Raw genomic sequence first — 72,089 nt, forward strand, 5'->3', positions numbered from 1 at the left:
TTAATGGTCCCTTTTCAGGAAATTATGGGTCAAGATCGACATCCATGAAGAAAATCTTGCAGCCGTTGTTGTTGTTGTTTTAATTTATAGGCGTTTTTCATTCAGAAGTGAATATTTACGCCTCTTCTCTCAGGATTTTTATTCCTTTAAAATTAGATTTACTTTTTTTGATATAGACCTATAGATGTGGATAAATTGGATTTTTAAAAGCTAAACTTTTATTTAATGATGAAGAATTCAGTGGCTGGCGAGCAAAAGGCTTATCGGCTATAATATAGGACGCCCAAGGACCAACTCGGACACGGTTCTCATCTCTTCTCATCTCGTGTGTGTGTGTATGTGTGTGTAATTGGGTTTTTACAGACGTGTATCAATCAGATATGATTATTTACGTCTGGGGACCGACCTTTAACGTCACCATCCGAAAGACGTGACTCAGTTTCGAACCTGCGCTCTCGGCTGAATTAGTTTGTAACTTCCACTGTTAGCTGGATTACAGGCGCACACCACAACGCCTAGTTCTCTCTCGTCTCATCTCTCGTCTCATCTCTAGTCTACGCGCAAGGCAAAATGATTATGAAGAAAAAACTTATTACGAACTTGTAGCTTCTAAGTTCTAGTCAACACGCAAGGCAAAATGATTACCGGTAGGCCCTAGACTCTATACTAGTCTAAAGGAAAAACTGTGATTACTAACTCGTAGCTCGTGCAATAAACCTATCGTTTTAATGCCTTGATTCTTGAAATACTCTCTGTAATTCAGATAATATCACCCATATCGGAATAAAAAAACATCAATTTCAACATAGCCTACATAGATCTAGACCTAGATCTAGGTCTAAATTAGAATCTAGGTCAGTAGGTGCATAATACATCGGGCGGCTTAATTGCAGAATACCCTACCATATCGTTAGTCTTCATATATTAGCCGTAGATATAGATTGTGATTTTATTATTTGTGATAACGGTGATACAGGTATTGAAGATTGTATAATGCAAGTGTTTGAATTCATTTGGTGGATGAAAAGTTGAATTTTACGCGGTTTTGTGTGTCATTGCAGCGCTGAATTTGGTGTGTTTGTCGCTAATTTGTGACAAATTTAGATGGCTTTCCTGATGGTATTTCATGCAAAATGTCTGTTATATTGATAAGCACTGATTCTTGTCCTTACCTTTGTCTTGTTTATTGTCTGTTATAGTCATTTAATAGATGAATTACTTGAATTCTAAGCACATTTCAGTAACACAAAATGTCCAGCCCGTACATAGTCCCACACACGTATTTGTTTGTACCTTGTGCCCTCTCTTACACTGCTAGTCTGCTTTCTAAGACCCTATTAGATATTTTAATCAACAAGTAATGTCTCGTTCTAAAAATACAAAAGAAAAATAATAGTGTTGTGCTTTTTTAATCAACAAGTGATGTCTCGTTCTAAAAATACAAAAGAAAAATAATAGTTTTGTGCTTATAATAGTGGAATGTCTCGTGCTAAAAATACAAAAGAAAAAATTAGCTTTGTGCTTAGACTAGACTAGTATTGGTGGGTGGTCGATGGTCGTTGGTCGTTGGCCTCATTTTTAATATTTGGGAGTCCTTGGTCGATGGTCGTTGGTCGTTGGCTTCTTTTTTAATATTTGGGAGTCCTTGGTCGATGGTCGTTGGTCGTTGGCTCTTTTAAACAAATATGCCTCACTATTTGGTCGATGGTCGTTGGTCTCTTTTTCTAATATTTGTCAGACTGTTGGTCGATGGTCGTTGGACTCTTCCATTCAATAGTAGATCTATTTGGTCGATGGTCGTTGGTTTCAATTTCTAATATATTTGTCAGACTGTTGGTCGATGGTCGTTGGAATTTGGCTTCTAGACCTAGACTCTAGTTCTACTCTAGACTAGATCTAGATCTAGACTATATTTCTAATATTTGTCAGACTGTTATAGACTAGTTCTAGATCTGTAAAACCGTGGTAGGGTATTCTGCAATTGTTCCCATCGGGCTTCCCTTCATTCATACAACACTAGAATAGTACAGGCAACACCATCGTCATAATATTACGCGTCATCACCTTCTTCTGCTGCCACCTCCTCCACCACCGTATCTCCCACCACCACCACCACCGTAGCCACCCTGGTACTGGTCGCGTCGTCCACCACCTCCGTATCGGCTTCCTCCTCCTCCGTATCGGCTTCCTCGGGATTCTTGTGGTCGGCCATATCTTGCCATCTGGACCCTCAATTTCCGACCATCATATAGGTTACCGTCCATAGAATCCATTGCATCTTCAGCGTCCCTCTTGTCCGGATATCGGACAAAAGCAAACCCTCTGCTCTCTCTTGAGAATTTATCGCGTGGAATGTAAATGTCCCCAACTTCGCCATATTTTTCGAAGCAGCGTCGTAGGTCTTCAGGTGTCGTGCTATATGTCAAATTGTCCACTTTCAGGGAAGTCATCCCTTCAATGTCTGGTGCTATTCGTCCATACGACATTTTGAGATTGTAGATTGTTTGTTAATTAATACCAAAAAAGCCGGATCGTGGTAGATTTCATGGATTTGGTCCGCTTTTCCGCTAGCGAATGGCGTACAGGATTCTTGATTATGCACGCGCACAGTTCCAACAACGCGTTTAAAATGCGTGCGTGAGGTCAAGTACTATAGTATCTTTGACGCGCGCGTACGTACGTACGTACGGAGAGTGTCATGTGACAAAATAGCGGGAATAGCCGCATCCATTGAGGCATATCTTCTTCTTGTGTTCTTGTCATCTTCTTGTCCTTCGTGTTAACCGCAATTTGCAAATAGGTCTGTATAATCAGGGATTTCTAGCATGCCTCACAATGCACAAAAAGTATGTCCGGCCTCAAAAAACCCAAACAGGCAACAGCTACTATAACCGCCATATATATATTATTTTATTTCCTTTTTTAAATCGTTTCTTTTAACTGTTGCGCGCATTTTTTTTCTTTATAATATAATTATATTTTCATACCCAGGACCAAAATCCAATTGAAACCAGTTGAAATCTCCAACTGGTTTCAATTGGTTTCAACTGGTTTCAATTGGTTTCAATTGGTTTCAATTGGTTTCAATTGGAATATAAAATTTCCAGTTGAAACCAATTGCCGAACTGGAAAATATTGTTATGGGTACTCATTTCCAGTTCAAACCAATAAGAAGTTCAACTGGAAACAGTAAGATGATTTTTCTGTTACTCAATTGGTTCCAGTTAGAATTCATTTCCAGTTACCCAACTGGTTCCAGTTAGCATTCATTTCCAGTTAGAAGTCATTTCCAGTTACCCAACTGGTTCCAGTTAGAATTCATTTCCAATTACCCAATTGGTTCCAGTTAGAATTCATTTCCAGTTACCCAACTGGTTCCAGTTAGCATTCATTTCCAGTTAGAAATCATTTCCAGTTACCCAACTGGTTCCAGTTAAAATTCATTTCCAGTAACCCAACTGGTTCCAGTTAAAATCATTTCCAGTTACCCAACTGGTTCCAGTTAGCATTCATTTCCAGTTAGAAGTCATTTCCAGTTACCCAACTGGTTCCAGTTAGAAGTCATTTCCAGTTACCCAACTGGTTCCAGTTAGAATTTATTTTCAGTTACCCAACTGGTTCCAGTTAGCATTCATTTCCAGTTAGAAGTAATTTCCAATTACCCAACTGGTTCCAGTTAGAATTCATTTCCAGTTACCCAATTGGTTCCAGTTAGCATTCATTTCCAGTTAGAAGTCATTTCCAGTTACCCAACTGGTTCCAGTTAGAATTCATTTCCAGTTACACAATTGGTTCCAATTGGAAATATTTCCAGTTACCCAACTGGATCCAATTGAAACCAGTTAATTTGCATATTATCTGCTTGTGTGCAGATCAATGTTTTATGTAATTTATTTTGATTTACAATGCACTTATTAATTAATTTTCATTTGCAAGTAATGCATTTGTTTCAGATAAATATAAAGATTAATTAGCAATGATAAGCATGTTCATTAGTAACATATTTTTGTAATTACACAGATTAAAAGTTGATTATTAAAACACTAACCATGTACAAAATACATCAAATACAAACATATATAATGGCAATGCCTTCCTTGTTAATTATATTATATGGTCTGCATATTATAATGCCCTTTACATTGTACTTAATGTAGACACATATAACAATGCTTCTGTGTTGACATGAGCGATAATTAGTGCAAGAGCTTATTAACTTATAACTAATTAAGTTTATGCCAACTGTAAGTTTCAATTGGATCCAATTGAAACCAATTGAAACCAGTTGAAACCAATTGAAACCAGTTGAAACCAATTGAAGCCAACTGGTTTCAATAGGGAAATTGGAACAACTGGTTCCAGTTGAAACCAATTAGGCAACTGGAACCAGTTGGCAATTGGTTTCAACTGGTTTCAATTGGAACCAGTTGGCAATTGGTTTCAACTGGTTTCAATTGGAACCAGTTGGCAGCTGGTTTCAATTGGAACCAGTTGTTCCAATTTCCCTATTGAAACCAGTTGGCAACTGGTTTCAATTGGTTTTGCTCCAATTGGTTTCAACTGGATTTTGGTCCTGGGTAGCCAAAAAAGAAAAGAATCGTTTCTCTCGACCCGCTCCTTAATTTCCTTTCCTGAATTGTCCTTTTCTGTAATTTCCTTTTTGTTTTCTCTATCCTTCTCACGTTTTCTTTTCTTAATTTTCCTTTTCTATTCTTCCCAGAGGCGGTTCTCCCGGGGGGGGCAGGGGGGGCACAGTGCCCCCCCACTTTTTCAGATACCCCAAAAGTGCCCCTTTTTACATAGGAAAAGTGCCCCTTCTATTTTGTAAGAAGTGCCCCTTTTACATAGGAAAGGTGCCCCTTTTACTTTGACAAGTGCCCCTATTACTTAGTAAAAGTGCCCCTTCCCCCTTTTCACCTCTGATGAGTGCCCTTTTTATTTTTGACACGTGCCCCTTTTCCTTCGACATGTTCCCATTTTCCTTTGCAATAAGTGTCTATGATCCATTCTCATAAATCTTGAAATTATCTTGAATAAGTGCCCTTTTTAATCTTTAGTAAGTGCCTCTTTTCAGGTACGAGAAGTGCCCCTTTTCACTTTTAATAAGTGCCCCCTTCACCTCTGATAATTGCCCTATTCAAAACTGAGAGGTGCTCCTTTTACTTTGACAACTTCCCCTTTTTTCCTTTGTAAGAAGTGCCCCTTCTCCTTTTAATAACTACCCCTTTTTTAAACTCGGATGAGCACACCTTTCATTTTAACATGTGCCCCTTTTCCTTTTGATAAGTGCCCCCATTGAAAAGAAAGAGCTCCTTCCCCTTCTCATAACTGCCCCTTTTAAAAATCTGAACGGTGCCCCCTTTTTATTCAACAAATGCACATTTTCCTTTATTATAAGTGCCCCTTTTACATTTTCATAAGTGCCCCTTTTCATATCTGGTCAGTGCCCCTTTTCAACTCTGATAATTCCCCTTTTAATAATGATACGTGCCCCTTTTCCTTTCTAATAAGGGACCTATCCCCTTTTCACCTCTTATAAATGCCCCTATCAAAATCTGATGGGTGCCCCTTTTCCATCAACAAATGCCTATTTCCCATTTTCGTAAACGCCTCTTTTCAGGTGAAAAAATTCCTCATTTTCACCTCTTATAATTATCCTTTGTACTTTGACACGTGCTCCTTTTCTTTTCTAATAAGTGTCTTATCCCTTTCGATAATTGTCCCCTTTTCATGTAATCATTAAACGTGCCCCTTATTTAAAGCGACTAAGAGCAATTTCCCCAAAAGTTCGCTCGCTGCGCTCGCTCGCATTTAAAGATGATATAATTATGTTTGATCAAAGGTCTTTTCAGTCTTCCGTTATGAGAATGTGCTTATAACCCCATCATGATTGGCTTTTTCCTCTTTATAAGATGTAATTTTTCGCACTGCGACCTTACAGATCTTTAAAATTGTTCTCGCTCGCTTCGCTCGCTCGTAAATGAATATTCAGACATCACACCCAACTGTAAAGTATGATGCTTAAGCGATATCTTGTATGATGTATGAAGAGAAACAAATATTGAAAACATCCCTGATAATGTAATCACAATGTAGGGGTATATACCAATGTCTAAAAAATTGTATATTTTCGCATTGAGATTTCCCACTGTAGGTGCCCTTTTTTTTCCAGAAAGTGCCCTTTTTTGTTGGTGCCCCCCCACTTTGGAAGTCGCTCGGCCGCCCCTGATTCTTCCTTTCTATGGCCTCATAATGTTTCTTTTGTTTTCACTGAACTGAAGTGCATTTCCATTAATTATTATCGATAAATAATATGTAATTATAATTAGGAGAAAATTAAAGAATGTTACCTGGCCATATCACCGGCCTCACATCGCCCCCTAATTTCTACATTTCATTTTTTTTTTTTAATAAATTCATGCCTCTTCTCTTTTATCCTCAGTTTTCTCTTGCTCTACCTCTCTCTTTATCACGCTCTCGTTCCTTGGCTTCCATCTTTAATATTCACATAATCTCGCTCCATAAACCTGTGCTCTGCACCTTATATATCACACCATTCCACCGCCCCCCCCCCCCCCGCCCAAAAAAAAACACACACACATACACCCCCCCCCCCCTCTCTCTCTCTCTCTCTGATCACCACATACACGCAATCACAATCACTATTTCCCCCCTAATTATCACAGTTCCTTCTTTGCATCTGTAATATCCTTCAGTTCTCTCTCTCCTTAAAATGTCTCCTCCAATCTCTCTATATAAGTGCCACACTTCAAAGAAATCAAATGACATGCCCTTTAATAATGTAATAAAAAAATCTTCAGACTCAGAGATCATTCAAAGTAATAGATAAACCTCATGAGTTCTGATAACATGAATATAATTATATTAAGCAACATTTCAAGGAAATACAGTAAGCCACAACACATTGTATGAATCAATCAACAATTTCTTCCAACTATGTATATATGGTTCCTTCCAATTTCTCAAAATTGTAATATTGCATACAACGCTTCACGATAAAACTGTTTAGAGTGCGTCAATGCAGGGAGATGGGTCAATGTAAGGTTGACAGAGAAAATCATAAAGGTTATAAACAGAAATATTTAAACTGACGATGAACATGAATATTATATTTAATTTGTTAAAGTTGTAATTTGTGACACACATGGAATATGGCCCAATAAAACAAAAACAAAGAAAGAAAATATAAAAAACACAATATGAGAACAAAAATAGCATTCAAAGATAATCTTGAAAACTGAGACTAAATCCATGCCTGACTATACTTTTGAGCAAAACCTACTTTACATTCATTACCTAATGTTTTCTATCTTAACCCAAAATAAAGCATATTATTTTTGGTTTATGAAAAGCATGTTTGACATGTTGTGACAATTAGAGATTACATTATGTAGAACATGAATTTTAAGTACCACACCCTTTAACTATTACCCCTTGACCCATTCACTATACCCAAGATTAACCCTAACCCTAAAACCAGCCTAATACCCAAGTGCAATCCTAAGCCTATACCTTTGACAAAATAAAGCCAGAAGCAATTGTTGCAGGAGCAAATGCAGGGTCACCCAATCTACATCAGGCATTTCATACATCACAATTCACAAACGACTCTGTTTTAAAAATGATCCTTCAATACTGTTTCTTGAAAGGTTATTGAGCTTTCGCTCTATTAATCCTTGACATAGTTCCATAATGAATCGGTTCCAATAAGGATAATGGAGAAGTGATCGACATGTAATCTCATTCTCATTCTGAAAAGGTATGATCTAAGAAAACATTTCATACATTTTCACTTTTAAAAAAAGGAACAAATAATGTCAAGTATTTGATTTTTTGTAATACTTAGTGAAGACTACATCCTCTAAACGAATAACAAAGTTCATTGTTTGAAGTTAAACATTAATTTAAATGAATTTTAAACTTGAAGAAGAAAGGAATGACCATTTAATGTATTCCACAAAAAAAATTATGTTTGCCAAATTAAAGGAGACAATCTAACTCTTCATCTTTTACCATCATCTACTTCATAAATGAAAATTCAAATAAATTTCAATGATAGCATAATCATGGTGCATTAAAAATCCAATACACATTTTATTTCATTTCTCAATACTGGTATATTTAATGTAAATTTCTGAGGGTATTTTAGCAGGTACTAACAATATAATTATTAACTTATATATCCCTCATATCCCTAACGAAGTAAAAACCATGGCACTTAGACATTATTACCCTGGCTATAGCTGGAAAACCAAAGTACTGGTAACTATAGCGTTCAAGTATCAGGTACTCATAGACAACTGTGTGGAGAGTGGCAATTGTGGAATAACATCTTGACAAAGGATGTTAGTGCCAGGCTGGGATATGAACCGAATCTACAGTCCATTGACTTATCTAAGAGAATATTATCCACTAGACCACTATATAAGCAGATAATAGTTGGATGGATGAAGGAATGGTTCTATGTCATGCCTCGATCTGTATTCAGTTTCAGATTTTCCATTCTATTCAAGATCACTTGATCATACATATTCATAGTCTGATTAGATGCGTTTTGTATTTGACATTTCCAAAGGACTATTAACTGGAGTAAATTAACATTTATTCCATGGTTACAGTTCTTTCAGACAGCATGATTTTGTTTTTAAATTCAGAATTTAACGTAAGCAAATTTGCAATTTTAGGGAGATGCCAGCCTCACTGATGAATTGGATTTTCAAGGGTGAAAAGTTAGTTTAGAAAACAGACATACTTTAGAGTACATGGAAACTGTATCTGCTAAACTTGATTGTTTTTTGAGAATAAATGTAAAAGAGAACAGCTTCCATTCCATAATATATCTCTATAGATACATATAATTGTTTCTGTTCAAGCTACTAATGAGGCATGCTGAGCTTTCCTCTGAACTGTGATTATTTTCCTGGGACGGTAAAATGAAACATGAAAGAAATCCAGTAGTGCATGTACTGGTCAAGCTTCGTATTTTCACTTCTGTATCATTTTTACATGAAAAACCGTAGGAATAAATGCACTTTTAATTGTTTACCATATTTCAGACATATAAGATTAAATATTTCAATCACCCTGTTCTTGTTCCATGACCATATTTACCTTCTTACAATAATGTAATGGACACGCCTATACATTTGTACTAAACAAAAGAGAGATTGGCCACTATTGTTGTTATCAAGGCATTTTTCTCTCTAGAGATTTCTTGGATAATCACCCCTTTTACACCCTCTGAGATCTTTTTCATTGTAGTTTTTCTCTCCAGGATTTAAAATATGATAAATCAGTCCTTCAACATCCTGGGATTACAGATTCTCCTTTTTAAAGCAATCTTTACTCCAGATACATCTTAAAGAACTAATCTTAACCATTTTACACACCCAGATTAGAGATTCTTCTCATCAATACAATGTTTTCTCTTAGGATACTTCTTGATCATTAAACTAGTCACTTTATATCATCAGATTATAGATCCCTCTATTCACAGCATTGTTTTCTCTCCAGAATAACCACTCTTTTACCTCCTGGGATTAATAGATTTCATCTTCCTTTCAATCATTGTTTACTGGGATTAGAGATCCTTCAATGCATTCTTTTCTCTCCAAGTCTCTATGCTTAACTAGCCCTTAACAATGCTATGATCCATACATTCTTATTGCCATAGAGTTATACTCCCTCCATGGCCAAGTGGGCACTTTTCATCCTAGATAAGAACAATACATGAGATTGCTTTGTCCATTGTTAACCATTTCAAAGCCCTTCACATCTGGTTACCTAAGTGATGACAAGTACAAACTGCTGTAAGTTGTTGAGATATAAGGCATGCTTTTGTAACATCTTTGAGCATATAAAAAATGATTGGTATAACATTCCATTTTCAGAAGGTTCCCATACAATGTATATTGTTAAGTAGATGAGGGTTGAAACTGACATGCAAATTGCTCATTTCATACATGCACACAAGCTTTTGGACAGTTTTTATCATCACAAAGAAATATTTATTTCAAAGTGCTTGAATTAGATTTATATATTAAAAAAAAAAAATATTGAGATTTGAGACCACCTAAGGTAGGCATTTCCCTTTTAATTCTTAGATTACCGGTACCTTCTTTAAAGAGTGACAAATGACAAGGATTTAGTTCAGGAGAGATGGATGCTTTAATGGAGCTGGTTATTTAATATACTTGACAATGACACTAGTACCCCTCATCCCTTTCTATCTAAATACAGGACATTTGTGTGTAATTTGGGAATTTAATCCAATATGTGTGTTCACAAAATACTGCCCCCCTAAAAAAATAGAAATGCAAGAATGAATTAAGTAAAAACAACACCAGTCCTATTCAATACCTATGTTCCTATGCATCCTGTACATAACTTTGGTTGTAGGATTATGCAGGTTAATAGCTATTAGTGTTATCAGATAGTTGGGATTGGGTCAACACCTATCATTTGTGAGACCTTAGCAAAATGGGTCAAACATTGACACAGTCCATGGACTAAATACACTTAAGTCACTCAGCATGTAAACTTCTTATTGCAAGCCCATAACATGTATGTACCGTTACACTTTTGTGACAGATAATGACTGGTTTAGCTACATTACATGCTTTTCTGATTATTTTTGTACAGTCTATGAAGAACAGGCAGCTGCTGAATTCAGGCATCTACAGCTTCATTCATCTCAGCAATAGGAGCAACATGGAAGCCTTGCACAAATGTTTGATTCAAGATTATCATCAGACATCGCAATCCTTCCTTTGTCCATCGGTGTAAAAAGTTCAGGATGGAATTCTCTTCACTTTCATAATCATGTAGAGTTGATGATATTACAGGTTTGATCAAAAGTACACCCATTTTCCTAGAACCGTGTCTTTAATTCCCTTTGCATATTGTGCAGGAACCCAGTAGATCCAATACCTGGAAGCTTCCGTTGGACCAAGCTGGATGGCCTGTAAACAGAACACAGAGATAATAAAGAGAGTCAATTATGTTCACTGTTATCAACCATGCCCTGTTTACTTGCATGATGAATGTAGCATCTACGGAGATCATGAAGGGCACTGGTGTACTGATGTGGGGGGGGGGGGGGGGGGTAGTTGCCCCCAAATCAAGCATGGATTATTTCTAATTAGATATTAGTGATCTACAAATGTTGCAGAAATCACATGAATTTCCGGGGTTTTTTCTTCTTCTTCTGCCCCCGAAAAGTTTTTGCTCATTACACCACTGATTAAGGGCATTAATTTATATTTATTTTACTTGGGCATAATGCCCTTCTGGTTTTGAATGGTGAAAGAGTGCACATCTATTAAGTATTGACATTTCAGGGATATGTACAAAAATTAAAAAAGTAATAAAAATACTGAATTGCCCCTGCCCTAGTCTTATCCAAAATGCCATCCAAGGTGCTGAAATTTTTGAGAAGCTTTCCACCAGGTACCCTTTAATCTCAAGCAAACATCAAAACGGGGGTTTGACACAATAGGGTTCATTCTGAAGACAATGTTGATGTACAAGGCTTGATCTCTGCATGGTATCACTGTTAACATATCTGGTCACTGTGAATTAGATGTGGTAATTTCTTTTCAAGTTCTTGTTAGTTGTAAAAAAGAAAAGGAAAGAAAATGAAGGACAAGCTAATCATAGGGATATAACAGTACTTACCAGGATGTGATAGTCTTCATGCCCCTCAATGGGTTCACTGAGAACATTCTTGATGGAATTCATGTTGATCTTTTCTGTTCTCTCTGTTTGAAAAAAATAAAACATACATGGCTCTTTTTTATCAATCTCATGACATTTTACAAAGGAGTTCTACACAATCCAAACCAAGTACTGTAACCTTCATAAAGTTGATACCACATGAAAGAGGGGTAATGATAATAAAGAATACTTTAATGAAACTGGATTAGTATCTATAAATGACAACATGCAAATATTTTACATTCTGTAATAGAAATCATAAAATTTGAGCTCATTACTTCTACAAATGCATATTTATTTTGAATCCTGAAAAGTTCTAATATCTTCTCTGAGACTCAAACCATTAAGAAAATAGTCAATGCTACATAACATACTGTATAGTACTGGGTAAATTTCAGGATGGAGAGTGTTTAATAATCGGCTTGGACCCTATTATTCTCATCAATAAAAAAAGCCAACTTTGCACTCTGCCAATCAACTTCATAGAATTCAGGAGCTTATAGGAGTTATTATGAATTGTTATTGATAACAAGTTTTATGAACACCTTCATTCTGTTTTTTGATGTAGATGTAGATGAGTTTCAGTTCTTAAAGAGAGAAACAGTGTACACTTAAACCTTAAAGGGAGTGTAGCCTGACAAGACTACGTGTCTTTTCCGTGGCCTGACTCCGGAGCCAATGAGGTATAATATGACTACTATAAATTGGGTCAAATTAATTTTATTCACATACATAAACAAAATACTTAACTTGGTGAGGGTATGAATAATTCAGTTGTTAATATAGATCATTTGATCTTTTCCCCCAAACCTCCTCCAATGGTAAATACTAAATCAGCAAAATACTATTCTGAAAATGAACAGAACAGAGTCTTGAGTGATAACAATCTGACATCTTTCTAGAAGAAAATAATATTACCTTTTGTACCGATCCACACTTGATCCAATTCTAATTTGAAAGTGAGTCGAACCTTTCCTCCAGCTTTGTTCAGCATGCCAGATATTGGAACATTTGGAAGCGGTTCCTGAAAAATCAAGACAGTTCAGATTCATCATCACTACTCACTCGTCTCATATGGATAAAGTTTTAATCAGTCTTGTCTATGTTATTATTCTGATAACAGTTGTATGAAATATGGCATGTGTATCTAAAATATGCTAGTTGATCACAGCTCGAGGCGATTGTTGCCATTTAACTATTGACAAAGTCTGTGGTTGTAATATACTAGAGGTGGTTGCTGAAGCAGGTTTACTAAGGCTCTTTATTCACCAGTTGATCAATCCTTCAGCAAGACTTAGATACAATATCACTTGAAAAACTGAGTTACATCAGAACTAGAGATAGCAGATGAAGACATACATTTAGGACAGGGATAGAATCAAAGTCTATTTAATATATTAAAGGCCGTCTGTACTAGTTTGGCCAGGGGGGATTAGACCTCCCTGTGAGGTCACTGACAGGTGGTTATCTCATCAAATCAGCTCTCAATTAACATAAGAAAAATGTGATCATGGGGGACCAACAGGCACCGATTAGGCATTGTTTGCTATATAGAGGGCGCAGGTACATGTAGCTATAAGTAGTGCAGTGGGGCTTTAAACAAATGCAAACTGGCTTGAAAAGTTTATGTGACTGATCATTGATCCATTTAAGTGTGGAAAATGTCAAAAGAGCCCTAGATAGATACATGGTACCAAAGAGCTCTGATGAAACAGAGATGAAATTAAAATAGCAAAGAAATATGAACATTGTTCCAAGAAAAATCTCATTTTACCTAAGCAAAGAAAAAGGAGATCTCTTAAACAAGAAAAAGTTATTAAAATAAGAATTGCTTGACATTTGTATGCACCAAGGTTACCATTCCTCTAGTCAATACTTACATGTTGGTTCTTGATGCCAATCATAGCATCATCTGGTTTGCCTTTATCAATGATCTTTTTATGCATCTTCAGTTTACTTAGGGGCTCCTTGGCGGCACTTGCTGCAGAGTAAAAGAAAAGGGATGATATATTAATGCAGGCAGTATGCTATAAAAACATTTCCTATGTATTTGCTCTGTAGTCAGTCTGTAATTCTTTCACCCAATTTAATGAAAGTTGTCTAAACCGAAAATTCAAACCAAGGCCTAAAAAAAAGAGGAGGAGATGCTTTGGGAAGCCAAATTAACTAAAAAGTTCAGGCTGACACAGATTTTGTTCTTTGTTTTTGAAAAATAAAGATGAACAAAAGGGTTACCGGTAGGTTTCACATTTTTACGTGCATTTCAATTATTTATTTTTTTAAATAATTTTTCCTGTTTGGGTGTCCATAGTAAATAGGTGATGCAAATCAAGGTTTAGATTCAAAACAATAACCCTTACTGTACTGGGCTATTTCGAGCACTCTCTGACTGGGGGGGGGGGGGGGGCCTGGGAGGCCCCCCCCCCCTATGATCTTGGCCGTCGAATGTCCGATGAACGCGAAAATTTGCATGTTTGTAGATATTTACGTAAGGAACAAGATGGTATAATTAGTTTTTCGCTAATATGCAAATTTTTGTCGTTATAGCCTAATTAATTATGCAAAATGCTAATTTTATGCATTTTACAGAAAACTCTACATATTTGTCCGTAGAATTGTGAAGAATCTTGAAAATGTATTGAATAAATGTTTCCTTCATCTCAAATTCATGAGGTTTCATTATTTTTATGATATTTGAAAATCAATAGGTTAATTTGCATAAATTATGAATATGCATTCATCAATTTCAAATCCGGAAATATGTATATCGGGAACTAGAATCCTTACAAAAATTGTCAGACTCCACTTTTTGAATGTTGTTACTCATTATTCAAATGAAACTTCTTTTCTATCACAAGAAAGTTATTTGAAGTAATTAATAATGATAATTTATGCAAATTTGATGCGATTTTCAACTACTTATTTTCTTATGTATTTTATTGTTTTTTATTTCTTATTATATCTATTGTTTTATTTCTAATGTATTCTTTTGTTCTGAAATACATCAAGTTACTTTGAGAAACATATAAAAGCAATTTGATATCAATTCATAGCTTCACATTACTGCTTGTACATGAATATATGCAATTATAGCACTTTTTTGATGACATGCGCATACTAATTGTTATGTAACACCTTACAGGTATATCTGATTTTGACGAAAATGGTATCAAAATGTGCGTAAGACTTGAGGAAAAAAAGTCATGAAACGACAATTCAAAATTCCAGTGGGTTGGGGCGCAATCTCCGAAAATGTCGAGGGGGGGGGGCCTCCCAGGCCCCCCCCCCCCAATACAGTAAGGGTTAAAGAGACCTGTGATTCTATGCCTCCAAGTATTGAAATAACTAATAACCCATGTTGTAAAGCTTGTACAAAGTAATGGTCAGTCACTAGGCAGCAGTGCAGCCAAAACCCTTGAAGATCCACATAATTACAGTAAACTCTTTGATCTGTCTTGTCTGTAGAAATGTGGTAACCATCTGGATTCTAATGGTCAACACCACAATGTAAGTCCCTCCCTCAGCACCAACGTACCCCGGCAAGACATCAATCTATATTTGCCACTCTCAACCCAGGTGAAGTATTGTGTACCTGATATAAAGAAATTCCCTGAATGCTTTCAAAACCTTAGAGCACCTTTATAAAAGCCAGGGTTATTGAAGTACTTTGTTGGTGCTTTTAACATCCTCTAAAATGGAAATAAACACATTTAAAATGTAGAGCTCTGTCAATTCTTCATTCATATAACGCTAAACGCTTTGTCAACGGGAAGCAGGTGGTCACTGTATTAAGCCTATGGGAGTGAATACATTTGGTATTCAATGGATTAAAAGCATGATTTGATCCTACCTTTCTCATCTTTCTCGACTATTCCACCAGCAGGTACAGGCTTTGTGACCTCCATCACAGCTTTAGCTGTAGATCCAATCAGCATGAGTTTAGATCCACTGGTAACCTTCAATTCCTTCAGTGTCTTCTCATCTTTCATCAGACCTTTGAACATTAATTTCTGCATAGCAGGTGGAACGCCTGATCATAAACACAGGTAGAAAAATATTCAATTTTACAGAATAATATTGGTTCTTGTGAAGCAGGTGTAACATGGGCCATATTGGAAATAAGACTAAGTTTGAGGGGAAAGCAGCAACAGTCATGGATGGCATGGATGAGTTGCTTATAAAACAAACAGAAGTAGACAATGACACACATACACTGTACGTGAGCTTTTCCTGTCAAGTCTTCAGGGGAATCTCATACCATGTCTGGCATAGTCAGATCATTTGTAGTTAGATCATGTGACATTCAATAGTCCCATGTCTAATAAACAAGGGAAACGCTCTCGGCGGTCTCGCCTGCATTACGCAATTCGATATGATGAAAAATTGAGGTTAGAACATTATTCATAGGCAGTGTATCCCATTAGCAGGCCCCCAAAAATGAAATCCTTTAAATATAATCACATTTTGAAGTGACTATTGACTAAGAATCATTAAGAATTATTTACTATTAAATGTACCACGATCGATAACTTGAATGAAATATGAACAAATTAATAGAAAAAATTATTAATTCTCATATTAAGTTGTGAAAACATAATCCAAGTCTGCTAACCTTTGACCTTGTGACCTGGAATTTGTGTCATATGATTTGTGATACTTGATAACCCTTGGGTACAAGTTTCATGGAATTTGAACAATCAATTTTGAAAATATGCTAACAAATTCAAAATCTTGATGTTGATGCCACAACAAAGTCTAAGTTTGTTGACCTAAAATGACCTTTGACCTTAACTTAGTGACCTGAAATACTACTCACATGATTGGGGATACTTGATAACCCTAAAGTCCAAGTTTCATTGACTAAGAACTTACACTTTCAAAATTATATAAAAAATTCAAAAACTTAACCTAAGGTTAAGTTTTTGATGTTGACGCCGTCGCCGTAGCCATCGCCGGAAAAGCGGCGCCTATGTCTCGCATTTTTGCTATGCAGGCGAGACAAAAACAATGGCATTGAATCATCATTTTCCACACTCATTGTGTCAAATAACCTGAGACTGTTTTTCATTTCCTTTTCAAATTTGGCCTAAAACAATGCCAGTTCTTGTTTCCCATGCACTCTGCATAACCTTGGAAATCAATCAAGACAAAACAAATTATAGTATTGTGATATATCAGACAACCAAATACATCCAATTCACCTTGGATTAATTCATGAAATTTAAGCTCAGTATATTACAAGGACATGAACTTTGCTTTCAAAAAAATATTCATGAAACTCTACTGTAAATCAAATAGGAGTTTGTATTAAAAGAAAGCACTACAGTCTGGCAAAAACGATATTAGTGGTACATTAACTTTTTTTTTACAATGAAATTCTGGTTGTGATATGAGTTATGAGATACAGGTACCATTATGGACTACTCCAAACCAAATTGTGATCAGATCAGATCTTTTGCACAAAAGCTTGGGATGGGAGGGGATGATGGTCAGACCAATCCACATTGTATACACAAACCATTCTGTCACTTCTACAGTGTAGCATAATGCCACTTTAAAATACAATCCAACCTTTTTAATAAGTTCATTTGCATGAGAGGAGAACAAGTAATAGAAACAGAATAGTTTTAAATATATCAGACCAATAATAACTATTTATGTATTTTTTTAAATTGAGATTGATCACTATGCTAAGTTCAGATTGGGAATTCGGTAAGTGGATTGTGACATACCGGTAGTCACAGACAACTCTCCCATTTGTTGTGTACAAAAATATCACTAATTTCTGTTTTTCTCGTAAGTGTCTTCTCCTTTGGGGTAGTACTAGAAATGGATAGTATATTATTATAGGCCCTCTAAAAATAAAAGACGATCTTGAGTCATACATTTTAGTCACTTTGGGTGTTAAAACAAATTGGAAAGTTGTCCGGCACAGTGACAATACCGTTTCAGCCAATTTGAAGTGATTTTACATAATGTATAGTGATTACAACTTTTTTAAATTCATAAATTTCAATTTTATTGTCTGATTTCATTCACATTTTCCTCAGTCTTCTACTGTGATTTTTTTTGCTTTCTTTCAGACTAGAACCTATTAGGGTTGGATTTCCCTTTAAATCTTGAATAACATTAAACTTTGAACCAATCAGAATCATCAATGTAGTGTGAGGTTTCAACGTTTTATCAACATTTCCGATGCAAGAGAAATAACCTCGTTTCATCGTTAGATTGGGCATACAACATCCATTGAATAAACATCACAGTGAAAGTACATGTAGCTGGTTAAAGGTAAAGACTGGTAGTGGTAAAATTGCGGTTCAAGGGTTTTGGGTGCAATGTTATACTTCAACCTAAATTTGCAAAAAAGCAGAAATATATGCCCAAATGTTGAAGTGCAATCGCGATATCTATCCAGGCCGGATCAATATAATAATGTACCCAAAATATAAATTAGTAGGCGGTTTCCCGGCAAAATTTGTGATCATGACGTAATAGTCAAAACATATTCTTTCACATGATTGGTAATAAGAGCTTCCATTTCATTTTTTGACAGGGGGTGTTTCCAAAACTGGTCTATACCTTTAAGAAAGGAAAGAATAAAGACTTTCTTGATAATAGATCTACATAAAAGTAAGAAATAAACTGACCTGTTGTTGTCTGAATTTCTGTCTTGAGCTCTGCTACGGTCGATTCCACACCGACCCTCACATCATATTTCTTCTTGTTATACATGATCTTCAATTCTACCATTTCACCTTTGTCTACTGCACTAGCTGCAGCACCGCTGGCCACCGTTGATCCACCTCCTGCTCCTACAACACTACCATTACTACTCGCCGCCGCTGATGAGTCTTTACTTTCCTCTTCCATCCTATTGTCTGTGCTAGCTGCTGCTGATGAGTTATTCTCAGTTCTACTTTCACATTGAGCTTCCTGCTCCATGCTGGTTGCTTCCATCTCTGATTCCATCCCTGATTCCTTCCCTGATTCCTTGCTTTCTGATGACGAAGTCTGACATTTGAGTGTCTCGGCGTTACCTCCAGGGGTGTCTTGAGAAGTCTTGGAGCTTGAATCATCTGCTGTCTGCTCCATTGGGGTTTCCTCTGATTCACGTTTGTTGTCTGTAGAGAGAGAGAAACAAAACAGGTTTCCATTGTTACAGCTAATTCATAGTGACATAAGGGGAGCACTCACGGACATACTTTTTGGCTCTGTATGTTTGGAGTTCCATGCTACATGTAATATCCTTTAAACAAAATACAAAATAAGAATAAATCTTCTGTTTTAGAGATCATGGAAGTTAAAGTACCAAACTAAACTATAAAGATAGCTTCCATGATGCACATACATCGAATACAGCATGCACAGAAAGTCAAATCTTCATTGCAGAAATTACTTAAATGTAATGCAAAGCTTTGAAAATTGGATGGATAGATGCCCCTGTGGATGTATTACTTGTATAAGCACTAAAAAGTTAGCACCTAAAACTCTTCTGCTTTAGAGAATTGTATTATTAAAAATTTACTGGTGCTCCTGGTAAATTTCAAATATTTCAAATAGCGCACGAGGCCATTTCATGGTACAGTCAAACCTGCTTTAGTGACCACCTGTCTACAAAGACCACCTGTCTACAAAGGCCACATTTGTTGTTTCCCTTGAAAAAGGTTTCTTATTGAATCATGTACTAAAGGAACCTGCCTACAAAGGCCACTTTTTGTGTTTCCCTTGGGTGGTCGCTATATACATGTACAGGTTTGACTGTAGCTGCGGCCATGAAAATCTCAGAAAATGCAGTTCTGATATATCATTTCCAAACAGGAATAGCGAATTGTGCAATTGTAGTCAAGAAACATTGACAGCCACCACAATATGACCTTTGATCCTATATCAGACAGAACACAGGTGGCAGCATCACCAAACACTAAAAATGTGTAGATCGTACTATTAAGACACACCTCCATACAACATTTGAAAGAAATCCGTCAAGAAATGTGACAGTTAGAGCACATAAAAGACATATAACCTTTGACCATGTAAAAAACGGAACAATGAGGGCAGCATCGCCCAAAACTGTAAATGGGTAAATTGTACCAAGATACATCTCCATTCAAAATTTGAAAGAAATCTGTCTTGAAATATGACCTGCAGAGCGCACACTAGACACCCACCAAAATATGACCTTCGACCCTATAATAGATGACCACTGGTGGCAGTATCACCAAACACTACAAATATGTAGATTTGATCAAGATGCATTTTTATACAAAATTTGAAAAAAAACAATATCCTAACAATAATATTGAAATGTTATTTTCATGTAATTTTTTTCTTCTGCACAAATTTTGAAGGAAATGTGCATACACAAAATATTTTGAATACCGGTATGATGAAGTGACAAGGGGCAAAATTAAACAAAGTTTCAAACTATTGTTGTAAAGGCACTTCATACACCGTGCGGTTGTAATTGTCTATTTGGCATTCCATAATTTTATCGTCTGCGAAGATTGTAATTTTTGGCCCAAAACTGGGGCACGTTATGGCGATGGAAAAGGAATTGCATCGTTAATCGGCATATTATTTATGCCTGCCTGAGACTTTGGTAACAAGTGGCACAGTGGTAAGCATAAATAGAACTTTTAGGTTTAATTTCAAGAGAACTCGCTCAGTATGCATACAGCAATCAGTGTTATCCTACTGTAGAACTTCAATAGCTCGTGTATCAGATTGATGCATTGTACGCATAGTGTGCAGGTCTTTGTGTAGTAATTATGAATATTTGTTTGTATGGAAATATACAGAAACTCTTAATCAGTATCGAATTTATTGTGTAATGATAACTCAACTAGATTAAACTCAAACCTCAGTCCTGAGGAAATAAGCACTCAAATACGCCAAAACTTGATATAAGATGGTTGACATTACATTTATTGCTCACATAACATTTTTGCAATTACATTGTCTATTTAAGCTGTTTTCGACACCCATTGTATACAGTTAAATACGTTTACAAATATTCCTTATTTGTAGGATATCAGTTTAGAGTTTATTTCTAATTTTCACAACACTTAGTGTATTAAATACTGGACAGTATTGCTATTATGATAATTTAAGTCCAATTACTTTAAATTGAAGTTAATTGTTATTCACCTTAGTATAATGTTTAGACTCATAATACAGTGGAACCTTATTATTAAAGGCACTGATGTGGCAGACTTTACCTATAACAATGTATCTTCTCTCGTCCCAAGTGCCTCGTTATAATGCAGTTGCACTGTAACATGCTTTGATATGATGATATACTTATGTTGGATTTTGTTCATTTGTTTGTTTGTTTATAGTTTTTACGGGAATCCAAGGAACAAAGTGAATCAGCAAGCCAAAGAGTCAGCTTTGACTATGATGAAGAGACTAGATTCAATAAAGCTGTTTTGACTATTGTTTACCCAGTATGAGAACACGTGCGAGCTTTCGTTTGTTTGTCGTCGTAGTCCGGGCAGGCACAGTAAAAACACTTCCAACGTAGCGTCAAAATGGCCTCATCATCATCAACAAGCCTGATTATCAAGATGGAGCCAATAAATAGACGCTAGACATTTGAGTTGAGTTCAACATGACATTTCAGCTGGATGAACCTACGAACATAACTACGTTTGGCGACGAGCACAGGATATATGCTAGAGATCAGCTAGAATTGCACCATAACGCATGAATCTCAGAATCTGAGTGGATGTTGATGGATTTTGATTTGGATTGTGAAATGATGTTGTGATCCAGTCATTTCTCATATGTCTCAATAGTTCGAGGTATGTAAAGCTGTGTATGGACGCTATGCAGTTTGATCTACACTAATGTTACAGTTACAATGAATTATGGTTGCAATGCAGCAGTGTCATCGATTTATTATTGAGGTGTATTATGGACGCTAAGCTGGAATCGGCCACAATCGTTATTATTCACTGTTATAAAATACGTGGCTTTACCATAATTTGCACCAGCAGTTGGCATGCAGCCATAATGTAACAGGACCAGCGACGGCCTTGATAGATCCAGCCCACAGTCACGTCTAGTTAAGAGTCTAAGGACTAAAGCCCAGTGTAGATGTTAGCGGATCAGCCAAGCCCAAGTTCAAGACTATTCTGTGTCAGCCTCTCGTAGCAGCCCTAGCATAATTTATGAACTAGCCTAATCCAGCTGAAGTCCAGCTTGAACAACAGCCCGGGAATCGGCCCGGTCAAGCCATACAGCCCGGGAGCCAGCGTGGTTTAGTCTTGTACAGTCCAGGTCCAGCCAGGTTTGAACTTGAAGCATAAATCAAGCCAACAACATTGAATTTATAAATGAAACATTGGATCTGAACTTGATGAAATAAAAGTAGTTAGAACCAGAGCTATAATAGGCTCTGTGAAACTTCAAGACTCTTGATAACAAATTAACAGAGGTCAAGTAAAAGTTGAATTTTAATAACTATTTCATGTATAGTAGTCTATTGAAAAGTGTTTCCAATATGATTCTGCAAATACTGCATGTTTTGTTTGCAGGTAGCCAGCATTAGTTTTGTGCTCAAGTGACAAGAAAGTTAAAGGTGTAATTTCATTACAAAGTGATATTGACATCGCAGTTCAGAGTCAAGCAAGGAAGGAATATGTGGCGATGTTGAACTTTATCGCATGATCGCGTGGTCTGCATTCAAGCCCTTTTGATAAGCGAATTTTGAGGCGTGCGTAAAGGCTTTATTGGGAGATGTAAAATCAAATTACTATGGAGTATTTGTAATTGCATTAGCAAGAAGCATTTTAAGCGGTTTTACATTGATGAGGTTGGTAGGCTTAGCGCTGTAGCTTTGCTTAAATTGATGTTTGATTTCACTCTAGTTGCATGACAATTTAATTTGGTCAATTTGCTGTACAAGGTGCAAGTGCATGGTTTAGCATAAGAGGCCAGCTCCTTATTACATTTCTGTTGTGTCAAAGCCAATTAAACATGGCAGATTCAAGAAAGTCATCAAGGGAGAGGCAGCCCACGGAAAAAATGGCCGCTCTTCAGGCCTCTGAAGAATCAAAGACAGAGCGGAAGTTTTTCAAGATGTACGGCTCCCTTAAGGCCACAGTAAAGGCAGCTAGAACAATCATTAAGACAGAGACAGAAGAAGGTCCCATCAAACAACAGATATCCATACTGGAAGCAGGAGAGAGGGAATTGATGGAAACCTACGAGATTTTGAGGAGACACAAGGTCCCCATAAGAGAGGCCACCACGAGGATGGACCGTGCCAACGCAATGGTCAGAGATAGCCTCAACGCCCTGGAAGAAGTTCTGGGATCCCTAGAAGGTCCTTTTGACGCCGAGGATCGGAAGCAGATAGCGAAAGAATTCTTGAAACAAGAATATGCTTCATCGGTCTTCAGCTCAATTTTAAGCGAAATGGACCAAGGGGTTGAAACCAGCCAACCGCGTGGAGCCACACCAGTAATTGACATTGATAGCAATCCTGGACAGCCTGTAGAATCTCGTAACACACCATCACTTCCTCTTCAAGACAAAATGTACCCAGGAGTTGGAGTAAACCAACCACCTGAAGGTATTCAAGGGCAGTCAGCAGAACTTCCTGCCAAGACGTCATCTCCTTCCCTTCAAGATGAGATGGGCCCAGAGTTTAGAGTAGGCCAGCTACATGATAGTCTACCTGATTCGCATGTGGAACCTCGTGACAAGACACCACTACAGCCGCCTCAGACAACGTCGGTTGACGTCCAGGGCTTATGTAAGGCTTTAGCAGACAACATGTACCACACAAGACTTCCGATGCCAGTGCCACGCACCTTTAGTGGGGATTCGCTTGAGTTTATAGAGTTCGAGAAAGGTTTCAAGACTTTGATCGAAAACCGTGGCATACCACCAACAGAGATGCTGTATTATCTGAAGCAGTACCTGACTGGTCCGGCAAGGGAGGCGGTGGAAGGTTTCTTTTTCGGGGACTCCAAAGAGGCATATGATGGGGCATGGAGGTGCCTTCGACAGAGGTATGGTCATCCTTTTAATGTCCAACAAGCGTTCCGGAAGAAGCTAAGTGCTTGGCCGAAGATATCCTCCAAAGATGCCATAGGTCTTCAGAAGTTTGCGGACTACTTAAAGTCTTGTGATGATGCTATGCCATATGTCACTGGCCTCCAGGTGCTAAACGACTGCTATGAGAATCAAAAGATGATAGCCAAACTTCCAGACTGGCTGATTAGTAGCTGGAATAGGGTGGTATCAGATGAGTTGGAAGGCGGCAGCTATCCTTCATTTTCTAAGTTTGTGAAATTTGTTGCTAAGGAGGCAAGGATAGCCAACAATCCCATTTCTTCTCTAGGTGCCCTGAAATCTGAGGACTCTCAAAGAGAATCAAGTCCCAAGACCTCCAAGATCGAGCGAGAAGCAAGAAATAAGGGATCTGCTTTGGCTGTCAACACCAAGGAAAGTGCCGAAGGCAAGAACATCCCAAACCAAGTCAAGAAGGCTCCAAAACCTTGCTGCCTGTGTAGTGAAACTGGACACAAGTCCGAGGACTGTGACAAGTTTTTGGCCAAGCCACTTTCTGAACGCAGGAAGTTTGTTCAAGAAAATCATGTATGCTTTGGTTGCTTACAGAAGGGGCATTTTTCTAAGGCATGTAAACAAAGGCTGAAGTGTAGTACATGTGGTAAGCGCCATCCCACGGCTCTTCATGAGGAAAACCCTACGATAAGAGAGGACAATGCGCACAAGAGTGAAGGAGCTTCTGAGGACATGGCTACGTCTTGCCAAGTCCGTTCTGGAAAACAAGCTAGCACTTCGATGATTGTACCAGTGTGGGTCGCGGCAGAACAAGCACCATCGTCAGAGATCCTGACTTACGCCCTCCTGGATACCCAGAGTGATTCATCGTTCATTCTAGATGAAGTAGCGCAAGCCCTGAATGCTAAGCAGCAACCCATACGCTTAAAGTTATCTACTATGACTTCGTCATCGAACATTGATTGCAGCGTGACTTCAAGTATCTTAGTTAGAGGTATGATGTCGCCCTCCCAGCTCAAGATAGGAAAGTGCTATACGCGTGACTTCATACCGACTGATAGAGAACACATCCCAAGCAGAAGTACTGCTGAGAAGTGGACTCATCTCCAAGATGTTGCAAGAGAGATGCCAGCACTTCAGAGATGCGAAATCGGCCTACTGATAGGCTATAATTGCCCAAGAGCTCTGACACCAAGACAAGTAGTTACTGGTAGCGATGTAGAACCATTTGCTATTCGAACTGACCTCGGCTGGAGTATTGTTGGCTTTGCCGAAGAAGAGAATGCCATGGACTTCAGTAGCCAGTGTGGGAGGGTTTCTACTCGCGAGATACCATTTCCGAAGCCAAAGGAGATCATAGGGTTGCTTGAGACAGATTTCGCAGAGGACAAATCGCCGGACAAAGCATGCTCTCAGAATGACCTACAATTCTTGAAACACCTTGAGACCAACATTGTACAATGCGAGGATGGTCATTTGCAGATGCCGCTGCCCTTCAAGACCCGGCCAAACCTTCCAAGCAACAAAAGGTTGGCAACCGTTCGATTCGAACACCTCCATCGAAAGCTTAAGAAGGACGAAGCATATAGAGACAACTATACAAGCTTCATGACAGATATCATAAATGGTGGCTTTGCAGAACAAGTAGAGACCAAGGCGCCGCCTGGAGAAACAAATTACATACCACATCATGGTGTGTATCATCCAATGAAGAAGAAGATGAGAATAGTGTTTGATTGTTCCGCGAAGTACGGCGGCACCTGCCTTAACGATCATCTGCTCAAGGGACCGGACATGATAAACTCATTGGTGGGAGTCCTTTGTCGGTTCAGGAAGCATAATGTAGCAGTGTTATGTGATGTTGAGAAGATGTTCTTTCAGTTTAGGGTCGCTGAGGATGACCGAGACCTCCTGCGCTTCCTGTGGTTCCAAGATAACGACATCAACAAGGAGCCAGTGGATTATCGCATGAACGTCCATCTTTTTGGTGCCGCTTCTTCGCCAGGTTGCGCCAATTATGGCTTAAAGTATCTGGCTAGACATTGCAGCAATGAATTTCCATTGGCATCTCGTTTCGTCGAGCGCAGCTTCTATGTGGATGATGGGCTGGTGAGTGTATCCAGTGAAGAGGAAGCCATTCAGTTGGCCAATGAAGCCAGACAACTTTGCAGCAAGGGTGGCTTACGTCTCCACAAGTTTGTTTCGAATTCTAAGGCAGTTCTGGAGAGTCTGCCAAAGTCTGAGCGTGCCAGTGATGTCACTGACTCAAACTTGGATTTTGAGGATCAAGTAGAGCGTGCTCTGGGGATAGTTTGGAATGTGTCCACGGATGCCTTTTGTTTCAGAATTTCCCTGAAAGAGAAACCAATGACACGGCGGGGAATTCTGTCCATAGTCGCATCCCTTTATGACCCTCTCGGATTTGTGGCTCCGGTCGTTCTCGATGGCAAGAGAATCCTTCAAGAAATGTGTCGTAGCGGGCTTGGGTGGGATGATCCAGTACCCGAGAACCTGCAATCAAGGTGGGAGCAATGGTGTAAGGAAATCCCGCAGCTAGAGGAGCTAAGAATACCTCGGTGTTATCATCCTGCTGAGTTTGGTGATCCTGTAACAGTGCAGCTACACCATTTCTCGGATGCCAGCAAGTCTGGTTATGGCCAATGCTCTTATTTGCGTCTTGTTAACCAGAAAGGAGAAGTTCACTGTTGTCTGATCTTCGGCAAATCAAGGGTTGCGCCAACCAAGGTGGTTACAATTCCCAGGTTAGAGTTGACAGCGGCAGTTGTGTCAGCTAAGGTGCACTCTATGTTGAAAGAAGAGCTAGAGTATCATGATGCCGAAGATTTCTTCTGGACAGATTCCCAAGTAGTCCTGGGATACATCCACAATGATGCGCGGAGGTTCCACACGTTTGTTGCTAATCGAGTCCAGCTAATCAGAGATAGGACTTCTCCCGACCAATGGCATTATGTCTCGACTGATCAGAACCCTGCTGACCATGCTTCCAGAGGATTGAGCGTAAGTCAGCTGGGTAGCACAAATTGGTTCCAAGGACCAAGCTTCCTCTGGGAGAAAGACTTTGCAGTAGGAAGTATCTCTCCGACACTCGCCGTTGGGGATCCGGAAGTGAGAGCAACCAACCTATCGACAACTACTCATTCGGAACCGTTGAACCTCCTCTCGCGCCTTACCAGGATCTCTAGTTGGAAGATGATGATCAAGGTATTGGCTCGTCTACGGATGGTAGTGAAGGGAGCAAGACAAGGTTCCTTAGTTCGTGAGAGAAAGGACGCAGAGCTGTTCATTCTGCGGTTAGTTCAACAGGAAGCTTACCCTGAAGAAATCAAGGCTCTGACGTCGGACAAGACCGTTAAAACGACAAGTACCATCCATGACCTTGAACCAATAATCCTTGATGGGATCATGCGAGTGAAGGGCAGACTTGGCGAACTATCGACAGAAGTGGCTCACCCTGTTATCCTGCCCAAGCGTAGCCCTATCACTCGGGCGATTATCCGCCACTTCCATGAGGACATCAAACATCAGGGTCGAGGAATGACGCAGAATCACCTGAGAGCCAATGGATTCTGGATTGTAAACGGATCTAAAGTCGTTGCAGAGGTATTGCGAAAGTGTGTGTCATGCAGACGTCTTCGTAGGCCTCAAGAAGAGCAGAAAATGGCAAACTTGCCAAGAGATCGAGTGGAACCTTCGGCTCCTTTCACGAATGTGGGTATGGATTGTTTCGGTCCTTTCTTTGTAAGGAGAGGTCGTTCTGATATTAAGCGATATGGGCTTATATTCACATGTCTCTGTTCAAGAGGTATCCACATTGAGATGCTCGACGACATGACTACCGACGCATTCATCAATGCTCTCCGCTGTTTCATAGCAATTAGGGGAGCTGTCCGACAGATTAGGTGCGACCAAGGCAGTAACTTCGTAGGAGCAAGAAACGAGCTCCAATCTGCATTGAGAGAGATGACTTCAGACCAAGTGAATACGTACCTTGCAGACCAGCAATGTGAATTTGTCTTCAACGCCCCTCACTCAAGTCACGCAAGTGGCGTGTGGGAAAGACTGATTCGAACCGTCAGAAGTGTCTTAAGGGCTACCATAGACCTGTGTCCAGGAAGACTCACAGACTCCGCTCTTCGTACCTTGTTTTACGAAGCCATGGCAATCGTCAATAGCCGACCGTTAACAGTGACCAATATGAATGACCCAAGTGCGGATGCACCTCTCACGCCAAACCACCTCCTTACTCTGAAGAGGACGGTTCCGTTGCCCCCTCCTGGGCAATTTGTGAAGGAGGATGTGTACACGCGTAAAGCCTGGAGAAGGGTTCAGTTCTTACTGGAACAGTTCTGGTCAAGATGGCGGAAAGAGTACTTGTTGGGACTTCAAAGACGACAGAAATGGACGATGCCCAGACGGAATTTACAAGTGGGAGACATTGTATTGCTCACTGACGATGAAGCTCCGCGTATGAAATGGCCAATTGCGATGGTCGCAGAAGCCACTCCTGATGAAGATGGTCTGGTCAGACGGGTACAGGTGCGCGTTGGAACGAAAGACCTTGACAACAAAGGTCGTCCAAACAAGAAGCTTGCCGAATACTGGAGGCCGGTTCAGAAGCTCGTACTGCTTCTGGAAAAGGTACCTCCATAGAGCAGGTATGTATGTACACTTGAGATTGGTTGGAGCGGGTACAAATGTTTGACCTTGCATTTGCACATGTACTTCGTTTTCTGGTACAGTTTAAAAATTTAGGACTCAAATTCTGATCTTGTTTGCTGCGAATTTTAGATACACAGCGCTTAAATATTGTCGCAACCTTTAAGCTTGCCTTACAACCTTTGCAGTGTGTGTTATAATCTTTTACAGCACATGTTATAAACGTGCATTGTTTGAGTTCCGCGTCATCACTTATGCCATTCTGGTTTGATAAAGCTATTCAATTGCCATGTTATTCGTGTTGTAGATTGCAAGTGTGCCAATTTACATGCAAGAGGTGTATGGAGTGCTTGCTTAAAAATTTCCATATTATGGTCACATTATTTCACATGCACCACTTATGTAATACTAGTAAATGCATTTTCATATATATGTAAGTGTACTCATGCATGTGATTATGTTACCAGTGAAGGCAATTTTGGTGGGAGTGTAAAGGCACTTCATACACCGTGCGGTTGTAATTGTCTATTTGGCATTCCATAATTTTATCGTCTGCGAAGATTGTAATTTTTGGCCCAAAACTGGGGCACGTTATGGCGATGGAAAAGGAATTGCATCGTTAATCGGCATATTATTTATGCCTGCCTGAGACTTTGGTAACAAGTGGCACAGTGGTAAGCATAAATAGAACTTTTAGGTTTAATTTCAAGAGAACTCGCTCAGTATGCATACAGCAATCAGTGTTATCCTACTGTAGAACTTCAATAGCTCGTGTATCAGATTGATGCATTGTACGCATAGTGTGCAGGTCTTTGTGTAGTAATTATGAATATTTGTTTGTATGGAAATATACAGAAACTCTTAATCAGTATCGAATTTATTGTGTAATGATAACTCAACTAGATTAAACTCAAACCTCAGTCCTGAGGAAATAAGCACTCAAATACGCCAAAACTTGATATAAGATGGTTGACATTACATTTATTGCTCACATAACATTTTTGCAATTACATTGTCTATTTAAGCTGTTTTCGACACCCATTGTATACAGTTAAATACGTTTACAAATATTCCTTATTTGTAGGATATCAGTTTAGAGTTTATTTCTAATTTTCACAACACTTAGTGTATTAAATACTGGACAGTATTGCTATTATGATAATTTAAGTCCAATTACTTTAAATTGAAGTTAATTGTTATTCACCTTAGTATAATGTTTAGACTCATAATACAGTGGAACCTTATTATTAAAGGCACTGATGTGGCAGACTTTACCTATAACAATGTATCTTCTCTCGTCCCAAGTGCCTCGTTATAATGCAGTTGCACTGTAACATGCTTTGATATGATGATATACTTATGTTGGATTTTGTTCATTTGTTTGTTTGTTTATAGTTTTTACGGGAATCCAAGGAACAAAGTGAATCAGCAAGCCAAAGAGTCAGCTTTGACTATGATGAAGAGACTAGATTCAATAAAGCTGTTTTGACTATTGTTTACCCAGTATGAGAACACGTGCGAGCTTTCGTTTGTTTGTCGTCGTAGTCCGGGCAGGCACAATTGTGATTACTAAAATGTTAGAGATTACTGATATTCATTTCATAGTCAATAAATTGAACTGTATAGAGTACAGAAGCTGTGACGTCATAAAAATCTATTTTTGTCTTCATTTTCCGAAAGACCATCAAAATAATGCCCAAATGTCGAAAACTAATTGAATGTGTTAAGTATTGGCTGAGATATGACCACCTGAATGAAAAGATTTCCTATAGGAACTCAGTGTTATATGCTCTCGCTCCTAATGGTTAAGAGCCAGAGCACATAACACTGAGTTCCTATAGGAAGTATATTTATTCAGATGGTCATATCTCAGCCAATACTTAACATATTCGATTGGTCTTCGACAATTGGACATTATTTTTAATGGTCTTTCCGAAAATGAAGAAAAAATTGAGAAATTCTAAACATAGATTTTTAATGACGTCACACTTCACCACTCTATACATGTAGGTAGCGTGCATGCAGCCATTAAGAATGTTACCAGAGTGGGTCATCCCCTTTTAAAATAAGGCCAGTGTTCTTATTTCCCTTGAGAAGGCTTCATTTCACTACCTCTCTTTATAAAATCTAGCCATCTGATTGGTTGAAATTGGTGTCGTGATTTTAGCCATGCCCGCCTATTGGTCAATAGTCTTTTAAAAGATGCCTGCAAGCCTGCCTACCGGTCAATAGTCTTTTAAAAGATGCCAGTAAGCCCGCCTAACGGTCAATAGTCTTTTAAAAGATGACTGCATGCCCCGGTTAAAGATAAAGACCAGTTATGGTCATGCGATTGCATTGCAAAAAAACGTTGTGGAATCGATCAGAAAAGGTTGATCATCTAGCATATAAGTATTTGTGTACTGCAAGGTTCTGGAATCATCAAAATGATAAGAAATTTGGCCCAGTCTTTGAAAAGTTAAGCACTGTACACGGAAAGATGCATATGGGACTACGCACACGTGCGCGACACGTGCGTTATATCTATCATGTCTAAATAGCTAAAATAATTTACCAAATATATCAATTAGTAGGCAGTTTCCCGGTAAAATTGTTATCATCATGTACATATATTAGTCAAAACATATTCTTTCACATGATTGGTAATAAGAGCTTCCATGTCATTTTTTGAGAGGGGGGAGGGGGGGGGGGGGGGGCGTTTCCAAAACTGGTCTTTACCTTTAACGGGCTGCATTTTAATAAATTTTGGTGAAATTCTCATTGGTTTACCGGTACGTGTTAAAAGTTTCTTTGTACGAGGGCGGATACAAAATACGGTGCAGTGTGTATGCGATTCCCGAATGATTGTAACATTCAGGCAACTGTTTTTGTTTAATGGTGTCTTCAAATCGGCCCTGCACGCCGGGAAAATCTAACTTAAATTAATGACTGTTTTTAACCATTTTTCAATGGGGTGCGTGGGGAAATTTACTCTAAAAAAAAGTTGGAACTTGCAATTGTTTTTTTTTAATGATAGAAAAATAGGAAGACAAGAATTACATGTACATGTAAGGCTGACATATTAGGAAAGACAAAGTGGATTTCAGAGAAAGTGTAATACTATAAGGGAATATGATAGGCCTGTTAATAGGATGAAAAAGGGAGGAATGGAATGAGTGAGAAGATGTGGAAAATATAGAACTACCCAGGGAATGGAATACAAAGGAAAAAATGTTTTACAAAAGGAATTAAAAGAATTCATTTATTATCGTTTTGATTTAAAAGTGATAAAGTAAATGATTGGAGAAAATCAAGATTTACATGAGAGAAAAAAGAGAAGGGAAATAAAGGGATAGAATAAAATGTAGAAAGCAAAATTTAAAAAGACTGACATATAAAAATTAAGTGGGGAATAAACCTTAAGAGGATGGAAATTACAAGGAATGACGGAAATATAGAAAGAGAAGATGAATAATTGTGGTAAACAATATAAAACAAATTATAGAAGAAAAGGGAGCATATTATATGCCTAATGGAAAATTGTGGTAGAATGCACCAGAAGAATTAACAATTAACATAAAGATGGGGAAAAATTAAGAGGGAATTAAAAGACAAAAACTATAAAAAAACAGAGAAACTACGACAGAGGGCAGAAATACAATTAAGAAGTTATAGCAGAAGGAATTCAAGAAATGGATGGTAGAAGAATCAAAGGGATCCGGGCTAACTCGGACCAGGGGACAACTCGGCCCAGCTGCAAAAACGGTCATTTTTTTGTCATTTTACCCCAACTCTAACCCTAACTCTAACCCTGACCCTAACCCTAACCCTAAACCTAACCCTAAACCTAAACATGCAAAAAATGACCGTTTTTACAGCTGGGCGGAGTTGTCCCCTGGTCCGAGTTAGCCCGACTCCAATCAAAGATATCCATACATAAAAGATGATAGAAGAGGTGATAAAGGAAAAATGCGAAGGATGTGATGAGCAGATTACAGACAGATTAAAGTGATAAACTATACAAAGACCCTTAAGACTCAAAGGACGAAAGCAATAGAATATAATAAATAGTGTAAATAATTTCAAATCTCTTCAATATATTTTGAAAACTGGTTAAAACATCACAGTAAATCGATGTCTTCAAATCAGCTTTAAATAAGGGGGAAAATATATTGAAGAGATTTGAAATTATACTCAAGAAAAGGATAAGATAAGAATTCTTTGTAGATTTTTTTTGTGAATTTGGTATATAAAAGATATAAATAGAGACTGCTTTAGTATTGGAAGCATATTTGTTTTTATAGGCTCGCGGGGACGTCCTGCTATCACCCCTGTACATGTATAATGCGTTTAATGGTCCTTTTTCAGGAAATTATGAGTCAAATTACAAGTCCCTGTTGCAAATCTTGCAACCGTATTCTAACTGTCATTGCTCACGAATTACTTCATCTTTCGAAATCATGCATCAGATACATGCATCCGCTAAAAATCAATGTTTGCACAAAAGACCCTATGGTCGGTTTCTGTCTCTAAAGAGTCTTAAATGAGGAGCGGACCCTACCCAAATAAGACTTGAGGCTAACGAACAAAAGAGACAGAATTTTCGGTCTACCACCAAGTGCACTCCGCTGAGCTTGGTCCCAGGCCAGCCCCAGTCTGCAGTATGAAGATAAGCTACAGTACAAAGGCAATGACCATGGTAGAACAAGCAGTGTCACAACATCCACCAAATACAATGGCCATCTCTGCAAGAAAGGAGAGCCCGCTGAGATTCATCCCCCAGACTCCATCACTACCTGTTCCGCAAAGAGGCCATGACCGTTCGCTATCTCAAAAAGTCAGTAAGATTACGAAAATCTGATATCACCAATGGAAAGAGGAACACAAAATTATCCAGAAGTAAAATTTTCTTTGGAATTTGGTACGAAATTGTGAAAATATTGACAAAAGATCGGCAAATTTTGCAATATTTTGCGTCCGTTCTGAAAAATGATCAACTTACCGATAAGGGTCTGAAAATCTTCAATTTGAGAGCAGATTTCCTCAAAATTGTAAGTAAACAGTGGTACTAACTGATTGTATGATATCTTGCCTTGCAAATTATGATATTGCCTTATTTTTGATGTATCACACTTTTTGATAAATCAACTGTAAACCCCCGTGCGTGAAGTTAGGTCTCGTTGCTTTTATTTATTTTTTTTTTTATTTTATTTTTTTCTAATCTTATATCTGAACCCTCTTTCATTGTTATCTTGTTTTCCTTTTCTTTCTTTTCCCCCTTTATATATTGTTTTTCTTCTCTCTATTTTACTTTCTCTTGCCTTATAGGTAGTTGAAGTGTTTGTACTTTGCTTATTTTACTTAATTTATTGTTGTGTGCTTATAATATGTTATATTTCTTTTTGTATTGTTTTTCATTCTTTAATGGGCGATCCAACTTCACAGGTTTTTGCAACCTTCATGGAAAGCCCCGCATATAACCTTTGTAAACATAGTTAAAATTTACTGTTACTTTGTATATTTTGATTTTTATATTGCGAAATAAAATTGAATTGAATTGAATTTATGACTTTTTTAGATGCAGCGCGCACGAACGATCGGACATCAAATTTTTAGATCGCGATATCTCCGAAATCCTTTGACGATAAAATTTTCTAGTTGAACTAATCTGTAGTTAAAAACTTCGCCGTCCATTTGGTTATAATTGAAATCAATAAATTTGTGTAGAACATGAGAAATTGTAGTTTGAATATCACATTTTGTATTAAAAAAAATTATGTTCTAAAATGTCCGCGAACTTTGGTCACCCCTTCATACTGCAAAGGAGTTTCTTTTCAGAAACCACCAGGCTCTGGAACTCACTACCGCAGGCCGCCATCACCTGTACTTCTCTGCCAAGCTTTAAGTACAGTAGGGGTGCTGGTCCGAGAATGAGGTTTGTCTGCATAAACAAGGATATCCTTGTAAACGTGGACAAATCGCGTCCTAAAAAATAATGATCTTTCGCATTTGCAGACGTTTTTTTTTCTTCTTCTGGCCTGGGATTTACAGGTGTAGATCTAGGCTCCCCGATCCGCGCGCTGGCAATGCGAAAAACAGATTCCGTGTAAAAAAATCCCCCCAATTCACCATTTATTTTTATGGGTTGTCCGCCTTCCCGAGGATTCATCGTTTAAAACGTGAAAGTCTCTGTGCAAAGTCAATGTGAAATAGACCCCTCTACATCAAAAAAATCATAGCAGATCAGAGATTCTGTTTTTTCGCATCGCCGTTCAAAATGAAGACGATCTTTATTTTTGAGGACGCATCGGTCTGCATTTAGGTAGACAATCCTTATTCTCGTACCAGTGCTCCTACTCCTCAGGGTCACATAAGCACTGCACTGCACCCAATATTGCAATAAAGATTAAGGCCCAAGTTGGCAAGTATGCCTAGCTAGACTACCCACACACTCGATCAACACTGCTGTGTCACTCACTGACCACATTCCATAAACGGCATGCATAGAATCACACTTGGAAACCTCCATGCATGCATGCTCATACAACATTTATACGTAGCATAACATTGATACACACATTCAAAAAATGGTGATTAAAATACATCAAATATGAGTTCACATATTATATATCCTGAAATTCCGATAAATTAACAAAAAATAATCTTACCAGACGACATGTCGAATGTTGACAATTCAGTGCTATGGTGTCTTACAAACACTAAAAAAATTACAAGGAAAAAAAAGTTTCGTTATCCAGATGGGGCAAAATACCACCATCCAAAGTCCATTATAATACCAAACGAACAACAACGTCATGTTCTTTTACATTTTTTGTGGGTAAATGATCTTCTTTTCAATTCATACTTTCAGAAATTGTTGAATATATATATATATACATATATTATTAATTCCCGGCATAAAGAACCATACTAAAAGCATTTTGTTTATTGACAATGTTACAATTAAAGTACCTGGTAATTGGTGAATAGATCTATGAAATTTCTGTAATTTTCACTTAAAACTTTTTGTCTACGAGCGTAAATAAAAAATAAATATTTGGGCTAAAAGCGTCATGTAATTTTTCTTTGTTTCTTCCTTCTATCACCTTTCTTATGTTTTTTTTTTATTTTTATAAATTCTATCACTTTCTTCCTACCATTCCTTATGTTATTCTTCGTTTCGTCCTCAATATATCCCCTTCTCTTATGTTATTCTTTGGTTTTATCTTCTATCACCATCTCTTTCTGCCTTTCCTTGTGTTATTCTTCGTTTCTTCCTTCTAAAATGCAATACCTTCTTACGTTTTTCTTTGTTTTTATCACGTCTATCATTTTCTTCCTATACCAATCCTTAAATTATTCTCTCTTTATGATCTTGTAGTGTAATCTATTTCTCTCTTTCATTACTTTCCCGCCAAAAGACGTGTATCATCACATTACTTCTGTGTTGTATACGTACAGGATACCTGAAAGAGATAGATTCGCTTTAACTCTTAACAATTGTATACATGAAACACAATGATGCTCCAAGGTATTTGCAAAAGTCGTCGACCGACTGTCTTACTCGTAATCTCCGTTCATCTTCAAAGCTTTCATTCCCCGACCCCCCCCCCCCCCCCGGCCCCAGTGGAGTCGGAGGGACTGCATGTGTACTCCCAAAATTCCATTAATTTCGTCATTAATTATCGTTGTAATTTTTATCATCGTTTTGTTTTTTAATTATTATAAATGATTATTATTAATAATATTGTTATTATTATCATTATAATTTTTCTCACTTGTCGATAGTATCATTTTGTATTGATTAACATTAATTCGATTTGTATTGTATATTTTACAGTGTTAAATTGAAAATTAAAACTGATTGTTAACTTCTTCAATACCCCAATGTGGGGGGCATGAGAATAAATTGTCATTGTCATTGTCTGGAATTGAACATTATTATTACTATTATGTCAGTGATGACTCGGTTAAAGCAACTCTGCGCTTTTTTATTTCATGATTTACCCCTACTTTCATGATTCCCCTTGCATCGATTTAGTCCAGATATTTCACTTGGCCCATTGATTCAACCTCATATATTTTATTGCCATTTCTTCCTTAGATTAGTATCTTATGGAGAAGACTGAGAATATTTTTTAGGAATGTTAAAGGTACTATATGTCCCTTTTGCAGCCAACCTCAAATTCTGTAGAACTTTGCAGGAATTATGAATATGTCATGTATGTCCTATCTGTGAAATTTAAACGTTAGCAGTGTCCTCATATTCAAATTATGCAAGGAAATCTGTTTACTTGCTAGACTTCACTGTCAGACATTATTGAGTGACTGACTGGCCTTTTTTTCTTCTTTGGTAATATTACCATGTTATATAACATACATGAAAAGAGTTGTAAAGGGTACATGAGCATTTGTCTACGTCAATAACCCACTTCTTGTGATGGCCAAGATTAAACTGATTGAATCTTTGCGCAGCATAAAACGTATGACCATTCGGTACAATTGTCTGAAAATCAAGACTATTACTTTGGGGCTCTATAGCCCTAAAGTCGATTTGACAACTAATAGTCATTATTTTCCCACTTGAAGACATTTTCAAGCCCCACCTTTTTAGGGAAGTTCTAAATAAGTATTATCTTTCAAATGCAGTTGGAATTTAACTTTTTCATTTTTTGGGCCTGCAAATGGGACATAGTACCTTTAATAACGAGTATTGGCTAGGAGTCCGACCAAAAACACAATTATGACAGTTTATACTTCTTACCCAGAACATTTGATGTGAGGTAAAAAAAAGCCAGGGGTAAAAATACAGGAGTTAAAATATTGTCAAAAGTAAAAGTGTCAGAGTTAAACATTTGCACTCAGACTTTAAGTAATATAAAATGTAGTACCCTAAAAAACTCATTGGAATCGAATATTGAAATCATTGTTTTCTTCTTCTTCTATGAGAATTGAATCAATCATCCTCCTTGCCTTTTTAACACGTACTAGGCCTATTAATGTCAAACATAATAATATCATTTACTAATCAGCAAATTACGTCATATCTTGCCATAACTATTTTGATTATATTGTATAATACAATGGTTTTACCGTATTTAATGTATTGTAATGTTGTACGGGCCGCTCATACCCAGCGAGATTACAACGACTGCATATATTACAAAAGCGTGTAGTAAGGATATGTCTTATGTCTGATTTGAATGCCCATTCAATACCATTACTTCAACAACCACAGTTTTTAAATATTTTTCAATTGAATCAATATCGTATATCACTCATGGTTTTTAAACATACAACTGATAATTTACCGACGATTAATCTTACCACTATGATGAAATGTAAAAAATCTGTTCATAATTATAATACTAGAAATTATAACTATTTTATTGAAAAATGACCATCAACAAGTTCTTTATTTACTTTTAGACACACTGGCCCGAAAATATGGAATTCTCTCCCCAGAGATATCCGTGATATTACTTTCTTTAACTCTTTTAAAATCTTGAATTAAAAAATACTTCATCATGTTTTTAAATATATAATAATATTTGCATGTTAAAACTATGTTTAGTACACTGTTTTGTTATTGTTATATTTTGTATAGCCAATTGTTAGAACTTTTATGTATCTTTTAATAACAGGGACTGCCGCAGACAGAACCTTGTGGTTTTAGTTGCAGTTTCCCCAATTCATTTCAATTGCTGATTAACTTTGTATAATTCCGGTATATTTGTAGACATGTTTCCATTTTATGTGTGTTTAGTATATTGCATATAATCTGTATCTTATATGTTTTTAATGGATTTGAATTGAAATAAAACTTGAAAACTTGAAACAAATCAAAGTGTTAGCCCGCTGAATTCCGTAACGTAGATAAACTTATAAAATCTTATTTTATTTTAATAATCAATATTATTCCGCCTGGAAAAGTGGAACACCAAAGGTCTGCGCTTTTAGAGCGACATTCATACCTTTGGAAGGGGAAAGAGGAGGGGGGGGGGTCGAAATGCTATAGTGATTGCAGTGATCTTGGATGGTTTGTTATAATTAATTGATTTTCAAAAATATTATTAATTGTCTAGAAAAATGAAAGATGAAAGCGAAATGGAAACACGTTAAAGAAAAAGGGCAAAAACATCAAAGGTGAAAATTGGAATTTCTGGCACCTGAAAAGAGGCCCTCGCCAGAGATAAAAAAAAAAGAAGTACTTATGAGAATGGAAAAGGGGCCCCTGTCAGATTTTGATAGTGGAGATTATAGGAGGTGAAAAAGGGGCATTTATGAGAAGGAAAAGGTGCACTTATCAGAAAATAAAAGGGGCACTTATCAGAGATAAACAGGGGCACTCATCAAAGAAGAAAATGAACAATTATCAGAAGGGAAGGGGGGGGGCAGTTATTACAAAGGAAAAGGGGACTTAGTTGTACCTGTCAGATTTGAATAGCCAAGGGGGAATTATCTCAGGTGAGGGGGGCACTTCTCGCACCTGAAAAGGGGCACATATGATATCAGAGATGAAAAAGGGCACTTATGACAATGGAAAAGGGTCACTTATTCAAAGGAAAAGGGGCACTTATTAGTCTTTGAATAGGGGCATTTATCAGAAGTGAAAAGGGAAATTGGTGAGAAGTTGAAGGGGATCTTATTTATTATGGGGGGGGGGTGTGCTTATCAAAAGGAAATGGGAAACTTATTAGAAGGGGATATATAGGGCAGTTCTTAAAAAGGAAACGGGGCAATTGTCCTATATTTTAAAAGGGGGCACTTTGGGGTAACTGGAAAAGTGAGGGGGCACTGTTCCCCGCGGGAGGGCCGCCTCTGTGAATATATTTGCGTTCGTGTTGATAACGAACTGAAATAACGCAATAGTTCACAATTTTGTTCTATTTCATTTTTCAAGACGTCATACAAAAAGACTGCTCGATCCACGGATCTGCATGGCTATTATAGGCTGTGGGGATTTCCAGGGTGGGGATTCCCCACTCCGCGCTACGAACGACTGTGCTGCACTGTGTATACTACCAGCAGGCTGCAGTGCGTGTGTATTTCTGGATGCTTCGAACCCACCCAGCCCAGAACTTCACGTCAAGCATTCTCGATTTTCCGGTACAACCGGACTTACTGGTAAGCTATTTTTTTTTAAATATAGGGGTCTATTCGTTGTGAACAAATTAACCAAGGCTAATTTTAACCTATAAAATAATTAAAGCATTATGAATTGTATCACATCCGTCCAAAACTTGTACTCGCACGTATCGTACGTCAACCTATCGTGTGTAGACAGGACAATGAATGAATGATATAATTATCCGAACCATTTCTATAGGCACTATTATAGGCCATAGTCATTGCATACGACTCCAACTCGAAGTGCATTAGTTTTTGCCATCGTAGTATTAATAATCAAATCTCCATTTTCGGTACACCCGGTATAAAAGGCAATCATTTTCAGAATGTTATTATGTTTGTGACGATGTACATTCGATATTATTGTATTCTATGTATTTCTTCTTGTATTATGTAGGCCTATGAAAACCAGTGAAAAGAGTATTTCCTGAAAGGGACAATACATTTCAATTCAATTCAAGAAATATAAACAATCTTTGTATTAGTGGTAGCGCTTCTAGATTTTAGATTATAGTTTATAGATGATACATGATTAAAAATGCTTTGAATCCACCTTTTCCCCACAAATTAATCCTGCAATCTATTTCAGTGTAATGATAATTCTTAACACAACAATTGCATTGCACATCATGGATATATAGGTTATGGTGTTGTGTTATTGCATTTATGAAAATCAACCAGAGGCAGGGGGGGGGGGCATTTTTTCAAGTATCACAAAAGTGCCCCTTCTTTGAAAGGAAAAGTGCTCCTTTTACTTTGTGCTCCTATTACATTTCACCTAAAGTGTCCCTTCTATTTTGACACGTGCCCCTTCTATTTTTACACATGCCCTTTTTCCTTCGACAATTAAGTTCCCATTTCCATCTGCAATAAGTGTCCATTTTCCATCCTCATCAGTGCCTTTTTTAATCCCTAGTAAGTGACCCTTTTCAGGTATGAGAAGTGCCCCCTTCACCTCTGATAATTACCCTATTCAAATTTGAGAGGTGCCCCTTTTACTTTAAAAAGTGCCCCTTTTCCTCATGATAAGTGCCCCCATTAAATAAAAGAGCTCCTTCCCCTCATAAACGCCCCTTTTCATTGTTATAAGTGCCCCTTCCCCTTCTGATAATTGCCCCTTTTCATCTCTGATAAGTACCCAATCCCCTTCTGATAATTGCCCCTTTTCATCTCTGATAAGTGCCCCATTTATTGTAACAGGTGCCCTTTTTCTTTTTAATGAGAGCCACTTCCCCCTTTTCATGAAAGCCCCCTCAAATCTGATTGGTGCCCCTTTTCACCTCTTATAAATGCCCCTATCAAAATCGGTTTGGTGCCCCATTTCCATTGACAAATGCCCATTTACTATTCTCATAAGTGCCTGTTTTCATCCCTGTTGAGTGCCTCTTATCCATTTGAATAAGTGTCCCCTTTTCCTCCCATCATTAAACGTGCCCCTAATTTAAAGCGACTAAGAGCAATTTACCCCAAAGCTCCCTCCCTACACTCACTTGCATTTATAGATTATATAGTTATGTTACTTATCAAAGGTCTTTTCAGTCATCCGTCATGAGAATGTGTTTATAACCCCATCAGGATTATTTTTTTTGTCCTCTTTATAAGATATAATATTCCCAAACCGACCTCACAAATCTTAATTTCTTTCCTCGCTTTCTTCATTAGCTCGCAAATGAATATTCAGACCATCAAACCCAACTGCAAAGTATGATTCTTCAGCAATATCTTGTATGTGGTATAAAAATAAACAAATATTGAAAGCAGCCCGGATAATGTAATCACAATGTAGGTGTATATACCAATGTCGAAAAATTGGTATATTTTCACTTTGAGATTTCTTTTCGTAGGTGCCCATGTTTTAAAGAAAGTCCCCCCCCCCCCGGCCCCTCAACTGTGAAAGTTGCTCCGCCGCCCCTGCGATCAACCGAAATCTCCATTTCTCCAGATGCAGCTGTGATTTATTAATTTATTAATTTGTACATTCATATATTTAGATTGAGTTTTTTATGGAATCTAAACAACTTAACCAAATAAAACGATTTGATTTATTTATCTTTAAAAATGATGGCCAATCACATATCAAGTCCACATTGCCTTCAATCACAGACACTTTGCTTAGTGAGTATAAATAATTTGATATACAGTAGTAAGATATATCATTTGTTGTTGAACTTGGGTATCAAAATTATGATGTATAGTGATCAATATTGCAAAGATGATTGTGTATTGTACAGGCATCATACCATTGCTCATACACATACAGAATTAGGTTCAAATTCCAGTCTTGTCACTATGAACATGACTGACAAAGAAAGCGGACAAAATATACAGTTCCTCAGGGAGACGAAGGAACATCCCTTCACTGCTATTATGTAAAAATTTGTAGAACAGGTGTCACATGCATATTTACCTTTTTACATAATAGCAGTACTTAGTGAAGGGATGTTCCTTTGTCCACCTGAGGAACTGCATATTTTGTCCGCTTTCTTTGTCTGTCATGTTCATAGTGTGTCCTCCTTTTTAATGTCAGGAGTATTTACAATTGGATACAATCCTGATAACTCATCTTGAACATATTTGTCTTTAAGCCTATCAGTTAAACAATTCTCCCCCCCTCCCCGTTTTGCACTACTGGTATTCAATTTATTTGTTCCAAGCAATTCCACATGGCCAGTATTAGAACAACTGCATTTGATTGTTATGCTCTGCTGCATGGATTTTGTTCCAGTTTCTTTGTGTATAATTTAGGTGCATTATCAATAAGAGGTTCAGGTGCAGATTTATCAAATACCAAGTTTTCACTGAATTGTTCACTGATAGATCAGATGTAACAATGAAAAGTTTTTGTTCCAATGTAGGATTGCCAAAACATGCTTTTGTAATAAAATGAATAATTTCAATGATAGGTGTTGCAGTGTGCATAAATAGTTCATGGTCACTATTTTGATTTTATGCAGTTTTGGGGCAATTTCTTATTTCCCTGTTGATTCCAGATACCAATTGTAGAAGGATGATAGAGGTGAATTTATTTTGATACAACATTTCTAATTGGGGCACTGTTTGCTGAAATAATTATGACGATAACAATGATAATAATAATTGTAATACTGATGATAAAAAACATATTTATAATAACAATAATAATAATTATAATAAGTAGAAAGAATTCTGATGATAATTATAATAATGATAGTATGATGATACTGATGTTACTGATAATAATGATATTAATAATGATAATAATAATAATGATAAACTGATGATAATGATGATAATGATGATGAGAAGAAGAGGAAGAAAAAAAAGAAGAAGAAGAATAAGCAGGTTAACTTGATCTCTTTATCAAAGAAACAGTACTGTAAGTCATTGACAAAAGAGAAATGTCTAACATCTATGTCAGATACTAGAAATAATGCAATATTGCAATGTGTTTTGGGGATTCCCCGTAAATATAGGACCATTTGTTTAAAAAGTGTGGGCGAGTTGATGTAGATGTTCAACGTGTTTGACACATACTATTCAGAAGTAGATGCACTATTGCAATTATACAGCAATTACAATTGCTGAATTGAAGGATTGAAATAAGGAGAAATTAGAAATTGTTATGTCTCGTTGATGTGGTAGGTCATATGAAAGCAGTAAAATTTAATTTTTTGTTTGCTTTTTTCAGATTCAACACCATGGCAAAAAGAAGCGTACTATCCGATGATGAACTTCTCTCGCTTGCTGAAGAATTCACTCTGGAAAAAGATTTCTTCAAGCTTGGAGTGAAGCTGAACTTTCCTATCCTTGAGATCAATAAATCTCTGAAAGAGTGTAAGGATGATGTATTCAGAGCAACTGTAATGTCCCTTCATCATTGGAGGGATCTTCAAAGACCAGGAACAGATGTGAGATCCAAGCTTTATACCATCTTAAAGGAACTTGGTCATCACAAGGCTGCAGACGTGCTAGTTACAGGTAACTAATACAAACGTCTGTTCTGCAACATAATAAGTCTTTTATGGAAACGCATCTATATAAAATTTCAACCGATCATGAATCCAATAAATTAATTCTGTATCACCAATCTTGAAGAAAAATTGATTAGCAAATTGAATGATACTAAAGCCTTGCTCAGAAATGATGTATCAAAACTGCTGCAGTTAAAATAAATGATAATTACATAGGGGTATACTGCAGTTTGAATTTCTTATGAAATTCTCTCATTCAGTTGGAGTATATTCAGGAGCAAATCAGGTGGGGGTTCTGTTGTAGTCTGTATTAGCTTTGTGCTTCTCCTTTTATCTCTTTCATCTAATAATAATAAACATAATGATAATGATGATAATATAGACATTTATTATGTGCAACATTTCTACCAGATGGTGCGTTTAGTATAAATAGATTAAATGTAACAACAAACTTACCCTGAAATGCTTACAATAAAGCAGATCAAAAGATATTCAAGGGACAACACTTGTTATCAGTTTTGTTTTTAGATTTCTCTTTAAGTGATCTTAAGTTTTACAATTCATTTCCTTCTGCAAGTTTTTGTTTTGTAGGGCCATGCCACCACATTTGTAAGTCATGTAGACCATTTAATTTAGACTTGATCTGTTGAAAGGAGTATCATTTTCTTCCTTCTTGAATTTGTTCAGGTGATGATGATTTTGACAAGAAGAGTCTTCTAAGGACGGTAGAGGTCTGCACACCTTCAGAGAGTTCAGCAAGCATTACAAAGAACATGGACCTCCAGAGTGATCTAGCTGATGAAGTCAGTATGGTTTCATCCGCCATGTCACAGTCCGATTACTCCATGTCGGTCAAGAAAGACAGCAAATTTGATGAATCAGGATCAGGATCAGAAAGTAAATCACATTCTATGTACTTTCTTTAGAAATATTCAACATATTAAAGAGTTTCCTTACTTAGAAAAATGTACACGATTTTCAAAATCATTATTTTTTTCTTTAATAAATAATAATAATAATAATAATAATAATCTTCTAAAGCCCACTCTAAATTTTATTTTAGTTAAACCGAAAATGGAAATTCTTTTACCCAATTGATCGTGAGCCCGGCAGCCACTGAGCAGCACCAGATCGATGTTGCTCTATCCCTTATTGTTGAATGCCAAACAAGGTAGCAGCAACTCCCGTCTTTTAACGTCTTTTTGTATGACGCGGCCGGGGTTCGAACCCACGACCTCCCGGTTGTGAGGCGGACGCTCTACTGACTGAGCCAACACACCGGTTTGGATTAGTGTCCTGACTTTGTGATTTGTGAATTGTGATTGTTCCTTCAGAAATATCATAAAATAATCAGTAGTTATCCATATTGAATGAAATACTGAATTCTGTTGAAGGTTAGAATCTCTGGTGATTGTTTTGTTGAAAACTAGACCCAAATCCATCATAATCTGAACTTGACAAACATTTAGATAATGCCAGCATTCTACATTCTATTACACAACATTGTGCTGTTATGGTTGTCATCATGGTCTCATGGTTTTAGAAATAAATAAAGTAAGTAATGAAAATATTTAAAACAAGGAATCCCTTCCATTGTTCAAATGAAATTCAGGTTTCCTGAAAGATGCTTAGTGGACTAATCATCACTCAGTGCTCTTATGAACTTCCAATTTACTACTACATGTTTCATTCTATTTGAATCCATGCAGAGCCCAGTGAGCCAAGGAGTACTGGTTTAACAGATTATCTTGATCAAATGAATGTTGATCGTACACCAGGTAATTAGATAACAGAGATATATTTTCTTGTTAAATGTTAACACTTTAATGAAAATAATATTCTACTCTTGTATAGTGCATTTGACGTTTTGTATTCCTATTCACTTCCAAAATGCTTTGGAAATTATGTCATTATTAATGTTAATCAATCATTCCTCAGATAGGAGATTATGAAGCTTTGATAATTTATTTTTATCATCATATCTTCTGTTGGTTTGTATTATAATACTTGCTATACAAGAATGGCATATTATCATTATTATTTTTATTCATAAAAAGTATTATTATTGTTTTTATTATTATCTTTGTTATTATCATTAATATTATTCCATTTGTTGTATTATCATCATCATCATCATCATCATCACCATCACCATCATCATCAGTTTGTTTACATCATCATCTTACAATTCCAAATCATTATAATCGATCACATTTTTAGGAATTATGATGATGTGAATTACATTTATATTTATGGATCGTTTGCGCTTTTAAATGTAGTGCATACAAATTGGTACTACTGTAAGTTTGATGAATTTATAACAGGACTTTACAGTCAATGTCATCATTAAAGATCTCCAATCTTATCTTTAAGATCCTAGTGTAGATGTAGGTGTTGCAGGATGGGTCAATAAAACAGGAGCTGCCATGCAACCAAGGATAGGAGCACCCGGTGCTGACAGACTAACAGGTAAATGTTATAGGTCTTGATGTCATTTTAAGATCATAAAGTCACCAACAGAAAGCTTGATTCTTGTAAAAAGGAACCAAAACATGTCCAATCATGGATAAAAATAAGTTAACAATTAAACCTTGATAATTAGATATTCTTTAATGAGTGCTCATGAAACATCACATGCTTTGAAATAAAATAGTTATACATAGATTTATTCTTGTTCACAGAATTTATTCATTTATTATTAATAACAGTAAAAGTGAATTTTTGTTTATTTCACAAAATGTATGAAGAAAAATATTAGTTAATGCATGTGACATCTTTAGCTTTGCATGTTATAGGTTCAGAAAGAGAGAGATGCTTTAGCTAAAAGACATACATGTACATAATCAGTTAATTGTGTGATGAATATTTTTGGGCATTTCCAGATATCCGTCCATCTATTGGTCATCTGGAAACCTTGAGACTTGAAGACTACCAAGTAGAACTGGCCGAGCCTGCTCTTCAGGGCCATAATACATGTGTAGTAGCTCCTACTGGTTCAGGGAAGACATATGTTGCTGTGGCTGTAGCTCAGGAGGTCCTCAGGAAATCACCAGGGAAAAAGGTCATCTTTGTTGTAAACCAGGTAATCAGATCAATGAGGTGTCATTCCTCCTCCATATGCATCAGAACCTACTTATTGACAAAGACATTACTATTGTGTATGAAAAAAGTGAGAAAAAAAGGGATTTTCTATTTTTCTTTTCCCATTTTTCTTGTCCCATTTTTTGTTGCACCTCTGTCTATCAAAATTTACATAAAGACACAGTTTTGGGGTGGGGAGAGGGGAGGAGAAGCAGAATTAATTTGTTTTCCACATTCCCCCCCCTGGGAATATGATCTTTTGAATACTACCATCCCTCTCCAGGTTCTCTCAGGAGTGGGGGGGGGGGGGGGGGGGGGGGAGGGTGTTTAGGGATCAACAATCCCCCCTGTAATTTTTAATCCTTGTCTGCATGAATACCAAATAATGTGTAAAGACCGTAGAAGTTATACTAAATGGTAATAGTAATAGTAATAATTGTAATATGAATTTATAATTTGGACAAATCCAAAAATCTTTGATCAAGATCCAACAATATTAAGTATACAGATGGGATAGTATTAAATTCAGCATATGATTAAGCTACAGTTAAATGTACAGAAATGGATATATATAATTACTGTCATACTAATAATTTAAAATGCATCATTTTGTAACAGGTACCTCTTGTCCACCAGCAGAGTACAGTGTTCAAGAAATACATCAAAGATGTGGCCTATATATGTGGTGATCATGGCCAGCCTCAAATAACACGCCTTCCTATGGATCAAGTCTTGAGGAAGAACGATGTAGTGGTTCTAACAGCACAGATACTTGTAGATGCGTTGACCAAGGGACAGGTGTCATTCAACCAAATTGGAATCATCGTCTTTGATGAGTGCCACGAGACAAAGGTATAAAATTAGAAAATTGCCACGTGGTAGAAACTCTCACAAATACTTGGAGTGGTCCAGATTCCCAGAAGTTTAGTGCCATAGAAGTAATGAATCATAGTGCATGGTATATTTGATTAATAGATCATAACTTGTGTCTATATCATTCCATTTGGCATGTACTGGAATAAAGTCCATGTTACAATATTCATTTAAAAGGGAAGAGAAACTAGAAAATTAAGGGCTGACCTGCCCCATATATTAGCATTTCATTTGCTATTTGGAGAAGAAAAAAGATCAACTCAAGTCACATTTCTCTTGGTTATTGTTATCCTAACTGCTGTTTTCCAAATAATAGGAAATCTAATTGTTTATGAACAATATTTCACCCTTTTAAATAATGTTTTTATATACAGTGTATCACTGCAGGATTGTTGTAATTTTTTGTCATTTCAGAAAGATAGTCAATACAATGCTATAATGGCAAAGTACATGGAGCAAAAACTGAAGAATAAGAAACCACTTCCTCAGGTAGGTTAATCCGGCAGCAGATAAGTCAAAGAAAATTTAAATATCAGGTTAAAAGCTTACATCTTTGGTTTGTTTAGCACTTTAAACAATATGTAATATCAGTGATGTATTTGAAAATGGACTTTTTGAATTGCCCTCATTTACTTCATATTTCTTCAAATATTCAAAATAATGTACATTGAAGAAAGTGATTTTTGTTCAAACTCTGTGAATTACCATCCTGAGTTTAAATGAAGTATCACATGGTTGCTTCAATGGCAGAAATGGTGGTATTGTTTTGATTAAATGTTATGTATTTCTTAATATTTGGTTATGCTTATGATTATTGTATTGATTTTATTATTCTGTATTAGATTCTTGGCATGACAGCATCTCTAGGAGTAGGTAACGCACGTTCTGACAAGATTGCCATTCAATACATGCTCAAGATGTGTGCTAACATGGATGTAGTGAAGCTATCTACCGTTAAGAAACATAAAGAGAGCTTGGAAAAGGTTGTAAACAAGCCTGAAGAAGGTAAGAATGACCTTATCCCTCTTTGTTTTGTCAAAATTAAAATCTTTCATAGAATACTTTATTTTAATGTTTATTTTGTCTTCTTTCATTTCCAGGAACATAAAGGAGTATAACAATAACTAAGAACATACACACGCACACACAGACAAAAAGAGCAATAACAGAAGAAAAGAAATCACCAGCTGATGCCAATTGATGCTATACTGATCACCAAAAGGAACCAAGTTTCAGTAGAAGGCTTTCCTCATTAGCTGATTGTATGATACATGGATACACATAAAAGAAACATAAGATATGCACAATATATCATAAATTTTCTCCATGTTCAATTTCGTATATATTTCAATTGCAGATTTAAAGCGAACGTGAGCTTTGGAAATAATACCGGTTTAAATGTCAACGTGGTAGTGGAGCTTCATATACATCTTATTTATTTTGGAGTCTATGGTACTTGTATGATATACATAATTAGTATATATAATCTTAGGTTATTTTTTCTTAACGATCATAATCTAAAGACCCATTTCATTATCAGGATTGCATGTAGTGACAAGCAGAACCGAGGATTCATTTGCAGAAGAAATACAGGATCTCATGTATCAGGTCTTCAAGTATATCAACTCAAGCACAGGTAGGTCCAAGAAGATACTCGTCAAATTCACTTGATAGGGATGAATGGTCTGTAAAGTGTCTGATTTGTTTTAGTGGATGCACTGTGTTCACATATTTATTATGTTTTAGTTCAAGTAGAATGGTAAATATGCAAGTAGAATGGTCAATAACACTCTCAATGTGTATAGTCTTAGTTTTTACTTTTCAGGACATTATTAATAATCTTCCACATATTTTTAACATCATTTTTATATAAATTGAATTGTGAAGTAAATGAAAACTCTGGCTAACTGTTGGCACAATGAACATGCTTTTAGATGACTCTGCGAAGAGTTGTTCTCTACTTAGGTAGAGAGGCCAATTATGTTATCTTTGTTTGAATCATTTTATTACAGGAAGCGCTGTTCTCAACACTACGGTTGAGAAGCTTTCCAGTCTACGAAGCAGTAACCATTCCAGAGAGAACTTCAGCCATGTTCTGTGCAAGCTGAAGAAGGAGATAGCAGAGAATACTCAATCTAAGGATTTACAGCTTGGTTTAATGACATGTGCACAGTATCTAAAGGTAGTCACTTCATTCAAAGCTCCAAGTTTCTACAAATATTACTTTGCATGGCTCCTATTGATCTCAATAAGTTTGAGACTGGAAAATTTAGGTTACTATTTTATCAAAGGACAGTAATGCCACGGCTGGGGCTTGAATCTTGAACCTTAATTTTCATCCACAGTCAAAACACTTGTCCATATATCATAACACCATGCACCTTCACATGCATGCTGGTTTATATCCCACCGCTGACATCATTAATCTCCCGGACTGATGAAAAATTTCCTTTAGTGTGTAATCTCCTTTAGTGTGTAATATCTGTGAAATATACAGTCAGAATACTTGTCCACATATGTCATAACACCATGCACCTCTACATGAATCCTGGTTTATATCCGCGCTGACATCATTAATCTTTCGGATTGATGGAAAACCTCCTTCAGTCTGTAACATCTGTGAAATATACAGTCAGAACACTTGTCCACATGTCATAACACCACGCACCTCTACATGCATCCTGGTTTATATCCCACCGCTGACATCAATAATCTTCTGGACTGATGGAAAACCTCCTTTAGTCTGTAATATCTGTGAAATATACAGTCAGAACACTTGTCCACATGTCATTACACCATGCACCTCTACATGCATGCATCCTGGTTTATATCCCACCGCTGACATCATTGATCTTTCGGACTGATGGAAAACCTCCTTCAGTCTGTAATATCTGTGAAATAATCAGCTCTGACTGTATATATTTGCAAAAAAATGATGTCAATCGGCTTCCAAACTTAAGTTTTGCAAGACATATAATTTTCAGTCTACATTATAATATTGCTAATAGTTTCAATGTAATTATAATGACCTCTATATATTGCCCCCCTTAAACATATGAAGCAGACGAAATAGAACTCTAAGTTATCTTAAAAATCATACATATGAAAGAACAGAACACAAGAAATGTTAACTGAAAGATCAGAAATGATTGATGTTATGATGTCATTAATTTTTATCTTGTAGTGCATCTATAGCTGTCGCATATGTTGGATTGTGAATGACTCTATTATGTAATTATTAGTTTGGCTGATGCTGGGGTTATGATAGTACAGCACTTAGAAACATCTGTATTTAGCGCTACATAAATGTTGAAGGTACTATGTCCCATTTGCAGGCCAAAAAAAAATGAAAAAGTTAAATTCCAACTGCAGTTCAAAGATAATACTAATTTAGAACTTCCCTAAAAAGGTGGGGCTTGAAAATGTCTTCAAGTGGGAAAATAATGACTATTAGTTGTCAAATCGACTTTAGGGCTATAGAGCCCAAAAGTAATAGTTTTGATTTTCAGACAATTGTACCGAATGGTCATACGTTTTATGCTGCGCAAAGATTCAATCAGATTAATCTTGGCCATCACAAGAAGTGGGTTATTGATGTAGACAAATGCTCATGTACCCTTTACAACTCTTTTCATGTACCAAAGAAGACAAAAGGCCAGTCAGTCACTCAATAGTGTCTGACAGTGAAGTATAGCAAGTAAACAGGTTTCCTTGCATAATTTGAATATGAGGACACTGCTCACGTTTAAATTTCACAGATAGGACGTACATGACATATTCATAATTCCTGCAAAGTTCTACAGAATTTGAGGTTGGCTGCAAAAGGGACATAGTACCTTTAATATTACTATTATTATTTTCTGAGAAAAAAATTGAAGGCCATTCTTAAACCTTTTTTAGGAATACAGCAGTGCTCTAGCCATCCATGAAACAGCTCGGACCAAGGATGCTTTACAATGTCTCCTAGAGTTCATCAAAGAAAAGAGCAGTAAAGCTGTCACCACGAACACAGAGAAAATACTCATTCGAACATTCCAAGGTAAGCTTACATTTTGTTCTAATAGAATGTCTGAGAGCTATCATTCAACAAGCCATGAGTTCTTGAATTTGATAGTAGATGAAGTGTTATCTTTTCATTAATTGATTTCATAAATTTAATGTGTTGAGTTATACACCTACCGCATACCAGTAAATTCATTCAAGCCAATATCTTTCCGATAATTATTTTGACATAAAAGGAGTGAGAAAATTTTATGAAAGTAAAAGAAGAAAGCTACTGCAAATTTTAGATTGCAGTGGAGATCGAGGTATAAGTTTATTTTCTGTTCTTCATTACAAAATTTAGAAACAAATGTGCCCATACCTATGCTCATATATGGCACTTAACAAGTGCCATATGATGCAAAATCAATTTTCTGTAAGGATTTGTGACACAAAACCTTTTTTTTTTTAGAGGGTGCCATGATTTCAAAAAGGTTGAAAAATGATGACCTAGCTACTCCATATCACCGGGCTACTATAATATAAAAACTTCACCCTGCTATATTCTCTACTCAAAACAGAAAAGCAACAAGAACTGGAGAGAATTTCAATGAGTCCTAAATCACCAAATAACCCAGCACTTGATGAGCTTCAGAACCTGATAGAAAGAGACATAGTGACATGTCGGACCCAGGAGAATAATGGTCCATTCCGGGCTATCCTCTTCACTCAGACCATTGCATCTACATGGGCTCTCCAGAAATGGGTCATGGAGACAGATTCCCTCAAAGATCTTCATCCAGAGGTGTTAGTTGGCTGTAGAAACCCAGGTGTGTATATACTTACCTGCCTCATCAAAGGTTGTGTGTGCCATTTACAGTGAGTCACAGCTACTATCCTGCGATCTCTAATGTCTCCTGCATGCTGTTTCCTGCATAAATTACGGTCCATCTTTGTAATGACTGCTACCCAATAAAATAAAGATGTAGAAATACCAGTTGCCCTTGACAATATCAGCACACAGGCCTTTACAAACCTCACCCTTCTCCCAAAGCCTTAAATTGTCTTAATCAGTCTGGATCTCATTCCATTACTAGTTGCTCTCCACTTTATTCTTCAAATCTATACAACGTGTGCTTCTGGTTGCCATGATAAGCCCATACTGAAAGTGATGTACAAAGCTTACATTCTTGTTTTGTAATACCTTCACACCGGGCTGTTTATCTTCAACGCCCAGTGGAGGAATAAGAAGATTTATTGAACATGTTCTAAATCGTAGTGGTTCATATATATTTAATCATCATTAACTCAAGGACTGTATTCACAGGGCCTATCCTACAGATCAACTGTAAATCTATTCTTTCTTTATATTTAGCAAAAACTTGCAAACAAATTTTTAATTCAATGTTCATTCTGCTTGAAAAGGAATTGACTGCAGATCTGAGTATAAAACTAACTTTCTGCTATTAAAGGAAGACAAATACTCACAATTATAATGTGCTTGAATGACTGATCGATATACTGCGCAGTTTGAACCTTAGATGGAAATATTTGGAAAGTTTATTTTCAGAACAGTATAAAATGTAATTTCATATCTTTTTGTTAAAAGGTATGAACTTACGTCATCAGACAGATGTCCTAGACAACTTTCGTAATGGTGTGCACAAGCTGCTCATAGCAACCTCGGTCATTCAACAAGGCATTGATATCCCAGCATGCAACTTTGTCTACAGGTACAACTACATCACTGATGCTGTTGCACGTATTCAAGCCAGAGGTATATTTCTTGTTGTTACTTGCGAGTTCCTAAATTAATGTTTAATTGATCAACATTTTCTAAATTTCATAATTTTGTTATCCTTTATCAAATTTTCCTCAAACCTGTTTCTGTCATCGTTCTCTGTTCAGTAAGGCAAAATTGATGCAACAATAGACTTCTTCTTTAATAAGAGAATAAATTAGTATTATGTTATTATTACTGTACTGCTATAATTGTGCTCAATGGATCAATGCCTGTATTCATATTGCATTTTTGATCTTGCTTTTGAAGGTCGAACGCGTAAACCAGGAGGTCGTTTTGATCTGGTAGTTCATGATTACAGAGGACTGGATGGGAAAGATAAACTTAGTAAAGAACAGGAACAGATCATGCAGCAAGCTACTGATGCAGTTTCATCACTTTCTATTGAGCAGATGATACTTGGGGTAAATTATAATGTTGATTGTGAAAATCCTGATCACATATTTCTCATTACAAAAATGCACTGATAGGGATGTACATGTATTTGCAACAAAACAATAACAGCAATAATATACTATATGTAATTACCTGGTTAAATTTATTCAGTAAGTATTTTGTGTAGGTCAAACCCTCTCTGATGCTAGTGTATATCAAGAATACTCTATTTGTCATCTATTGATGAATCTATTGAGTGAAATTTATTTGATGTAACTTCCTTCTTATTAATTTTTCAAATGGTGTTCTTTATGATTTATAATCGAAGGTGAAACACAAAAGTACACGTTTTTGAACATTTATGTACAACTTGTTGGTAATCAACACATTTTAAACAAATTAGAATAGGAATCTGGGCCCACTTTAATGAAGTGATACATATATAATCACCTGATAATTCACATCATTAAGATTAAATTTTTGTAAAATAATCTTGACAAACACTGCAATTACTTTTTGATCTATATTTCACAGACTGCTGAATACCAGCAACATCGCAATGTACAGATCTTCAACCAACAGCGACCCAAACCATTTGATCAGTGCAACCACAGTTACCATTGTAAGCATTGTGATGCTCTAGTTTGCCATTCAGCGGATATCAGGATTGTACCTGGTGGTCATCATGTGGTCATTCATCGTCAGATCTTCAGCAAGATCAGGATTGTGGCTTCAAGAGGAGTCGGTCAAGATCCAGGACACTGGTCATCCGTTGAACATGCCAAGAAAGAAATCAGGTTTGTGCTTTTGCTGTAGTATTGTTAGAATCAATCTCTGTACCATGGGGGCCATCAGGTTCTTCCCAGACCCTGTGTAGCCTGCTTACGGCATCAAACATCTTGTTCACCAATACTGGGAAACGGTACTGTGATGACTTGAAATGATAACTGTCTTTGGGAGGAAATACCTAGCAGTTTGTCCAGGGTGGACTCTATATACGTAGCAGGGATTTGGGGTGTTTCTCTGGCTCTGATTAATACTTGGGATCGGTATTCCATGTAAATCATGTTCCGAAATCATGTTCCATTATAGATGTATCTTCGGTTTCCCTATTTGTTTAATATTTCTTATTTCCATTATGTAGTTAAGGTACTGGTAATTTCATCTTTATCTCTAAAGTTTTCACATTTTTGTCTTACAGATGTGCGGATGAGCGATGTGACACCAAGCTTGGTAGCATTTTAAAGTGCAATAACCGGATGCTACTTGCATTCTCCATCAAGTCATTAAGACTCAGAAGCGAAGCAAGCAAGACCAAGACTAACAAGAGTTGGGGTTCACTTCCGTTCATCTTCCAAAAAGTACCAGTGACAGAGGCTAGCTTTGGATTTAATGACATCCCTGGCACTGTGGCATAGTGTGAGTTAATCTATCGAGGGGGGGGGGGGGGGGGAGCATTCTCACTCCGAAATTAATTGTGAATTTACAAGGCTAGTTATAAGGAGGGTCCATTGTTTGAGGAATCTTCTTTTCTTTTTTTATCCTATTTTCCCTCTTCCCTTTTTTTCTGGCCTTTTCTTTCTTTTCATCATTTACCACTAGTGAATGTGGGTCGGGGGATGCATGTGCCCCATGCACCCTGTAGCTATATGCCATTGCCCTGGAATCTAAACATTGACAACATTTCAATGATGTTATAGAAGTGATTTGGTAGACCTGAGTGTTCATAGATGTGATAAGAGAAGAAACTTTAAACAGATTAAAAAAAAAATCTTTAAAAGTCTTTAACATCTCTAAACTGTATGTCATGATGCCATGTAGATCACTATGTGCAATTGAAGTACAAATTTGTTACATCTTGAAATTACTTTTTGAATTAACTCATGCTGCAAGAGAATGCTTGTACATGTCAGATGCTGCATTACGATAGTGGTTTTATGTATTTTAAAAGTTATCATGCATATGCTTTAATTCTTGTACTCTATACAAGAGTAGCCGGTATGGTACTATGAATGCACCTTGACTCATTTGCTGCTCCTATTTTCTAAAAATTCCTGTTACTCTATGTAGTTCCCTCTTCCCACGGCGTCATTCTAAATAAGAGTAGCAATGATCGTATTAAGCATGATACATGGTTCATCAATTACCAATGTTAATGAAATAACTCAGTTACAAAGTTTTTAGGCAATTCTATATGAGCCAACATAATATTACAAGAAAGGTGATTAATCCACGTAGCAAACATGTTCCATTAATCCTACTTGTATTGCTGCCATAACTAAATCAAATTAGACAGAGGGATCTTATAAATGAAGTATGTTGAGTTGTTGAGGGTTTGGGAGATGTTGTAGAAAGATTTAAACATAGATGTGATGATTTCTAGTTGAGATGTTATAGGAATGTGAATCTACATGTCCACAAATCTCCACATTATCATTATGTGGAAAGACATTGATGTTATAAATTCATTCACAGAATAGATCCCATTCAGAAAACTAAAATCAAACTATTATTTGTATATATGTACAATGGATTTTATAATGAAAACGATAGTTTATAGAAATCATATTGTACATATTCTATGCAGTGTGGCCAAGTATTTTTGGCAATATGGGAAATAAATGAAAAATTTATGAATCATATGAGAAGTGAAATAAATAACAATTACACAAAAATGTCATATACAAAGAAAAGAACATTAACAAATATTAGAATTGACATAAGATGGGGTTGTGGAAAAGATTGTTTAAGCAAGAGGATTTAGAAAAAGTCATGGAGATAGAGACTGATATTATGTACATAAAATTATGTATATTATGTGCATATGTTTAACATCATATTGTCAAAATAGTTTTCTGTCAAATTGCGCAAATCAGATTAGAGGTCGCTGAGGTACATATTATTGATGATGACAACTTGAATGGATACTGAAATCAAAATTTTGATTCTTGTTATCATTTTTTTCTGTTACAATTAAGGCTATGAAGAAAAGGAATAATGCCCTAGTAAATCAATGAGTGGTGAGATATAAATATTACCAATCATAACGCAGAAATGGCACAGTTAGAATTGCTGTTATCTTTAAAAATTTTCTTCTATTTTTGTCCTTAAATTGGCTAATAATGTCTAAAAATGCATGCATAGAATCTACTAGTTTATAACCGATGAGAGTTTACAAAATATGTTATCTATTTTATAAAATGTCTTCATGTACTATCTGCTGCACCCTCTTGGTCACATTATACTCAAAAGATAATCTAGATAAAAACAATATTAACGGGAAGATTGCTGGAAAGAGAAGCAAGGGAAAGGCAAAGCCATACATATTTGCAAACCCTGAACAAATGGGCAAACAAAAATGAAATCAGCAGTACCAGCTTTTTAAGAATAGCAGATAATAGACAGAAAGTGAGCGTCATGACCGACGATGTCTGTAACAGACTTGGCATGCAGTGATGACGGCTCTGCCAATGACATACGTGTGTTGCTTACTTCACTGTTTCATGGACCTGAGTTTAAGCATTCACTTCTTGTTCATGTTGTTATGGCTACTATTCGGAATAAAGATATATATGTTTGTAGACACAAATTATAAGATTGCGTGTTCTCGTTGAAGATATGATATATCATCAAATATTTAGATAGATATTCAGAGGATTTTATCTGAAAATAAAGGTAAAACTTATCTTTTACATATCAATGTCTTTGAATTGTGTTTTATTCAATGTTTCACAGCTTAATATACATATTTAAACATGCAACGTAAAGAGCTCTTTTGTGGCTGATGACATGCACTCCTTGTCTCAACATTATCCATCGTCAAACACTTATGATATTACCATGTGTTTCATCTCAATGAAGCTCTTGATTAGTGTTTTGAGATGCAGGCATAACTTCTTCACCGAGAGCCTAGATATTACATGTTGCACCTGCTATAAAATCTAAATAGTGAGTGTGCAGTTGGATAACAAAGTTAATGTTTTATTGGGCAGGCATTTATCAAGTTTCAGGGTCGCCATTAATGTTGTAGAATAATACATCAAATTTTAAGCCATTTAAGAAGTGGTTTATTGAGAGCTGAACTTATTTTGTTACAGTAAAACTTACTTTCTACCCCTAACCCCACTCACCTCCCCCCCCCCCCCCCCCCCCCCCCCCCCAAAAAAAAAATAAATAAATAAAAATGAAATGAAAGCAGAAAATAGGTAGTTTTAATATCAAACAAAACGTATGGAATATACACGTAACAAAGACAACATTGCAAGAACAAAATTCTTTATTTAAGTATCAGAAATTCGTTAGTAATGAATATTCCAGGAAAAGCACGTTTAAGTTACATTTGAATATAATTATGAACTGTTCTATTAGCACAGTTTACCAATGACTTTTAGAATGTCATCATTTACTTCTCGGTTCTCTCAAACCCGGTAACAAACCTTAGGTTAATTTACCTGTTTTGTTTTACATTTCAATGGAATTAATCCAAAAGGGGCTACTTATGAAAGCAAATCTCAGGAATGTTTACGGGTTGTTATTAATTTGAGTGAAAGTCATCCATACAATCATGACGATAGACGTGCGTGGGTTGGGTTATTTAAATATCTAAAGCGGAAGTTCTAAAGCCACACACTTTCTCTAAATGTACACTTCAGAAAATAGACCTTCAAAATTCTGAATATTCATCCGGAATTACACCCTTACTACGAATATTGTTACATATATCGATAATATGAATATCATCTTATGGATTGGATCTTCCGATCCTTATTTACCCTGGTTAAACAAAACGTTATTATTATTATCATTATTATTATGCACATGTATGTCAAGGGAAATTCTGCTTAAATAATAAAGAACATTTTCTTTAGAATATTACACACTTTATTATCTTTATGTATGCAACTCCTATTAAAACAATTGAGAAGAATAAGCAACAGATACTTAAAGATGGATTCAATTTCTTCTTTTATTACATGTTTATATACAAAGTTGACAATATATTCATAATTTTAAAACAACTTGAACCACTTCAATTAATTTTGAAAGTATTTGTATGATCTCAAAGGATATCAAAGAGACAAAAGCTTGAATCAGTCTATAAAATATAAATCTCATGTAAATTGAAATGAAAGTTTTTATTTGTTATTGTTTTCCAATCTTTTCCTTTCATTTATTGATTTCCACATTCAAAGATTTCCACAAGAAAATGCAATATAATATTTGAAATTTGAATGTGTGTGTGGGGGGGGGGGGGGGTCTTTAAATGCCAAATAAAAGCTTATCTGGGGCAATACCCATGTTAATTAATTTTAGGAAAATCATGGAGGAAAGAGAGAATTTTTACATACATACATAAGATTTATATTTCATTTTGAAATTTTGAAATTTTGACACAACTTCAAATTATTCGGGACAGTATCCCAGCATTTAGTTCGAATAAATGTTAAAGTGCTTCTTGAAAAATTATATTTAAACAGTGGCAAGCGGATATTCGTATGTGTTCTTGTATATTAAACTGATGAAATGTACAATTCAGATTTAAATATGATTAAAATCGGACGGAAGCGTGCCTTTAAGGTATAAATACATTGATTCAATTGGTAAATAGTTAACATTTTCATTTGACTAAAAAGAGGAGCGGTGTGGCTACATAAGGGGTTATTGCAAAAAATCTCAATGCACGTTTTTAACTCTAAATTCAATTTATTGCTCGTTGTTATTGCACAATTTCCCCCATTCTATGTTGCAATATGATAGATATAATAAAATAAGAGTAGTATACACATTAAAGATACCTTAAATGGAATTTCCGCACGTTTGCCACGTGTGACGGACGTGTCTTTGGTTCTCTCTCGGAATATACCGAAATATTTGGAATTATCTTTGAAACGTACTTTGGAATTCAAATGGTAGCATTTGGAAAGATTTATGAATTTGGATTATTTCTGTAGGTAAGCAATTATTTTGTGGGCTTCTAACACAATCCTGCACCTTCTAACAGTATAGCACGTGCGACGGCATTCAAATTTCCCGCCTTTTCTGGGAGGCCAATCATGGCGACGGCTTCGGCTCTCTCTGAGCCGGAACTGTCTGTGAGAAGTGAAAGTGATGACGTGTTCAGAGTTGTTACTCATAATCGACCTAGGAAAGGAGAACCTAATCAAAAAAGAAGACGAGAAGAAAGTGTAGCGGTAGAAAACTTAAACACTAAAACATCAGAATCAGACTCAAACACCACGGTTTATCAAACCCCTTCTCCTGGCAAAGATCCAAAGCAAACAGATTTCAAACTGTTCATTACCCCAATAGATAAACATAAATCTTTAAAAAATATGAGTCCCATAAAAATCGCACGAGCGATTAAAGATGTGTGTGTTAGTCCCGTGGAATTCATAAAACCTGTTAGCTCTGGATTACTAGTTAAGTGTAAGAACATAAAACAAGTTCGAGCAATCCTACAGTTGGATAATATAGGGAATATTCCCGTCAAAGTGACCGAGGGTGCAAGAGGCGCCAAAGGGGTAATTTACGCCATTCCAATAGAAATGACTGAGGAAGAAATTTTGTCTGAATTAAGAACGCAACAGGTAACAGCGGTTAAAAGAATGACAAAAAGGGTGAAGAATGGAGAAGATAAAGATCAAATGGAAACAAACGAATCAAAGCAGATTCCTCTAACAAGCGTCATCCTGACCTTTAGTACATCCACTCTACCAACATCGATAAGGATGTGCTACCAAATAAAGTTGGTAAAATTATACATTCCCAAAGTAGTCAGGTGCTTCAAGTGCCAAAGATTTGGGCATGGGGCAGCAGAGTGCCGGTCTAACATGAGATGCGTTAGATGTGGCGAAAGCCACAAGTTTGAGGAGTGCGCCAAAAAAGACACCCCGAAATGTGTAAACTGCGGAGGCGAGCATTCTGCTGCATATAATGGTTGCACACAAGCAAAAAAAGCTAAACAAGTACAACACATCAAAATCACAGAAAAAATCACATATGCACAAGCATCACAAATATGGACAAATAAACAAAATACCCCTCAAACTAACATTGTCACACAAACCTCCCAAATGAGGAAAGAGGAACAAGAAAACACACAAATTAAAACAAGAGATACGATACCTGGCTCATATGCCATCGCTGCAACCACACAAAACGTACCTCCCGTAACCACCAGCACCCAACAAACTCAAAATGTCTTACCACCTCGAACAACCTCAAAACATCCTTCGAAAATCCCTCGAAAAATCCCACAAAATCCTTCAACAACATCAACAAACTCCACAACAATCACTTCAAAAAAAGACAATGAAAAGAAAGAAAATCCTTCTGTAACCACGAACTTTATAGCTACAGCAAATGATGATCAGATAATTGACTTTATATGTCAATTGATCCTCTCACTCACAGAGGGCAAAACTCTTAAAGAAATAAATAATTTAGTTCTGGTCGCAGCGAAAAGATCGCTGCAGCAAATAAGTAGTGCTAACAATGTTGATAACGATACTTAAAACATTGATGATACTGTTTTCCATACTACAATGGAATGCACAGGGATTACTAGGGCATGGAAAAGAACTTATAAAGTATTTGAACACACACAAACATTGCTATGATTTGATATGTATACAAGAAACATGGTTTCAGGAAAATAGAGTTCTTCAAATTCCTGAATACACATGTCTCCCAAGAAATAGGGAAAATCAGGCGAGGGGAGGATGTGCGATATACGTTCATAATAAAATCAAGTATGAAGGTCCAATGAATGATGTAAATTTAGAAATGCAGCAAGTAAACATACACGCAGGAAATGAAAAGTTATCAATTGTGAACTTTTATAATCCTTGTAAGAAATTAAATGAATATATTATGAATGTGCTATTAAAAGACGTTAATAAAAATGATAAAGTTATTATAGTAGGCGATTTTAACGCTCATGGTACCATGTGGGGAAGTGACAAAACAGACAAGAATGGACAAGTGATAGAACAATTCGTGAATCATCATAATCTAACTGTTTTGAATGATGGCGAAGGAACCAGACTGGATCCACGAACAGGAAAACTGTCATGCTTAGATTTATGTATAACCACTCCTTCACTGGCATGTAGAAGTACTTGGAGAGTCATGGAAAGCCTTTTTGGAAGTGATCACTTCCCAATAAATATCCAAACAACTTTAGACGGGAAAAGCTCTGAATATAAAGATGCTTCAATAAGAAGTGCAGATGATTTTATCTCCTTTAAACATATAAATTTGAAAAAATTTGCTAAGAAATGTGAAGAGATGATTACAAATGATCTCATACTTATAAATAATGATATACAGGAAATATATGATAATTTCATGAAATATTTAAAACTGTGTATAAAAGAAACTGTACCGAAAAGGAGAAATGTCTCTAAAAATCCGGTGCCTTGGTGGACCAAAGAATGTACAGAGAAAATCAAAGAGAGAAATAGAATGTGTAATAAGATGTCACGGAAAATAACTTTTGAAAAGGTAGATGAGTACTTAAAAAAGAAAGCAGAAGCACAGCGTGTGCTCCGCCAAGCAGAACGAAATTACTGGCGAGCATTTTGCACAAAGCTTGATCAGTATATGCCAGAATCTAAGATCTGGGCTTGTATAAAACGGCTGAATGGTGTACTAATAAAAAAAACAAAAAATATGTCAACATTGATTGTAAATAGTAAAGATATTGTCTCCGATCAGGAGAAAGCAAATGCCTTTGGAAATTACTTTCAAAAAATAGGAATAAAAGACAGGGATACTAATAAGGAATTACCGAAGGCACCAAATAATGACATTCATATTTTAAATGTAGATCATGTTATAAATGAACCCTTTTTTATAACAGAATTTGAAAAGGCAGTGCAATCGCGAAAAAAGACTGCCCCAGGAAAAGATAATATACCTTACGTTGTTTATGAAAATCTGCCAAAAGCAAACAAGGAAATCATGCTGAACATTATTAACTTAATATGGAAAACCGGGGAAATTCCAATTCAACTAAAGCATTCTATAATAATCCCTATTCTCAAACATGGAAAAGATCCCAGAAATACATCGTCATATAGACCAATCTCTTTAACATCATGTTTTGCCAAAATAATTGAACGAATGATAAAAGAAAGATTACAATGGTATGTTGAAAAGCATGAATTATTACCCAATTTTTTAAGTGGATTTAGGAAAGGTCGTAGTGTGACGGACAATATTGTACAATTAGAAAATGACATCCAAAAGAGTATAAATTGTAATGAACATGTAATAGCGGTTTTCTTGGATGTCGAAAAGGCTTTCGATACAGTTTGGATAAAGGGTCTGGTTTTTAAATTAGCAAAAAATGGAATAGAAGGGAACATGCTGAGATATATAGAAAATTATCTAACAGCACGAACTTTTCAAGTACGAATTGGAAATACAGAATCTAAAACTTATAAAACGCATAACGGGTTACCACAAGGGAGTGTTTTAAGTCCTCTTTTATATAATATAATGATGGGTGATATACCTACAGACCAAGATGTAAGCATATCTATGTATGCAGATGACTGCGCAATATGGATATCAGGCAGGAACATTGTACATATTACTGAAAAAATACAGAAATATTTGAATCTTTTAAATCGTTGGTTTGAAGAGTGGGGGTTTCGACTCTCACCTGTCAAAACAGTGCCCGTACTTTTTACGAAAAGCTGGAATGCCGTTCTACCGCCTGATATAGAACTGAATGGAAATGTGTTAATGTACGAAAAATCTCATCGCTTTTTAGGGGTTATATTTGATAAAAGGTTAACTTGGCAACCACATATCGAAAATGTAATCACGAGAAGTAAAAGAAAATTAAATATCTTAAGATGTCTAACTGGAACAAACTGGGGAAGTTCCTCGAAATCACTTATCATGGTGTACAGAGCAATTATAAGGTCTCTTTTTGATTACGGATGTGAGGCGTATGACAGTGCAGCTGCTACCACCAAAAAAGCCATTGACTCTGTCCAATACCAAGCACTGAGGATATGCGCAGGTGGGCTGCCATTAACCTCCTTAGAATCACTACAGGTGGAAATGGGGGAAATGCCTTTGGATATAAGAAGACAAATGCTTTCAAGTAAATATAGACAAAACATCGAAAGATGGGCGAATCATCCGTTGTTAAAAAACATTGAACCATGTTGGCATTTTGAATACTTGAAGGGGAAAAACGTAAACAAACCTTTTGGATATAGAATACAAAGCAAGCTGGGAAAACGTATAGAAACGATAACCTACTCCCCATTTCCACCATGGTTATTCTACCCTCCGGCAGTGTCAACGGAATTAAGTACTCGAATAAAGAAAACAGATCATCCTACACAACAAAAACAAAGCAGCCTGGAAATCATACATACTAAATGGGCGACTCAATTACATATATACACCGATGGATCAAAAGTACCTGAAAGAGGGACCTCTGCAGCTGCTTTTTACGTCCCTTACTATTCTGTACATCGGAGCAAAAGGTTAGCAAATTTCACCTCTTCGTACAGGGCTGAATTGGCTGCCATCATTCTTGCTCTCAGATGGGTAGATGAATTAGACATTTATGTGGGGGTTGTTATTTTTAGTGATTCACTGAGTGCACTTATTGCATTACAACAACAGAAGGACGAATCTTTTATTCTGGAAATTCTCACCATGACTACTCACTTAAAGAATAAAGGAGTTGATATATATGTAGAGTGGATACCTGGACATTGTGGAATAAAAGGGAACGAGATGGCGGATTTCCACGCAAAGGCCGCATTAGTAAAGAAAATAGAAGTCAATAATAACCTAAATATGTCAGAAATGAAAAGCTTAATTACTACAAGTTCCAAACTCCTTTGGCAAGAAAGGTGGAACAAAACCAACTCGTATTTGAAAACATATCAAAAAGATGTTAATAAACCATATATATGCTCATTAGAGAGACAACATTCAACAATAATACATCGACTCCGCTTTGGAGTCCTTGGACTTAACCAGGATCTCCTCAGATTGGGAATTCATGCTACTGGTTTCTGTAATAGATGCCCCAGTGAAATAGAGACTGTAAAACATTTTTTAGTACATTGCCCTAACTATATTATAGAAAGGGCTATGTTTCTAACAGAAATTAACGAATCCCAACCTGAAAAAATTATGGAATACTTAAAAAAGAGTGAGTCCAGTATACAAAAAGCTATTGTACGGTTCTTTCTCAGAACGAAACGGTTCCCTATCAGGAAGTAATACCTCCCTTGATGAACAGTAAAATATAATACAATATTATAAATATGCTAAATTACACTCAGTACATTAAAAATATAATAACATAATGTAATAAGAAAATAAAAAAAGAACAGTAAAACATAATACAATATTATAAATATGTTAAATTACACTCAGTACATTAAAAATATAATAACATAATGTAATAAGAAAATAAAATAAGAATAGTAAAACATTATACAATATTATAATATGCTAAATTACACTCAGTACATTAAAAATATAATAACAATCATAATGTAATAAGAAAATAAAATAAGAACAGTAAAACATAATACGATATTATAAATATGTTAAATTACACTCAGTACATTAAAAATATAATAACATAATGTATTAAGAAAATAAAATAAGAAAAAGTAACAACAATGATAAAAGGTATGATAAGATTACTGAATATAGAAGCTTGTGTAGGTGCTATCTTATATACATATTTATGTATGGTGTGTATGTGATATAACAAATAATCTGCACGTACTGTTAAGAAACACTAACAAAGCCCATGAATGTTTTGCTTACGATATTATTTTACGATACTATCTTAAAAGATAGATAAATATAAAACGAAATAAATGTATTTTTAAAAAAATCCAAAATTGAGAGATATAACACGTGCCGTAAAGTAATTTGGCGACAATAGTCAAATCACTGACTAATCGCCAATAACTCAAAACACAACAACAACAACAATATGTTTTGCGCGATTCATTACACCGATAGCCCTCGATATCCTTTTCCATGACAATTTTGCATCAATTGTCATACCTAGAAACGTTGTCTGGTCATCCTTTATTATTTTGTTATCACCACTTTTTTAATTGCAGCAAAGAATGATGCAGAAAAAATGTTTAGGTTTAAAAATCTTATAACAGGTTTTTTCATATTAATTTTCAAACAGTTAGAGCTTAACCACATATCAAATTTTTAGTTCATTGTTGATTACATTATTTATTTCTAATAAATTATTTCTTGATTTTTTTTTCCGTATCATCTGCAAAACATGATGGAAAGAGAACGGTCACTGACATATAATACTGAAAATCATTGACAAATAATTAAAACAACAATGGTCCAATTTGATGTCTAGCTAGATAGGACGGATACCTTGGAGCTGTGTGATAAATACTTAGTTTTGACGGCCTAATTCCATTTGGACTGAGATTTTGAAAGTGTTGGCTGAAAGAGTGTAACATGCTGAGCTTCAAGAGACTGAGGAAATCGAGTTCAGAAGAAAAACCCGACGAAATGGACCAACAGAAGATATCAAGTGAAAGTGCCACTCCCACTGTACCGCCATGTACTGAGGTACGTACTGAAAATATGGAAGCCATGTTACGTAACATACTCGAGAAGGTGTCCGTGCTTGACGATATGTGTAAGAAAGTGAATGTTATCTCTGAGAAAGTGGTGAAAATTGAAGCTAATCTTGAAAGTCTAGATACTAGACTTTCAGACCTAGAACATGGAACTGAATTCTTGGAGACAGAAATGAGTGAAATTAAGCAGGATGTGGGAGAAATTCGTGCAACGTACTAAGGCCGGTTTTGATTATGTAAATGAGATTCGACGATCTGTTGTTGACCTTGTTAACCGAAGCAAACTCAACAACGTAATTCTACATGGGATACCAGAAGGGGAGGAGAATGCGCCAGACGGTTCACCGAATTGCATAACATACGCTCGGAAATTCTTTGTTACACATTTGAATATGCATGAGGTGGAGATCGAGCGAGCGCACAGGACCCCCCGAGGAAAGCCTCCGACAAGGAACGAAGGCGTCCGCCCGAGACCACGACCCATTCACGTCAAGCTTCTGAGGTTCAACGATCGAGAAGCAATTCTGAAGCGTAGTTCGGCTCTAAAGAAAGTTCGTATCCAAGATTCGAAGGTGGGAGTCAGTGATGACGTCCACAAAGATACAAGAGATGAGCATAGGCAACTGATGGTGAAAGTAAAGCAACTACGGGAGGAAAACAAATTTGCGTTTATACCAAATTCTGTGCCCCGAGTGATTAAATACAAGAACGGCCCTAAAGAGGCCCCCGGTCCCTTGAAAACGATCAGATTGTCAGATATCAACACCACCGACAACACATGAATAATAATAGTAACTGATAAAAACAAATGCACATGAACTATAATATTACTATGATGGAGTTACAGGACATTCATAACTATAGCAACGGTCCAGCCTTTCAGCAACATCAACATAATAATTAATGTTGAACCGACACTAAGCGATGATTGACTGATGTTGTAAGACCTAGTCAGCCATAATGTTTACATCATGCTCCTTTGTTATTACGCCATAGGAATGTATGTTGGCGAACGAACTATTGCAAAACAGCAATGTTCGTTTTTAAAGGTTTATTTTGTTGAATGCCGTTGGTTTTTTGTTTTTTATTTGCCTACAAATATAGGCCAGAAAAACAATTCACAAAGACTGTTGAACTTGTGTAAATTGTATTTTAGGAAGATAATTCATGCTAACTTTCCCCCCAAATATTGCTCTGTCATGATAAAAGAACATACAATTGTATCTAACGTGTTTAATGGATGAGAAAATTGACTTTAAAATCTGTTCTCTTAATGTAAGAGGACTTGGGAACTCTTTTAAAAGACGTTGTATTTTTAATTGGATAAGAAACACAGATTTTCACGTTATTTTTTTACAAGAAACGCACTCCACAGCAAATTCAGAAAAAATATGGAGTCATGAGTGGGGTTATAAAATCATTTTTAACCACGGTCGATCTGATAGTGCAGGAGTGTGTATGTTATTAAAACCTTCAGCTACCTTTGATGTTTTGAATACTGTTAGAGATGACAAAGGTCGAATATTATTGGTCACTTTAAAAGTCAATGAAACCATGATAACTCTCGCAAATATATACGGCCCAAACAATGACGATGGCAGCTTTTTCATTGATTTACATAACCTATTATCAGAACACGGGGAAGAACCGTATATAATTGGTGGAGATTTTAACACAGTTATGGAGGCCAAATTAGACAAATTTCCCAAATTGTTACAAAATCACCCTAAGTGCTTTAAAGCCATTACTGATATAATAAACGACTTTGAATTGATTGATATATGGAGATCTTGTCATTCCACACAGTTGAAATATACATGGATGTCCCATGACTTTAAAATTGGAAGCCGCATAGATTACTTTTTAATTTCACAAAGTTTGATAACATCAGTTTTGAAATGTGACATTGACTTTGGTTACAAAACAGACCACTCACTGATCTCTCTGTTTTTAATAAAATCAGTAGCTAAACGGGGACCGGGATTTTGGAAATTGAATACTTCTTTATTAGCAAATTCAGATAATATGGAGAAGATCAGGAGTGAAATTAACACAGTTTTATTAGAAAACAAAGATCAGGAGCCAAAAAAGACCTGGGAGTTTTTAAAGTTCAAAGTAAGACAAAAGTTTACACAAATTGCAAAAGAAAAGAAAAACAATCGCCAGACAAAACTAAAGCAATTAGAAAAAGAAATAAATAAGTTGAATGATGCAAACAATGTTGTCAATGACCAGCAACTTCTAAACGAACTAAAAAGTAAAAAGAGTGAATTTGAAGAATTACAAGAAGAAGTTGTGCGTGGTACCATTGTGCGTACCAAGGCTAAGTGGATTGCTGAGGGTGAACGCAACACTAAGTATTTTTTCAATCTAGAAAAAAGAAACTTTCAGAAAAAATGTATCTCAAGACTACGGACTGAGAACGGCGTTGTAACTGATGCAAAAGGTATTCTTGAGGAAGAAAGGTCTTTTTATAATCGTTTGTATTCATCGAATATCACAGGTGCTAGATCTTTTGCGCCTGTAGACGAGTTGAACTTGCCTGTATTAGATTTGAGAGACAAAAGTTGTTTGGGTGAAAAGATATGGGAAAAGGAATGTTTTGAATCTATTTTAACTTTTTCTAACGATAAGTCACCAGGCTCTGACGGTCTCCCTATTGAATTTTACAAAGCCTTTTGGCCCGAAATAAAGGAACTGTTATGTTCCGTTTACAATAGTTCTTTTTCGGAAAAGTCTCTCCCTAATTCAATGCGACGAAGTGTTATTACGTTGCTTCCAAAAAAGGGTAAGGACCTGTTATCTCTTAAGAACTGGCGTCCAATATCGCTCCTGAACAGTGACTATAAAATTTTAGCGAAGCTTCTTTCTTTACGTATTCAAAAGGTTTTACCAAAACTGATAAGCAATGACCAGTATGGTTTCCTCAAAGGCCGTTTCATTGGAGAAAACATACGTCTATTCATTGACATTCAAAATTTCTGTAGAGCACATCATATCGAAGGCGTGGCTTTGAGTATTGACTTCGAAAAGGCGTTCGATATGATTGACTGGGAATTTTTATATTACGCTTTGAACATTTTTGGTTTTGATCAAGCCTTTATCCATTGGGTTCAACTGTTATATTTCAATATTGATGGGTGTGTAATAAACAATGGATTTTCTTCAAACCCCTTCGAAATACAGCGAGGAGTAAGACAAGGGTGCCCATTATCTCCATATTTGTTCATCGTAGCGGTCGAGCTCCTCGGCTCTTTAATTCGACAAAATAAATACATTATAGGTTTGAAAGTTCACGATATGGAGATCAAAATCAGTCAATATGCAGACGACACAACTATTTTTCTTGAGCCAAATGAACTAAATATTAAACGTTGTATGAAAGTCTTGGATGTTTTTAGAGATATGTCTGGGTTGAAAATTAACATTGAAAAGTGTAATATTAAATAAGATTGGGGGATTTTAAACAAATATTGTGTCGTGATATCCCATTTACATGGCCGTCGGATAATTTCATGTACTTAGGAGTTAATATCCCTATCAACAATTGCCTGAATTTTTATGAACTCAACTTCAAACCCAAACTTAAGGATATTAAAACAACCTTAAATATTTGGAACTGCAGAACCCTTACGCTTTATGGAAAAATTGTTATTATAAAATCCCTTATCATTCCAAAACTGACCTATCTCTTGAGCACTATACCCAACCCTCCTCCGTCCTTTATTGTGGAAATTCAGCAATTATTATTCAAATTTTTATGGAGTAACAAAAATGACAAGATCAAACGTTCCCTACTTTACAATGAATATAACGAAGGGGGTCTAAAAATGCTCCATTTGTCATCTTTTAATGATGCAATGAAAATTACATGGGTTAAAAGATACCTTGATTATCAAAATGAAAGTAAATGGAAAATCTTTTTGAAATCATCTCTCAAAAAGTTTGGCGGAGACCACTTTTTTAAGTGGAATATTTGTTCAAAGCACATGGTTTTTAATGAAAATATAGATCCATTTTGGAAGGATGTTCTTACTGCGTGGTGTCATTACAAGTACTATAATCCAGTTAAGTTTAAGGAAATCATTTCACAACCCTTATGGTTTAACTCTCACATTTTGATTGATGGTAAACCGATTTTTGTTGAAATTTGGTTTAAAGAAAATATGATATATATAAAAGATATATTAAACCATGATGGGTCCTTTATACCGTTTGATCAAGTGTTACAGAAGTATGGTTCAGATTCATTTCTAACCTATTTTTCAATATTAGCTGCCATTCCTAAGAATTGGAAAGATACTATAAAGCATGGTGACTGTAAACATGATGTTTTATTGTTGTTGAATGCAAGCGATATTCTTTTGAATGACTTCCTAAGACTGAAAAAAGTTTCAAAATTATGTTACCTTCTTTTTTTGAAAAAACATACAATTTCAATATCAGAAACAGATCACCAAAATAAATGGCAATCTGATTTATCAGTTGATTTGAACAGCTCGTTAATATGGAAAAATCGTTTCTCTTTGATTTACAAATCTTCAAATGAAAATAAAATGAGAAATTTCCAATTTAAGTTCATTCACAGGAAAATTGCGACTGAATATTTGCTATGTAAAATGGGGATTCATGAATCTCCTGATTGTAATTTCTGTGAAACCTATCCACAAACCTTATTACATCTCTTTTTAAAGTGTGAGATTGTGTGTAAATTCTGGAACGAAATATTTTCTTGGCTTAAAGATAAACAATTTCGACAAAACATGTTCTCTGAGGAAGAAATTTGCTTTGGGACTTTAATGATTAATAATTTTTATTTAGTAAACACAGTTATACTCCATGCTAAATATTTCATTTTCTCTTGTAAGATACAGAACACGATTCCCAAGTTTCAGCCTTTCCTAGTTTCTGTTAGACATTTAGAAAGAACAGAACGTATTATTGCTTTCAAAAAGAATCGTCTCGAATTCCATGAGAAAAAATGGCAAGTGTTTAGAGACTGAAAAAGTAGGTGTTCATTTTTTTTTTTAATCTCTCCTGTACTGAATGTTTGTTTTCTATATTTGCATATTTTATGATTGATTTAATTTTGATGTTTCATGCATGTAATTATTTTCTTGACATGTAAAACTTGTGAATTGTGAAATAAAGATGGAAAAAAAAAAAAAAAAAAAACAATGGTCCAAGGTTTGATCCTTGCAGAACGCCAGAGACTGAGTATGTATTAATCATCTGATGTACTCTTTTCAACACAGTCATGTAAATTGTTTGCAATTAAAAAGGTAACTTTAAAGCCAATTAAAAAACGTTTCCTCTAATTCCCTAGTGTTCTATTTATGTAAAAAGTTCTATAGTTTATACAATCAAAGGCTTCTGAAAGATCTCAAAAGATTCCGATTAAAGATTTCCCTTGTTCACATACATTGGCAAGGTTGTCGAAAAACAAATTTATATGAATAAACCGCAAACTCATGGGGGTTCAAGGTTTCTTTAAAATATTAATTACAAATTACTAGTTTTCGTCAAAAGGGCCGTTTTTTTTGGGGGGGGGGGGGGCCTCCAATTTAAGGGTGTTCGCTACAAGTTAAAAAAAAACACATCCGAAATATTGTATTTTATGCTAAAATCTTTCGAATAAACGAGGTGTTGTTCGTTTGTGTGATATAATGGCAACCAACTGAACACGAAAACTAAGCATGATATTTGACTTGTAAGGGCAAACATTTGTACAACTTTTTCTTCGTGTACGGTGCAACATCAGTTCTTGTATTTTTTTGTACACTTTCTCGAACCGCGAGCAGCAATCTAGTCTTACTTCTCTACATGTAGCCTAGCGCTACAAACATGCGTTTG

The 72,089-nt window shown here is 36.3% G+C and overlaps 4 protein-coding genes across 6 annotated transcripts in view; 2 read left to right on the forward strand and 2 right to left on the reverse strand.

Moving 5' to 3' along the window:
- The window catches only part of LOC579811 (serine/arginine-rich splicing factor 2), an 8,390-nt gene extending 5,779 nt beyond the window's left edge, over positions 1-2,611 (reverse strand). For all 3 annotated transcript variants that reach the window (XR_972506.2, XM_011675156.2, XM_779906.5), the window contains exon 1: positions 2,065-2,611. Coding sequence is in view for 2 of the 3 variants with exons in the window: in XM_011675156.2 (XP_011673458.1) it covers positions 2,065-2,486 (422 nt within the window). In the remaining variant the exon portion in view is untranslated. The remainder of the gene's footprint in view (positions 1-2,064) is intronic.
- Positions 2,612-9,262: 6,651 nt separating this feature from the next.
- Positions 9,263-35,176, reverse strand: LOC578208 (ubiquitin domain-containing protein UBFD1). The gene is made up of 7 exons (XM_030983932.1): positions 35,097-35,176; positions 18,384-18,857; positions 15,587-15,766; positions 13,617-13,717; positions 12,655-12,760; positions 11,698-11,780; positions 9,263-10,982 (listed from the first exon to the last, which is right to left on the reverse strand). The coding sequence occupies exons 1-7, from the start codon at positions 35,104-35,106 to the stop codon at positions 10,872-10,874; spliced, it is 1,065 nt and encodes a 354-aa protein (XP_030839792.1). The 5' UTR covers positions 35,107-35,176; the 3' UTR covers positions 9,263-10,871.
- LOC105436712 lies at positions 27,185-29,955 on the forward strand. The gene is made up of 2 exons (XM_030983930.1): positions 27,185-29,123; positions 29,845-29,955. The coding sequence occupies exon 1, from the start codon at positions 27,196-27,198 to the stop codon at positions 28,441-28,443; it is 1,248 nt and encodes a 415-aa protein (XP_030839790.1). The 5' UTR covers positions 27,185-27,195; the 3' UTR covers positions 28,444-29,123; positions 29,845-29,955.
- A 4,260-nt stretch (positions 35,177-39,436) lies between the features above and the next one.
- Positions 39,437-55,050, forward strand: LOC578285 (probable ATP-dependent RNA helicase DDX58). Its single transcript, XM_778463.4, has 17 exons — positions 39,437-39,555; positions 43,226-43,515; positions 44,196-44,405; positions 45,218-45,286; positions 45,882-45,977; positions 46,391-46,590; positions 47,208-47,441; positions 47,877-47,951; positions 48,305-48,467; positions 49,003-49,098; positions 49,475-49,644; positions 51,363-51,501; positions 52,025-52,273; positions 53,053-53,220; positions 53,494-53,648; positions 54,154-54,416; positions 54,821-55,050. Exons 2-17 carry the CDS (start codon positions 43,236-43,238, stop codon positions 55,035-55,037), a joined length of 2,784 nt encoding a protein of 927 aa, XP_783556.1. The 5' UTR covers positions 39,437-39,555; positions 43,226-43,235; the 3' UTR covers positions 55,038-55,050.
- The last annotated feature ends 17,039 nt before the right edge of the window (positions 55,051-72,089 follow it).

The sequence above is a fragment of the Strongylocentrotus purpuratus genome, unplaced genomic scaffold (genome assembly GCF_000002235.5).
Source record: "Strongylocentrotus purpuratus isolate Spur 01 unplaced genomic scaffold, Spur_5.0 spur5_scaffold_14, whole genome shotgun sequence".
Classification (NCBI taxonomy): domain Eukaryota; kingdom Metazoa; phylum Echinodermata; class Echinoidea; order Camarodonta; family Strongylocentrotidae; genus Strongylocentrotus; species Strongylocentrotus purpuratus.

Coding starts and splice junctions, on each gene's coding strand:
- LOC105436712 (XM_030983930.1), top strand. CDS start 27,196: ATGCGAGTGAAGGGCAGACTTGGCGAACTATCGACAGAAGTGGCTCAC.
- LOC578208 (XM_030983932.1), bottom strand. Junction 15,767..18,383: donor AGAAATTCAGACAACAACAG/GTCAGTTTATTT, acceptor GTTTATGATCAG/GCGTTCCACCTGCTATGCAG. Junction 11,781..12,654: donor AGTGTGGATCGGTACAAAAG/GTAATATTATTT, acceptor TTTTTCAAACAG/AGAGAACAGAAAAGATCAAC.
- LOC578285 (XM_778463.4), top strand. CDS start 43,236: ATGGCAAAAAGAAGCGTACTATCCGATGATGAACTTCTCTCGCTTGCT. Junction 47,952..48,304: donor ATAAGAAACCACTTCCTCAG/GTAGGTTAATCC, acceptor ATTCTGTATTAG/ATTCTTGGCATGACAGCATC. Junction 52,274..53,052: donor AGTTGGCTGTAGAAACCCAG/GTGTGTATATAC, acceptor TTTTGTTAAAAG/GTATGAACTTACGTCATCAG.